The sequence below is a fragment of the Ylistrum balloti genome, unplaced genomic scaffold (assembly GCF_031769215.1).
Source record: "Ylistrum balloti isolate Yb309-2 unplaced genomic scaffold, AGI_CSIRO_Ybal_v1 Utg369602, whole genome shotgun sequence".
Lineage (NCBI taxonomy): Eukaryota > Metazoa > Mollusca > Bivalvia > Pectinida > Pectinidae > Ylistrum > Ylistrum balloti.
The window spans coordinates 32614-104702 of record NW_026781882.1 but is presented as its reverse complement, the minus strand read 5'-3'; the positions used below and the strand labels follow the sequence as shown (position 1 = coordinate 104702).

Genomic DNA, 72089 nt, shown 5'->3' with positions numbered 1-72089 from the left:
GTAAACACCTATTTTTCTCTTCTGATATGGAATATAACTTCTGAATTATATTTATAAATATATTAGAACACAGACATGCATACAAAGCTTGAAGTAATAGAAACGAGGGCCAGAATATAAATATAAGGAATACCTGAATATTAAACCAAGGAATAAAGTAGAAAACTAAAATAAAAAAAATAAAGACAACCTAGGAAGAAATGGAGTTTAAAAAGCTTTTTGTAATGGCAGTTTTTTTGTTTTTCGTTATCTGTCCAGAAAAAAAAAACATGATTTAAAATTCATGGTTTTATATTGTTTAACGTCCTACATATTGCTATGCTTATCTAAAACACAGCTTCATTATGTAAGTGAGCCAATTGCAAGTGGTTGGAGGCTTAATTGTGTAAGCTTCCGTGTGATAGCACTGAACTGAAACTGATCATACAGTGCTACCACACTACCGACGGCCGTGACAACTATTTACATGCATAGGATGCGTTATTCTGTTATTTGTTTATTGACTTCTCCAATTTCTGCCGTTCGTTCATCAATTATTCGTAAGCGTCTCCTTTTTACTACAAGTTTGGACTTGAAAATAAACAAGCATGGGACACCTATATTAATGAATTTATATTTACGAATCGTGTAAGCTGAGCACAGACATTGTTTTATATGCATAATAACCTTATTGGAATGCTAGGCCGCAATAGCGGGATAAAAATCCTGTGCGCTTTTATCAATATGACTTGTACTGAACCTGGCTGTAGACGCGTGACGCGATATATCCCCAATAGCTGCACATGATACGTGTACGTTGGTAATGTACAGTCAACCTTACCACAGAGAAAATTATGGAAGGCAAAGGCGGTGAGTTTTTTAAACGCTACATCTGCTTATGTAACTCATATAAATTATCAAATATCGTTTTATTCATGGTTTAATATGCAAATGATTATATCTGTAAATGTATTTATCACCATTCGCTGAGGAGAGTAATTTACATCCCCTGTTAAAGTGTTGCCAGTTTGTTTTATGAATATCAAGCATTATACTGTTCCGCACAAAGAAACTTGAGCCCAAAAATAAGAGGAATATAATGAAATTAGTAAACAAGCTGTACATTGGATGAATAAGTAAGATTTTGTTCTCAACACGATTTTAGTGACATGTGTTTCAAACCACGGAAAAATAAGATTGTTGTTTTTTTTTCTATCGAAATCCCACAGGTAAATACTTGTTTCAGGCGTTGACGTTTCTTAAATGACCATGCTATATTTGTTTTATGAACATAACTTTACAAGTAGCCTGCTCTAAAGGTAATTCCATCGTAATCCTTATACATCGGTTTGATCGTTATAAATACCAGTGTTTTATTATAACAGATTAGGACTAGAACGGACATTGTTAACACCCAACATCATTGTTAAAAGGCCTGGATGTTTATACAAGATACTCTGTGAGAAAGCGTCTGTCACTGTTTTTAGAGTGTTATCTGTATACCATTGAAAGGAATATTTTAACTTAGAAATTTTGCTAGTAATAGGAATTCGGATTTATTTAATTCTCATCTGGTTGATAACCCTTCCCAACTCCCTTTCTGAACTAAGTGGTTTTATGTCAATAATTTACCTAAATATTTATTAATGATTCACACGCACGTAATGTGAATTCAACAGGTTTGCTCTCAGTCTGATTCAGAGAGACATCACTGATACTGGTCGCCGTTCTAATTTTATCTTACTATAAACCTTTTGCCTGGTTTGGATCCACTTTTCATCCTTGTTTATCAGGCACAGAATTGTGTATGTATGGACAGTAAGTGTCTATCTTCATCCTTAAATACAGATGGACCAAACCTAGGGACAGCTGCATTATTGTCATTATCACCTTTCTAATATGTAATATGCTAACTGATGACAGTGTTACCTTTCTAATATGTAATATGCTAACTGATGAGAGTGTTACCTTTTCCTCTTTACACGTTATTGAAATAGTTAACATGTGCTTGATGATTCCTGTGAATTCCATACCTTTCATCTTATACCTGTGTCAGTATACTTGTTTATATCTTTATGTAGAGGGCTTTTATAGGTTTTGCCTGTTGCCCAATTCCATTTTTCTATCATGAACTTAGGACAATAAAATATTCTGAAAAGGAAATGAAAGGAATAGTTTAAACCAAGCGTACATATATATGCATGGTGATTTACTTATATCAGGAACTCGCTGATAACCAAGTATACATGTTTACACTAATTAGACTGTGTTTTTATGACTGTCTTCCATCGATTGTTTAAAGATAACAACGTGGTTTTTCCATGTTTAAGAGATCCAATAAATTAGCGTAAATACGCCAATCAGCGCGAGCGTCGCCGTGATATTTTATCATTACAAAAAATTATTTAAGTTTACTCTTAGCTAAGATTTTGCTTATCTTCGTTTCATGTTTCACTGAAGATTGAGGTCTTAGCTAAGTTGCAACTTCAAACTTCAGTCCAATTTTAGTCTTTTAGTCTGTTTCATGATCCAGGGGCCAGGTATATAATCTTCCTCTGTATAATGCTTGATATTATAGATAAGCCGAGTATGTTCTTGATAATGTCCTGGTTAGTATCTTGTCAGATCCAAGTTTATTATTTTGTCTAAAACTTATTTGAATTCATCGGCTACTTAACCAGACTTTATAAGCAATATTTTAGAGAAATTGGCTGCAAATTCTGAATAAAATATTCCGATTCACATGTACTTGGTTTAGGTATACAAGTGATGTTGTGAGGTTGGGCAATTGATAACTACCCATTCACAAAGTAATAATTTATAGACCGTACAGTAATTTTCTTACTTGTTTTCAAAAACTTTTAAAAAATCTTAAGCACTTCTATCCGAACCAGGTGTCTAATAATTTTTTACGATTTTAAGTGTTTAAGCTGCATCTCGTAGAGTTATCATACCTTTCAAACGAACTATCTCTTCTTTGTTTAATTTTTGGACGTCATATTCTTGTAGAAATTCATCTAAGTAAATTCACTGATATCACTATTAGCTCCATATAATTGTTCATAAAAGATTTAATCTCGTGTGAAATATCTCACATTTTTGTTTTTACCTCACCATTGTCCATGTGTCATGGTTAAATTGCTCTAGCCATGAAGATCCTTTTTTCCTAAACTAGAAATAATTTGCTGTGTCAATCCATAAATAACTCAAATGTTCTCAAAAATACTCCCCTTAATTCTCTTAACCTGATATCTTTTAACTCTCTTTTCCATGAGTTAATTGCCTCTAATCGCCCAGTTGATCCTTATGCCCCTGCAAACGCTTACTCACAGAGGACCAGGGTATGTCATTGTTAGTTCAACTATGTCACGTTCATAGACATCTAGCTCTTTTCTGCGATTAGGGTAGTTTTCACAAATGATATTTCTATATATTAAGATTACCTTGACAAACTCTCCGCGTGTGAGTGTATTACACGGACGTGTGTCCGTTTGGAGCTGAACCATACGTCCCTCAACCTCCACGAAATGATTATTACGAGTGCAAGCATACCCATAAGGTTGAATTAACAGTAAGGCTAAGTTGACATCCTTACCTCCTTCGGTAATCTATTGGTGTATGGCTGGTGGCACCACCTCTATCTCAGGGAGTGACATTAATGATATTCCTGTTCGTTGTATAAGGCATGCTGAAGTATAGGATCGTTTTGTAAACGACCGGCTACAGCTGTAGATGCCTGGACCTGTGAGGGCACTGTCAAGCCATGGCCAGACATGACCGGTGCCTGTCCCACTGCTGCAGTGTTTTGACGCAGTATCAATTGCTCCAGCCGGAAGACATGGTCATGTAGTGCTTGTAGTGTATTACTGTCTAGCGGAGACATTGCATTTGGGTCATGGGTTTGTGTGCAGATATCTTTGTTATTCTCTTTGTACAACTGGACTAACAGTGCCTTAGTAAAGCTTCCTGGTGATTTTATATTCTGCTTAAATGATTCTTAATTTCCCTTATAGTTCAGTTCTCAGGTTTACCAGAGTATTGACACTGCGACTAGGTACACTGCATAAAGAAGTGGGAATGTCCCTGTCACTGTTATCTTCTGGAACTCTACGTTTGCGCCCTGGGGGTGGACTACTTCCAGACATAATTGCGGAAGAAGTAATCTTGACAGCCTGACGTTATCTTGCTTACGAGGTTTCGGTTTACTGTAGTGATGTATGTAAGTGTGTAAATTGTTTTGAAGTCTCTAATGAGAGGCCATCAAATTGCGAAATTTTAAGAATATGACTTTATGATTAGGCACTCGGGACCCTAGTGACATTTGGCTAGAACATCTGAGGAGAAATGCCATTGGTCATTTGACCAAGCTAAGACTATATATTGGATACTTAACTCCCATGCATTGTGAATAAGGCTTATCCCTTGAATTAGATATGTAAATTAGGTGAAAGGAGGAGAGGGGCTCAGTTCATGAAATAGCTGTCTAGACAGGGAGATCATGGCTTAGTGCCGGACTGGTCAAGTTTAGAGATATGGATAATTAAATTTCGCTCATGACAATGGATTGTCTGGAGATCTTATCTGTGTCCCATTACATGCAGACTTGATAAATCCAGAGAAAGGGTTTGTTCAGCTCTTTGGTGGCCTTGTTTACGTGTTAGCATTTGGGGAGAGGTGTCTCATAAACCACAGAGGTTCTTTGAGAGTAGATTTGCACTTGTGTGCAATTGACAAGCTGATGTGCGGTGCCCTGTGATAATGTTAGTTAAGCCTTGGTGCTTTATTCAAATTGTAAATTTCGTTAACCCATGGTCCTACCCTTTCCTCTGAGGTGCTGGTAAAGTAAACTATATATAAAGCTGCTTGAGTGTTATCGTAGTCCTACTTTGTTCAACCGTAATCAACGTCAGGAATCTGATATTGTTAACCCTTTTTATACACTTCGTGTGAGTAGAGCTTAGGATAACTCAATATATCATCCATGGTTCCTTGAATTTCGAGATAACGAGTTCCGACTGTATATTTGGAAATCATATATCTAAGTGTGAATTATTAAGTTTCAATTGGAAATATTTCAAGCTTAGAATAATAAGGCTGAGATGATTGTTTTGAGAACATGTACATATGGATCCTAGCTGATACAAAGGGGCTGACGGATGGGACTAAAACATGTCAATCTGATAAAAAATGTTATCATTTCCATTACCAGGTACTAGTGCATTGATTTTGTAGTGCAAGCCTTACTTTGTGAACAAGATGATTTTTATGACATGTTATAACAACAAAAACATCAGTTTTTATCAACTTTAACATTTTAAGGCTATGTGGGCTCATGAGGAATACATGTTTATAATGTTGTGTTTGTGATACCATTTAGACAGACTCGTTGTCTTCATCAACCGATGGTGAAATGTAACAAGGAAACAGTATAGGCCAGTATGGTAAATGTATGATGAGTACACGTATGCAGGCCAGTATGGTAAATGTATGATGAGTACACGTATGCAGGCCAGTATGGTAAATGTATGATGAGTACACGTATGCAGGCCAGTATGGTAAATGTATGATGAGTACACGTATGTAGGCCAGTATGGTAAATGTATGATGAGTACATGTATGTAGGGCGGTATGGTAAATATATGATGAGTACACGTATGTAGGGCGGTATGGTAAATGTATGATGAGAACACGTATGTAGGCCAGTATGGTAAATGTATGATGAGTACACGTATGTAGGGCGGTATGGTAAATGTATGATGAGTACACGTATGTAGGCCAGTATGGTAAATGTATGATGAGTACACGTATGTAGGCCAGTATGGTAAATGTATGATGAGTACACGTATGTAGGGTGGTATGGTAAAGGTATGATGAGTACACGTATGTAGGCCAGTATGGTAAAGGTATGATGAGTACACGTATGTAGGCCAGTATGGTAAATGTATGATGAGTACACGTATGTAGGGTGGTATGGTAAATGTATGATGAGTACACGTATGTAGGGTGGTATGGTAAATGTATGATGAGTACACGTATGTAGGGCGGTATGGTAAATGTATGATGAGTACATGTATGTAGGGTGGTATGGTAAATGTATGATGAGTACACGTATGTAGGGTATGGTATGGTAAATGTATGATTGTATGTAGGGTGGTAGGTAAATGTATGATGAGTACACGTATGTAGGGTGGTATGGTAAATGTATGATGAGTACATGTATGTAGGGTGGTAGGGTGGTATGGTAAATGTATGATGAGTACACGTATGTAGGGTGGTATGGTAAATGTATGATGAGTACACGTATGTAGGCCAGTATGGTAAATGTATGATGAGTACACGTATGTAGGGTGGTATGGTAAATGTATGATGAGTACACGTATGTAGGCCAGTATGGTAAATGTATGAGTACACGTATGTAGGGCCATGGTAAATGTATGATGAGTACACGTAGGGTGGTATGGTAAATGTAGGGTGGTATGGTAAATGTATGATGAGTACACGTATGTAGGGTGGTATGGTAAATGTATGATGAGTACACGTATGTAGGGCGGTATGGTAAATGTATGATGAGTACACGTATGTAGGGCGGTATGGTAAATGTATGATGAGTACACGTATGTAAGGCGGTAAGGTAAATGTATGATGAGTACACGTATGTAGGGCGGTATGGTAAATGTATGATGAGTACACGTATGTAGGGCGGTATGGTAAATGTATGATGAGTACACGTATGTAGGGCGGTATGGTAAATGTATGATGAGTACACGTATGTAGGGTGGTATGGTAAATGTATGAGTACACGTATGTAGGGCGGTATGGTAAATGTATGATGAGTACACGTATGTAGGGTGGTATGGTAAATGTATGATGAGTACACGTATGTAGGGCGGTATGGTAAATGTATGATGAGTACACGTATGTAGGGCGGTATGGTAAATGTATGATGAGTACACGTAAATGTAGGGCGGTATGGTAAATGTATGATGAGTACACGTATGTAGGGCGGTATGGTAAATGTATGATGAGTACACGTATGTAGGGCGGTATGGTAAATGTATGATGAGTACACGTTTGTAGGGCGGTATGGTAAATGTATGATGAGTACACGTATGTAGGCCAGTATGGTAAATGTATGATGAGTACACGTATGTAGGGCACGGTATGGTATGGTACACGTATGTAGGGCGGTATGGTAAATGTATGATGAGTACACGTATGTAGGGCGGTATGGTAAATGTATGATGAGTACACGTATGTAGGGCGGTATGGTAAATGTATGATGAGTACACGTATGTAGGGCGGTATGGTAAATGTATGATGAGTACACGTATGTAGGGCGGTATGGTAAATGTATGATGAGTACACGTATGTAGGGCGGTATGGTAAATGTATGATGAGTACACGTATGTAGGGCGGTAGTGTAAATGTATGATGAGTACACGTATGTAGGGCGGTATGGTAAATGTATACACGTATGTAGGGCGGTACACGTATGTAGGGCGGTATGGTAAATGTATGATGAGTACACGTTTGTAGGGCGGTATGGTAAATGTATGATGAGTACACGTATGTAGGGCGGTATGGTAAATGTATGATGAGTACACGTATGTAGGGCGGTATGGTAAATGTATGATGAGTACACGTATGTAGGGCGGTATGGTAAATGTATGATGAGTACACGTATGTAGGGCGGTATGGTAAATGTATGATGAGTACACGTATGTAGGGCGGTATGGTAAATGTATGATGAGTACACGTATGTAGGGCGGTATGGTAAATGTATGATGAGTACACGTATGTAGGGCGGTATGGTAAATGTATGATGAGTACACGTATGTAGGGCGGTATGGTAAATGTATGATGAGTACACGTATGTAGGGCGGTATGGTAAATGTATGATGAGTACACGTATGTAGGGCGGTATGGTAAATGTATGATGAGTACACGTATGTAGGGTGGTATGGTAAATGTATGATGAGTACACGTATGTAGGGCGGTATGGTAAATGTATGATGAGTACACGTATGTAGGGCGGTATGGTAAAGGTATGATGAGTACACGTATGTAGGGTGGTATGGTAAATGTATGATGAGTACACGTATGTAGGGCGGTATGGTAAATGTATGATGAGTACGGTATGGTAAATGTATGATGAGTACACGTATGTAGGCCAGTATGGTAAATGTATGATGAGTACACGTATGTAGGGCGGTATGGTAAATGTATGATGAGTACACGTATGTAGGCCAGTATGGTAAATGTATGATGAGTACACGTATGTAGGGCGGTATGGTAAATGTATGATGAGTACACGTATGTAGGGCGGTATGGTAAAGGTATGATCAGTACACGTATGTAGGCTAGTATGGTAAATGTATGATGAGTACACGTATGTAGGGCGGTAAGGTAAATGTATGATGAGTACACGTATGTAGGGCGGTATGGTAAATGTATGATGAGTACACGTATGTAGACCAATATGGTTAATGTATGATGAGTACACGTATGTAGGGCGGTATGGTAAATGTATGATGAGTACACGTATGTAGGGCGGTATGGTAAATATATGATGAGTACACGTATGTAGGGCGGTATGGTAAAGGTATGATGAGTACACGTATGTAGGGCGGTATGGTAAATGTATGATGAGTACACGTTTGTAGGGCGGTATGGTAAAGGTATGTAGGGCGGTATGGTAAAGGTATGATGAGTACACGTATGTAGAATAAATTGAAAGTATCTTACTTTTTCGGGTTGCCGACTTCAGCAGCCTGTTTGTGATGTCTAACCCTACATCCATTTCTAAACTGTCTGTGGTATCAATATCTAAATTAGCTAATACAGTTTAGTATTATGAATTCAATATATACAATCCAACTATATGTCGAGGTATACACCAATGATGAGCAGAGGTAGCTATTCACAGCAGCTTTACAATACAGTGTATATGTCGAGGTATACATCCATAATGACCAGAGATAGCTATTCATAGCAGCTTTACTATACAACTGTATATGTCGAGGTATACACCAATAATGACCAGAGGTAGCTATACACAGCAGCTTTACAATACAAGTGTATATGTCGAGGTATACATCCATAATGACCAGAGGTAGCTATTCATAGCAGCTTTACTATACAACTGTATATGTCGAGGTATACATCCATAATGAGGAGAGGTAGCTATTCATAGCAGCTTTACTATACAACTGTATATGTCGAGGTATACATCCATAATGACCAGAGGTAGTTATTTATACAGCTTTACTATACAACTGTATATGTCGAGGTATACATCCATAATGAGCAGAGGTAGCTATTCATAGCAGCTTTACAATACAACTGTATATGTCGAGGTATACACCAATAATGAGCAGAGGTAGCTATTCATAGCAGCTTTACTATACAACTGTATATGTCGAGGTATACATCCATAATGACCAGAGGTAGCTATTCATAGCAGCTTTACTATACAACTGTATATGTCGAGGTATACACCAATAATGAGCAGAGGTAGCTATTCATAGCAGCTTTACTATACAACTGTATATGTCGAGGTATACATCCATAATGAGCAGAGGTAGCTATTCATAGCAGCTTTACTATACAACTGTATATGTCGAGGTATACATCCATAATGACCAAAGGTAGCTATTCATAGCAGCTTTACTATACAACTGTATATGTCGAGGTATACATCCATAATGACCAGAGGTAGCTATTCATAGCAGCTTTACTATACAACTGTATATGTCGAGGTATACACCAATAATGAGCAGAGGTAGCTATTCATAGCAGCTTTACTATACAACTGTATATGTCGAGGCATACATCCATAATGACCAGAGGTAGCTATTCACAGCATCTTTACTATACAACTGTATATGTCGAGGTATACATCCATAATGACCAGAGGTAGCTATTCATAGCAGCTTTACTATACAACTGTATATGTCGAGGTATACATCCATAATGACCAGAGGTAGCTATTCATAGCAGCTTTACTATACAACTGTATATGTCGAGGTATACACCAATAATGAGCAGAGGTAGCTATTCATAGCAGCTTTACTATACAACTGTATATGTCGAGGCATACATCCATAATGACCAGAGGTAGCTATTCACAGCAGCTTTACTATACAACTGTATATGTCGAGGCATACATCCATAATGACCAGAGGTAGCTATTCATAGCAGCTTTACTATACAACTGTATATGTCGAGGTATACATCCATAATGACCAGAGGTAGCTATTCATAGCAGCTTTACTATACAACTGTATATGTCGAGGCATACATCCATAATGACCAGAGGTAGCTATTTATAGCAGCTTTACTATACAACTGTATATGTCGAGGTATACATCCATAATGACCAGAGGTAGCTATTCATAGCAGCTTTACTATACAACTGTATATGTCGAGGTATACATCCATAATGACCAGAGGTAGCTATTTATACAGCTTCAACTGATTTAAATTTGTAACAAGATGTTTATATTTGATGACTAAGTTTAAATGTCTTCTTTTCCTATTTATTTTTATCTTTTTTTATTGCACTTTCTTTCAAATTCAAGGCCATGGACACTATTCCAAAATGAATGAAAAAACATGTTTTATACTGTGAAAATATCTATATATTACTGTTCTCTTAAATTGTTAATACATTGTTATAATTGTACTTTAATACTTGATACTTTGTGATGCTTTATATCTTGACAGGACATATACTCAGTAAATGAAATTAACAACTGAAAGGAAGATTTGATTTTTTAACATACATCTCTTTGGTTCTTGATGAATTACATTGTATATTGTATCGCTTAAAATTAGAATTATTGTAATTGTAAATCAATTACTTACCAATTTTAAGTCAAACTTCATGTGTATAACTACAACATAGTTCACTTAGTATTGGACAATCAAGCATGCTGTTTTGACTATCAAACGTGCTGTTTTGACTATCAAACGTGCTGCTTTGACTATCAAACGTGCTGCTTTGACTATCAAACATGCTGCTTTGACTATCAAACATGCTGTTTTGACTATCAAAAATGCTGTCCTGCATGATTGCCTTCAAACTAGAGAACACTCAGAGGATGACTTTACCTACAATATAGCTATCACAATCAATTCCGAAGCCTTAATACAAAAATAAATATCTACAGAAAGTAACTGATTATTACTCAAATAAAACACGTATGAGTTCATTCTCTGATATTTTAAGGCCACCCTCATCAAATGTTGGGGTATTCAAATTGCCTTTAGTCTGTGGCCCGTGGCCCTTGGCCCGTTGCCCGTGGTCCGTGGTCCCGTGACCCGTGACCCGTGGCCCGTGACCCGTGACCCGTGGTCCGTGGTTCCGTGACCCGTGGCCCGTGGTCCGTGGTCCGTGGTCCCGTGACCCGTGGCCCGTGGCCCGTGGTCCGTGGTCCCGTGGCCCGTGGCCCGTGGTCCTTGGTCCGTGGTCCTACCGTTAACATATTTTGTTATCACAATTTCTTGAGAAATAGATCTCACTCATATATCATATGTAGGTTTACATTGGTCCTTAACTGTGCCTGTTTGATATTGGAATTGATACAAACATACGATGATCGGTTATAAACAAATAGCTGATGACTTTAAGTTGGTGCCAATCGGTGTTAATTAGAAAACACAAATACGTTGCTTTGTTCAAATGTGTTTGTGAACACTTAAGCTGTGAACACTGTAACTAACGTTGATTGGTTTATAACTGATCCAGTATGCGACAGTATTTACAATTTATACGGTAAAAATATTCGATAATTAATAAAATACGTTTGATCGTTTGCATTTGTATCTCAGTTGTCCTGGGAAATCAAAACATTCGATAGAAAGTGCTGTTGCTGCGTATGCGTTATCATCTTTTCTCGTAGGGTATCGAAATAGGTCAACTACCTAATTTGATACCGGCAGTGACAACATTACATATTCACAGTTCTGTTCATAAACACTCGCGCTCTATTAAACACGAGGAAATGACGTTCTTGATCCCTCGGTGTTAAAAAAGGAATCGCTAAGCGGCAAACAAAATATTAAGGTGAAGCATTACAAGTTGTTATCAATTTTGTGTGGCGTAACTTTCCAGCACGCAGCGTTAGTAAGTCCTTCTCAGTTATGTACGAACTATTTCATTTTATGAAATACTATACAATATTTTTTCGAAGTGTTTCTTTTTATGAAATACTACACAATATTTTTTCAGAGTGTTTCTATTTGTGAAATACTTCACAATATTTTTTCGAAGTGTTTCTATTTGTGAAAACTTCTCAATATTTTTGAACGAAGTTTTTTATATTTGTGATATCACCCCAATATCTCCTACTGGTTGTGCTAGAAGATGAAGGTGATCGTGTAGTCATATAAACGTCACACTCTTAACCTTCTACTGGTTGTGTTATAAGATGAAGGTGACTGTGCAGTCATCGAAACGTCACACTCTAATCTTCTACTGGTTGTGTAATAAGATGAAGGTGACTGTGCAGTCATCGAAACGTCATACTCTCAACCTTCTACTGGTTGTGTAATAGGATGAAGGTGACCGTGAAGTCATCGATACGTCATACTCTAATATTCTACTGGTTGTGTTATAAGATGAAGGTGACCGTGTAGTCATTGTCACACTCTAACCTTTTACTGGTTGTGTTATAAGATGAAGGTGACCGTGTAGTCATCGATACGTCATACTATAATCTTCTACTGGTTGTGCTAGAAGCACTACTTTTCTATTGACATCACCAACCTAAAGAAAGTGTTCAGAGACATTCGTCATTATTTTTCTAGTGTTTGTCACAATTGCATTAATTGCTTAGCTTTCCAAGTTATGTACAAGGCATAAAACGCCTTATGTTGTTCTTAAAGACCAAATTCTACTGTGCTTGGAAATAGGAGAATAATGTTCCTGCTGTGTTGCACTAAATGTTGGAGAGGCCTGATGGACGGACGTTTGAGAAGCTGAAACTGATCACTTGATCCTATTTAAATACCACGGAACTATTCTTTAATTTCCTTTTGTCTATATTTGATGTTTGAGGGCGTTATGTAACGAAAGAAATAATTTCATTTCTGTTGAATGAATATGATTTAAACATATTGGTCGGCAAACTGAGTCTTTACCAGCCTTATCTCTGAAAATGCTTACATCATAAAAAAACTGGTTACAAATGTTTTTGATATTACTTAGCTATAGAAAACTCTATAATAGTTTTTCCTAATTCTGTATTTTCTATCTATTTTCAGTCGCCATGAAGATCCAGAGTATGCACTTAATTGCGATAATCATATTTGGTTGGCTGGTTGGTATTTCTCTATTCTTCAATCAATGGCAGATCTGGAATTACGCGAAATATAGTGTCGCCAAGATCGCAACAAAAATGACAGCATACGACATTCCAAGTGAGATTCAAAGAGGACTGCCAAGAGCAGTTATCGTAAATGAGCCGAATGCACCTCTGGTCACCGATAACAAAACGATCTTTTTCTTTAATCCAGTCCACTGGGTAAATGATTGGATCGGTTCACACAGGTGGGGAACATCTCAAGTATTCAAAAACTGTCCCGTTTCTAATTGTGTTTTGTCTAAAAACAAGACACATATGAATAAATCTGACGCAGTAATATTTAGAGCAGCAGATGCGACTGTGTGTCGGAAAAAAGTAAAACATAGACAAATTTGGATTATTATGGAACACGAAACTCCGTTTTCATACGGTAGATTTAAAACTTGCCATCGTAATATGTTCAATTGGACTATGACGTACCGACGTGATTCCGACTTCACCTTAGTTCACGGCCAGTTTACAAAGTCGTCAGGATACGACGAACACGCCCTCGATACTCTTATCAAATCGAAGAAAAATGCGGTGGTTGGGTTTATTAGCCATTGTAAAACTCTAGCGAAAAGAAGTGAGTATATCGAAAAACTAAGGTCATACGGTATAGCCATTGACGTGTATGGCAGGTGTGGAAAGCATACCTGCCATTCCGGAGGGGACAGATGGAAGGCAGTATGGAACTCCACATCAACCGTTAAAGACAAGAACAATTGCTTTAATGTGCTTGACAGTCAGTATAAATTCTATCTGTCTTTTGAGAATAGTCTGTGTACTGATTACGTCACAGAAAAATCGTTTCATCTTATATTACGTCATAATATTGTGCCAATTATTCGGGATGGTTCAAATCACTCTTTATATCATCCTCCAAAATCGTATATACATACTGGAGATTTTGAAAACGTAGCATCCTTGGCCAAACGTTTAAAACAGCTTTTTGTGAATGTTGATGAATATAAAAGTTATTATAACTGGAGGAAACATTACTCTTCTGAAACAATATCTGGAGTATTACAAACCGAGTTTTGCAACATATGTCAACGCCTACAAGATCCACTGAAATATCAGCGTTCATATAATGACATAGACAGGTTTCTGAGATCAAGAGACGACAAATCTCCTATATGCCATGAAGTAAGAGATGTGTAATTTTTGCTTGGACGAAGGAAGTTTTTTATCAAAATAATTCGAAAGAATAAAGACCCTATTTACTTATAATATCAACTATTACGTAAGTCACCAACATCAAACAGATAAACCGATTAGGTAATGACTTCGTATGATTATTGATGCTGCACACAAATACATTGTTCATTGTGAAAAAGATTTTCTATCATTATACCATTTCTTGATTGTAGCATTTGGCAAGTTTACCTTTATTTTTTTATAGAGCAAGATTGTTCTTACCTGAATTGCGTTTGAGAATGATTAAATATGACATTTGTAATATCAGATATCTTCTTTGTGTGTAATGTTTATATGGTTTATGAGATATAAAATGCCAATATAAATTTTTTTTTGAATACAAGATATCATATGAAAAATATAGGATGTCTTAATCCTTTTTATACGCCGCCGGAGGCGGTTGTATAATGGCGTCATCTTCTCCGTCTGTCTGTCCGTATGTCGGTCCGTACGTCCAATTCTTGCGAACGCAACTCCTCCTAAACTAATCATCAGATTTTCACGAAACTTGCTCAATGTCACTGCTACAATGGCTAGATGTGCATGAAGGAGCGATTTTTCGGTTCGTTGATTTTTGTAAGATTTATGCCATTTTCAGCTTCGTATCTGTAGCTTGCTCATAGTGGAGCCTTGTGAACGCAACTCCTCCAAAGATTATCATCAAATTTTCACGAAACTTGCTCAATGTCACTAATACAATGGTTCGATGTGAATGAAGGAGCGATTTTTCGGTTCGTTGATTTTTGTAAGATTTATGCCATTTACGCCACCAGCTTATAACCAACAAATTAAGATATCTATTATTTGGGATTGTTATCTACTTTATATAAAGCTTCCGCCAGTTTATGGCAGCAAATACATTTTTCGTAGATCGTGTCCAGATAAGTATTTCTGATACATCAATAGCTGTTGTCCTAGATGGGAATACCGGGGGTGTTATTTGACAATTTGTTTCATTTTCTAAGTTATATATGACAGTACAAGAGTTATATCTTCCATATCTGGCCAACTGTAGATACAGTTACAGAGGGTAGATACCAAGAGAATACCATATTGACGGTGTGACTAGGACTGTTGTACTACTTGCAGTCAACTGAACACATGTATGTCCATATTCAGGAAATTAAAGTAGTTTTTTGTTATTGCACGTTTTCCATGATATGCATGAAATAAACAGTTCTTTGATGAACATAACACACTAACTTGTAGGGCTTTGTATGACTTTCTGGCTGCTGAATGGGATATATCAATGATAACGGTTCTAAATGATGATGTATATCCCATTACCAATTTTATATTCCTTCAGTATTTACTTATACTCTATCAAATATGATTTGAAATGTTAATTTGATATTATCTATATATTATCTATTATATATTATATATACCTATAAGTTTGAAATGTAAAAAAAATACGAAATACACCTTTCAGAAAGAAATAAGTTACTGATAAGGTTATGCCGAACAGCTGTTCCATAATTGCGAGTTCTCGTCATTTTGAGCTTTAGATTGCATATCAATGATAAAGATACGAACCTCCCCCGTTTATGTTTTATTCTTAAACCTCATCATAATCCATATCAACAATGCTTTATTGCTTGCCCAAGACAACTAGTCTCCAATCAATGTCATATCTGGGTTGCAGAATTATCGTGACACTGTTTATTAAAGAAGTAAAAGTTTGTGGATTTTAAAGAATTCCAAACAATTTTGGACAGTCTGCAACACCCTCTTCTAAAATATTTCTCCTATAAGAACATTTGATCATCTCCTCCTTATTTTTCAAGCTTTGTCGGGCTTCAGTATCATTGTTATAAGAGAATATTTTTTCTGCATATGTTTCATAGGCTAAGAGAACAAACTCTGTAGTGCTTCTTTGAGCGAGTTTTCATGTACCCTTCATTTCCTCTTGACTCTTGACGCAATAAACGTACACGAAACCATTTGCAAATTTGAAGCGTTGTGTTGTATATTATTTTGTATAATATGACAAGGACAGAAGTAGCTTCACTGTTGACACAAAATAAAATCAGCAAAGGATGAAATGTAAGTAAATATGCTTTAAAACAATTTTTGAAATTCCGTCAACGCTAATTCCAGTTAAAAACATCACATTTTATTCAATTTGCATGCACCCGAACAAGAAAAACTGAATTAGTAAAAAATATAAGATATTTGCGAGTGTTCGAATAGTAACTGATACTTTACAACACTTCTCAAAATGTAGCACTAGCATAATGTAAGGATGTGGTAAAATTACAACACATTTCAAACACAACCAGAAGGTTGTCCACAGGACAAGGATTTTCATTTTCCCCTCACGTCATTCACACTGTCACAAGATGGCCTTCCTTCTCAACTCATATCATTCGAACTGTCACAGGGTCGCTCTAATTCTCCACTTATAAGGGGGCTCGTTCTCCACTAATATTATTCACATCGTCACAAGAGGAATCATTCCCCCTTACATCATTCATTCACACTGTCACAAGAGGGCTCTCATTCTCCACATTTATCATTCAAACTGTCATCAGAAGGCTCATATTCTCACGACACACCATTCACACTGTCCAGGAGGGCTCTCACACTCCAAATACATTATTTACACTTATGTAACCCTGGTAAAATACTAGCCGCAATATACCACGCGGCTAGAGAGAACTTCTCTTTAGCTCGATTGGTTGAGCGTCAGACTAGTAAGCCAGGGGTCCCGGGGACCTCTGTTACACTATTACAGGAGGGCACTCATTCTCCACACACATCATACATACTGTCACAAGAGGGCTCATATTCTCACAACACATCAATCACACTATCACAGGAGGGTTCTAATTCTCCACACACATCATACATACTGTCACAAAAGGACACTCATTCTTCACTCACATCATTTGTAACAGTATTGGTATAGACGATCAGAGTTGTCGCCCTTATAAGAACTCCCTGTATATCATTATGTAATCCCTGATTATGTGTGCCCGGAGGTAAAAAAAAATAAATAAATGGCTGAAGTTGGAGCACGCTGTCTCTCGTCGTTCCTCCCGAGGGTCTGGCAGCCCTCTATTATAAGGTGCTACCATTTCATCATTCAAACTGTCACAGGAGGACTCTCCTCTCCACACACATCATTCACACTGTCACAGGAGGGCTCTCATTCTCACAACACATCATTCACACTAACACAGGAGGGTTTTCGTTCTCAAAAACACATTATTCACAATGTCACGAGAGGGTTCTCATTCTCCACAAACATCATACATACTGTCAAAAGAGGAGTCTCATTCTGCACTCGCATCATTCACACTGTCACAGGAGAGCTTTCATTCTCTACTCACAACATTCATACTGTCACAAGATCGTTAACATTCTCCACTTATATCCTACACACTGTCACAGGAGGACTCTCATTCTCAATACACATTATCACGTACATCTGTGTGTTACCTGGGTATTGTGGTGCTGTGTGGGTCACGCGAGTTGGCGTGTGAGCTGTAAGCGTAAACAGCAAGTTTCTCCTGTCCAGGTAGCGGGCAGTACGGCCTTGGTGTTATGTCACCTGTTTGCCTATTTCATGGAAAATTGGCGTCATTTTTGGCATGAAAAGGAGCCCAGATATCTGATTAGGGTAAGTATTCTTTCTGTCTTTAGTAATATGCGGTTTTCTGTGGTTATTTATGGCCATATTTTCCATGTCCCTATCATAGGTCAAGCCATCTATTATAGGTGCGTGTCGTAACTAATCAGGATTGTAAAATGCAGGCTTAATTTCTGGATATAACGCTTAATTTGCTCCTTTTGTAATTGACGTTCTTATTGTACATATATATTTGCTATTTTGTTAATAATTTAGTTGTTGTATAACTGCTAACTACCCATAGAACTGCTGTTAAGTTCGAGTGAAATATCTATGGAAGGCCGGCATCGCCTTATTTGTTTCGTGTAGCGATATTGTACTTTTTGTTGAAATTTGATATAGAATCTCATCACGCACCGTAGAATTCATTGTCATACATATATTTCATAGAATGTTAGTAGCGAATGATGGATTATCTCTTAATTGTAATTTGTGGAAAAAACTAGGTTAGTTATGGTAACTATCACGAGAATGGATGTACGAGTGCTTAGTGTTCGTTTCGTTTATCTTTAAAGCTTCACATGGCGATTACAACACTGTAAAGGATACAGAAAGATACAGAAGGTCAGCATTATTGGAGCGCCAGGTCTTCCGCATGCAGTAACGTGACCGACTTAAGATCAGCTGCAGGAGGGATTGTCTCCAGAACAGGTAGGCGATGGGCTGGCGGTCGTCACAATGCACCACCCCCACAGCTTGACTTATTTGGTATGTCGTTATACCCATGTGCCGAACATTTCATAAAAATGATATTAACACCAAAACAACTCATTCTCACTGACCCTACTGAGAGTATTTTTGCATTTGGTCAGATGCCGACCGGACGCCAAAAATTGGGGGTAGGGGAAACGTCTGGGCCTCTATCTCAGAGACCATAGACCCCACGGCTACAAACTACCCCTCATTCGTTTGCTCTGGGTGTCAGCTTTATAATGATATATAATAGAATTTCATCTAATCAGATTACAGGGATGTATAGGTCAGAAGGTAACCAAAAGTTGATTAGTTCTGCACTATAAGAGAACGTTTTCTGTTTTGCCGCTTGACCTTCACCTTCTGGCGCCTTAACATGAGACATGTTTAGATATCAAAATAAATGCATAGCAAAATGATAAAGCTCTTGATTTCCTTTAATTTGACACCAAGATAATTCATTTCCAGTGTAAAACAGTGAAGTTTATGCTTTACGATCATTTGTTAGGATGAAATTGAGAATTTTGGTATCGGCCGATCTCGGAGCTCAAAGCACTTATGAATTTAGAAGGAAAGGGGTTAAGCTATAGAGACCTTCCTTTCCCAGAAACATCTGAGGGATGTAATAAACATAATGGTGACAACAGACTTTGACAGGATGGGCCGAAATCCAGCAGATTTGATAAGAAGTGAATCAAACCCTAAATTTTGGGCAAGGCCTACTTTTGGTTACCTTCTGACCTATACATCCCTGTAATCTGATTAGATGAAATTCTATTATATATCATTATAAAGCTGACACCCAGAGCAAAAGAATGAGGGTAGCTTGTAGCCGTGGGGTCTATAGTCTCTGAGATAGAGGCCCAGACGTTTCCCCTACCCCCAATTTTTGGCGTCCGGTCGGCATCTGACCAAATGCAAAAATGCTCTCAGTAGGGTCAGTGAGAATGAGTTGTTTTGGTGTTAACATCATTTTTATGAAATGTTAGGCACAGGGGTATAACGACATACCAAAGAAGTCAAGCTGTGGGGGTGGTGCATTGTGACGACCGCCAGCCCATCGCCTAAGGCTGGCATGTAGCTCCTCGGGAGACTGCCTTTTAGTGTTGATATCCCAGCCACCAGCTCCACAGAGGGGAGAGATGCGCGATACGTGTGCATCACTAGCAAGCCGTCAGTGAGCTAGGAACTGAGAGTTATGTCACTTACTTCTTAGGAACTGAGAGTCGTTCCGCTATGGTCGGACTAAGGAGTCGGTTTGTTTGAGTTACTTGCATCCGCAAATTTTACACACGGTGGCTGTGTATTTGTGAGACATTCCTGTCAGTGTCTATCTTTACATGTTGCTAAGGTGTATGAATGGAGTATGACTGTGAGTGCGAGTATGTTGATAGTTTTCTGTGTGTTTTCTATGTAAATAAACTGTATTACATGTTCATTGTGTTATATCTCTGTGTTGATTTCCGGATATGCTGGGCCGAGGCACGTCCCATGTTACACACATCATTCACACTGTCAAAGAAGGGCTCTCATTCTCCACACTCATCATTTACACTGTCACAAGAGCGCCCTCATTCTCCACACACATCATTCACTCTATCACAGGAGGGCTCTCATTCTCCACACTCATCATTCACACTGTCACACGAGGTTTTTCATTCTCCACTCATACCATACATACTGTCACGAGAGGGCTCTCATTCTCCACACACATCATTCACACTGTCACAGGAGGGCTTTCATTCTCCACACACATCATTCACTCTATCACAGGAGGGCTTTCATTCTCCACACACATCATTCACACTGTCACAGGAGGGCTTTCATTCTCCATTCTCCACACTCTCATTCTCCACACTCATCATTTACACTGTCACAAGAGCGCCTTCATTCTCCACACTCATCATTTACACTGTCACAAGAGCGCCCTCATTCTCCACACACATCATTCACTCTATCACAGGAGGGCTCTCATTCTCCACACTCATCATTCACACTGTCACACGAGGTTTTTCATTCTCCACACAGTCCTTAATTCGTGTGACGTTAGGCTCTCATTCTCCACACACATCATTCACACTGTCACAGGAGGGCTCTCATTCTCCACACACATCATTCACACTGTCACAGGAGGGCTCTCATTCTCCACACTCATCATTTAAACTGTCACATGAGCGCCTTCATTCTCCACACACATCATTTACACTGTCACAAGAGCGCCCTCATTCTCCACACACATCATTCACTCTATCACAGGAGGGCTCTCATTCTCCACACTCATCATTCACACTGTTCTCCACACTCATCATTCACACTGTCACACGAGGTTTTTCATTCTCCACTCATAACATACATACTGTCACTTGAGGGCTCTCATTCTCCACACACATCATTCACACTGTCACAGGAGGGCTCATTCACACACATCATTCACACTGTCACACACACACACATCATTCATACTGTCACAGGAGGGCTCTCATTCTCCACACTCATCATTTACACTGTCACAAGAGCGCCCTCATTCTCCACACACATCATTCACACTGTCACAGGAGGGCTCTCATTCTCCACACACATCATTCACACTGTCATACGAGGTTTTTCATTCTCCACTCATACCATACATACTGTCACGAGAAGGCTCTCATTCTCCACACACATCATTCACATTGTCACAGGAGGGCTCTCATTCTCCACACTCATCATTTACACTGTCACAAGAGGGCTCTCATTCTCCACACTCATCATTTAAACTGTCACATGAGCGCCTTCATTCTCCACACACATCATTTACACTGTCACAAGAGCGCCCTCATTCTCCACACACATCATTCACTCTATCACAGGAGGGCTCTCATTCTCCACACTCATCATTCACACTGTCACACGAGGTTTTTCATTCTCCACTCATACCATACATACTGTCACGAGAGGGCTCTCATTCTCCACACACATCATTCACACTGTCACAAGAGCGCCCTCATTCTCCACACACATCATTCACTCTATCACAGGAGGGCTTTCATTCTCCACACACATCATTCACACTGTCACAGGAGGGCTTTCATTCTCCACACACATCATTCATACTGTCACAGGAGGGCTCTCATTCTCCACACTCATCATTTACACTGTCACAAGAGCGCCCTCATTCTCCACACACATCATTCACACTGTCACAGGAGGGCTCTCATTCTCCACACTCATCATTCACACTGTCACACGAGGTTTTTCATTCTCCACTCATACCATATATACTGTCACGAGAGGGCTCTCATTCTCCACACACATCATTCACTCTATCACAGGAGGGCTCTCATTCTCCACACTCATCATTCACACTGTCACACGAGGTTTTTCCTTCTCCACTCATATCATACATCTGTCACTCTCACTCCACACTCATCATTCACACTGTCACAGGAGGGCTTCTCACTCATCATTCACACACTGTCACAGGAGGGCTCTCATTCTCCACACTCATCATTCACTCTGTCACAGGAGGGCTTTCATTCTCCACAAACATCATTCACACTGTCACAGGAGGGCTCTCATTCTCCACACTCATCATTCACACTGTCACAGGAGGGCTCTCATTCTCCACACTCATCATTTACACTGTCACAGGAGGGCTCTCATTCTCCACACTCATCATTCACACTGTCACAGGAGGGCTCTCATTCTCACAGGAGGGCTCTCATTCTCCACACTCATCATTCACACACTCCACACACATCATTCACACTGTCACAGGAGCGCTCTCATTCTCCACACACATCATTCACTCTGTCACAGGAGGGCTCTCATTCTCCACACTCATCATTCACACTGTCACAGGAGGGCTCTCATTCTCCACACTCATCATTCACACTGTCACAGGAGGGCTCTCATCCAGACATACATCATTCACACTGTCACACGAGGGCTTTCTCATTCTCCACACATCATTCACACTGTCACAGGAGGGCTCTCATTCTCCACACACATCATTCACACTGTCACAGGAGGGCTCTCATTCTCCACACACATCATTCACACTGTCACAGGAGGGCTCTCATTCTCCACACTCATCATTCACACTGTCACAGGAGGGCTCTCATTCTCCACACACATCATTTACACTGTCACAGTAGTGCTCTCATTGTACACACACATAATTCACACTGTCACTGGAGGGCTTTCTTTCTACACACACATCATTCACACTGTCACAGGAGGTTTTTCATTCTCCACTCATACCATACATACTGTCACGAGACGGCTCTCATACTCCAAACACATCATTCACACTGTCACGGGAGGGCTCTCATTCTACACACACATCATTCACACTGTCACAGGAGGGCTCTCATTCTCCACACACATCATTCACACTCTCACAGGAGGGCTCTCATTCTCCACACACATCATTTACACTGTCACAAGAGCGCCCTCATTCTCCACACACATCATTCACACTATCACAGGAGGGCTCTCATTCTCCACACTCATCATTCACACTGTCACACGAGGTTTTTCATTCTCCACTCATACCATACATACTGTCACGAGAGGGCTCTCATTCTCCACACACATCATTCACACTGTCACAGGAGGGCTCTCATTCTCCACACACATCATTCACTCTATCACAGGAGGGCTCTCATTCTCCACACTCATCATTCTCCACACTCATCATTCATACTGTCACAGGAGGGCTCTCATTCTCCACACTCATCATTTACACTGTCACAAGAGCGCCCTCATTCTCCACACACATCATTCACACTGTCACAGGAGGGCTCTCATTCTCCACACTCATCATTCACACTGTCACAGGAGTCACAGGAGGGCTCTCATTCTCCACACTCATCATTCACACTGTCACACGAGGTTTTTCATTCTCACACACTTCTCCACACACATACCATACATACTGTCACAGAGAGGGCTCTCATTCTCCACACACATCATTCACACTGTCACAGGAGGGCTCTCATTCATTCACACTGTCACACAGGTTTTTCATTCTCCACACATATCATACATACTGTCACAGAGAGGGCTCTCATTCTCCACACATATCATTCACACTGTCACAGGAGGGCTCTCATTCTCCACACATCATTCAAACTGTCACAGGATGGTTCTCATTCTCCACACACATCATTCACACTCTCACAGGATGGTTCTCATTCTCCACACACATCATTCACACTGTAACAGGAGAGCTCTCATTCTCCACACTCATCATTCAAACTGTCACAGGAGGGCTCTCATTCTCCACTCATATCATACATACTGTCATGAGAGCGCCCTCATTCTCCACACACATCATTCACTCTATCACAGGAGGGCTCTCATTCTCCACACTCATCATTCACACTGTCACACGAGGTTTTTCATTCTCCACTCATACCATACATACTGTCACGAGAGGGCTCTCATTCTCCACACACATCATTCACTCTATCACACACATCATTCACTCTATCACAGGAGGGCTTTCATTCTCCACACACATCATTCACACTGTCACAGGAGGGCTTTCATTCTCCACACACATCATTCATACTGTCACAGGAGGGCTCTCATTCTCCACACTCATCATTTACACTGTCACAAGAGCGCCCTCATTCTCCACACACATCATTCACACTGTCACAGGAGGGCTCTCATTCTCCACACTCATCATTCACACTGTCACACGAGGTTTTTCATTCTCCACTCATACCATATATACTGTCACGAGAGGGCTCTCATTCTCCACACACATCATTCACTCTATCACAGGAGGGCTCTCATTCTCCACACTCATCATTCACACTGTCACACGAGGTTTTTCCTTCTCCACTCATACCATACATACTGTCACGAGAGGCTCTCATTCTCCACACACATCATTCACACTGTCACAGGAGGGCTCTCATTCTCCACACTCGTCATTTACACTGTCACACGAGGTTTTTCATTCTCCACTCATATCATACATACTGTCATGAGAGGGCTCTCATTCTCCACACTCATCATTCACACTGTCACAGGAGGGCTCTCATTCTCCACACTCATCATTTACACTGTCACAGGAGGGCTCTCATTCTCCACACTCATCATTCAAACTGTCACAGGAGGGCTCTCATTCTCCACTCATATCATACATACTGTCATGAGAGGGCTCTCATTCTCCACAAACATCATTCACACTGTCACAGGAGGGCTCTCATTCTCCACACTCATCATTTACACTGTCACAGGAGGGCTCTCATTCTCCACACTCATCATTCAAACTGTCACAGGAGGGCTCTCATTCTCCACACTCATCATTCACACTGTCACAGGAGGGCTCTCATTCTCCACACTCATCATTCACACTGTCACAGGAGGGCTCTCATTCTCCACACACATCATTCACACTGTCACAGGAGGGCTCTCATTCTCCACACACATCATTCACACTGTCATACGAGGTTTTTCATTCTCCACTCATACCATACATACTGTCACGAGAGGGCTCTCATTCTCCACACACATCATTCACATTGTCACAGGAGGGCTCTCATTCTCCACACTCATCATTTACACTGTCACAGGAGGGCTCTCATTCTCCACACTCATCATTTAAACTGTCATTCTCCACACACATCATTTACACTGTCACAAGAGCGCCCTCATTCTCCACACACATCATTCACTCTATCACAGGAGGGCTCTCATTCTCCACACTCATCATTCACACTGTCACACGAGGTTTTTCATTCTCCACACATCATACCATACATACTGTCACGAGAGGGCTCTCATTCTCCACACACATCATTCACACTGTCACAGGAGGGCTCTCATTCTCCACACACATCATTCACACTGTCACAGGAGGGCTCTCATTCTCCACACACATCATTCACACTGTCACAGGAGGGCTCTCATTCTCCACACACATCATTCATACTGTCACAGGAGGGCTCTCATTCTCCACACTCATCATTTACACTGTCACAAGAGCGCCCTCATTCTCCACACACATCATTCACACTGTCACAGGAGGGCTCTCATTCTCCACACTCATCATTCACACTGTCACACGAGGTTTTTCATTCTCCACTCATACCATACATACTGTCATGAGAGGGCTCTCATTCTCCACACTCATCATTCACACTGTCACACGAGGTTTTTCCTTCTCCACACACATCTCATACACATACATACTGTCACAGAGGCTCTCATCCTCCACACACATCATTCACATTGTCACAGGAGGGCTTTCATTCTCCACACACATCATTCACATTGTCACAGGAGGGCTCTCATTCTCCACACACATCATTCACACTGTCACAGGAGGGCTCTCATTCTCCACACACATCATTCACACTGTCACAGGAGGGCTCTCATTCTCCACACTCATCATTTACACTGTCACAGGAGGGCTCTCATTCTCCAGGGCTCTCATTCTCCACACAAACATCATTCACACTGTCACAGGAGGGCTCTCATTCTCCACACTCATCATTTACACTGTCACAGGAGGGCTCTCATTCTCCACACTCATCATTCACACTGTCACAGGAGGGCTCTCATTCTCCACACACATCATTCATACTGTCACAGGAGGGCTCTCATTCTCCACACACATCATTTACACTGTCACAGGAGGGCACTCATCATTTCACACTGTCACAGGAGGGCTCTCATTCTCCACACTCATCATTCACACTGTCACACGAGGTTTTTCATTCTCCACTCATATCATACATACTGTCATGAGAGGGCTCTCATTCTCCACAAACATCATTCACACTGTCACAGGAGGGCTCTCATTCTCCACACTCATCATTCACACTGTCACAGGAGGGCTCTCATTCTCCACACTCATCATTCACACTGTCACAGGAGGGCTCTCATTCTCCACACTCATCATTCACACTGTCACAAGAGGGCTCTCATTCTCCACACTCATCATTCACACTGTCACAAGAGGGCACTCATTCTCCACACTCATTATTCACACTGTCACAGGAGGGCTCTCATTCTCCACACACATCATTCACTCCATCACAGGAGGGGTCTCATTCTCCACACACATCATTTACACTGTCACAGGAGGGCCCTCATTCTCCACACACATCATTCATTCTATCACAGGAGGACTCTCATTCTCCACACTCATTATTCACACTATCACAGGAGGGCTCTCATTCTCCAAACTCATCATTCATACTGTGACTGTGTCATTAAGTGGTTTTATATTCCGTTTGTCTATCTTATAACAGGCAGGAATTGATAAAGAATCACACACACACACGTAAATGAAACAAGCATACTGCACTGTAAATATGATAGTGTTTCTAGAACGTGAATTGTTTACATGTATCTTTCGTTATCAAATCAATAGACACTCTTTCAGCTATTGAATTCATATATAAAACAATGAGGATTTTTTTAAAGATGTAATTACATAAAGAACCACAACTCGTGTCAGTGTGAGGTCCCGTCCTACGATATGATTGTATTGTCCTGTCCATTATCTTCCTTGTTTCACTGTGCAAACAAAATCGTATATTTAACTCTGTATCAAGATATATAAGGATAAGCTCTGTTTATATCATGGTTAAAATACCAGAAAACCAAGCACAAGATTAATTAAGGATTGAATCTTGCTTATGTCGATTTCATGGGATGGTGAATTGAGTTGGTCTTAAGACAATTTTAACTGCGAAGCAGTTCATGTTGAAATTGTCTTAAGACCAACTCAATTCACCATCCCATGAAATCGACATAAGCAAGATTCAATCCTTATATTTCAGTTCACTCTTCTTTTTTTCTATAGCATGGGAACTGACGCAATTTATCTTCTTTCATTTTCGTTTCTTGTCATCATATCGTTTGACGACATACAAGCAAATAGTCCGTCATTTGAAGACAGATTATTGTGACAGGTTGAAATATATTTCAGCGTGGAAACTTAAATAAGAACAAATTTTAATATATTTTTCGACAACTTTAATGAAATTTAAATATAACTGTGCGACGAAGAAAGTATGCAATTTCCCCACGGAGGAATAACGTCTAGACGTGGTGCGACGGTTCGCAAACGAAGCGGTGTCAGCCATTTTTTAACAGGCACCGAAGCGGAAAACAAGGAATGCAAGTCAAGTCGCCACCAAGTCAAGTCGCCCCCAATCCTAAATAAGACAAGTCGCCCCTAGTAAGACATGTCGCCCCCATATATCAAGACAACTCGCCACCCAAAAATATAATGAGGTGTTATGCGTCACAGATGTATTAAATATTTTGTTGTAATAAATAATATATTTAAGACATCAAATAGCTCTACTTGAGAAAACATTTCCTGACCTAGGCGACGACTCTGTTCTTCTTATAACAACACCTTCTCTCGCCTTCTTGTAACAACACTGATATACTGAAGCCATGTAAGAAAGATCAGGCTTCAATCGCTTCACATCTTTTGAAACGTTAAGTTACAGTAATTAAATGTTGAATACACAATTCTCTTTGCAATTTTGTTATTAGTTTTCAATAGTTTTAAATTTTTATTTTGATGTTTTTAAATATCATGCTTTGGGTATATTGCCAGTCTAGTAGAAGTTGGGGAGTTTTCTCCCCTTACCTAATATTTGTATTCATACGCACTGGCAATGTTCATCTGGTCAAATTCATCGGTAAATGAAACATATCACATTTAGTAGTTTCATTGAGTCTGATTTAGATAGAAATTGAAATATAAGTAAAACAACGCCATTTATTTAAGATATGAATGACGACATAAATCATCAACATTTATCGTACATACTTTTAGATCTGTTACATAAGATGTCACAAAATAGTTAAAACCCATCTGTACAAAAATGGGGGTCAGATTGCTCCCTCTGAGATTATAATTCAATGGCATAGATACTGTCGGTAAATGTACGAATACGTCATCTTTTAAGAGGGGGAGAGAAGTGGCTTTTAATGTTTTAAATGTAAAATTATACAGAGGTCAATTGAGCTTCTTTCGATTTTATTTCTATAACTGGCTGTGCATGCCTGTGTAATTTTGGTGTACGTCAATAAGAATTACCTCCCTTGCACTAATATCAACGTTGCCTGGCTTTCATCTCGTAATTACTACATGGTAAAATTACGACTTGATTTTCTCGTAATTTTGACTTAACTTGTCGTAATTACCATTAGTTATCTCGTAATTACGACTTAAACATATTAGCGCGAGATATAGGCTGCCCTGATTTTTTCGGAACGGTTTTGTTTAGATGATCGGGTGTGTTGAAGCCGTCATAACTTTCATATATTAAGGTAAGTAAATGCACTTCACGACACATTTATCGATGCGAAAGCCTGTTATTACGGAAGTGTATAGGGGACATAAGTTCCTAACATAAAATGCACTATAGATATTTGTAATATCCTCATTTATGGAGATAATTGTTTTCATCTTGGGATAGATAATTTAACATACCACAGTTTATCTTCATACCTGACATTCAAATAAAACGACTTGGGCACATAAATCTGCTTACCTTAAGAAAATGTCGGAAATGCAAAATGCTATTATTCCATTTTCCGACATAATGGATTATGTATTATTGTAAGTCGTATTTACAGTTTAATCTTCATAACTTAAGACTTCGAGATAGTAACACTTTAACTAAATATACAACAAGTCAGTTTAATAAAGATGTATGTTGAAATACAAGATATAAGTTGATATATTGATATTTGCTCTCTTAAAGTATGTAATAACAGTTACTTTATCGATAAAAACTATTTCGACTTGTCGACTTGTCGACTTATGACATTAATGTCGATTTTCTTGATTTAACACAACTTGGGCGGATTACTGGAAGTATGTTACATATCTCAGTGAATGCTTTATCAAATAAGACATCAAGACTATGTATATTCATGTTACAAATCTTATAAAGTTTTCGTTTATTATAAGTAAAACAAAACTCAGTTAATGTTGACACCAGTTGATTAAATGTATGATATGGCAAATTAAACGTAATGTAACATTACCCTCTGTTTTATAATCTATAAAATGATATTACTTCAAAGTATTCCAAGACTGAAGTGTCTTCATTTGCTCAACCGTGAAGGGAAATGTTACAATTGATTTTTTTCTATAATACACGGGTAGTATACTAAAGTTAATCGCCATCATTTGTCTAACAGGTTGTTCAGATATAGGATATTGGAAAGGAGGATATCACAACTACTGACAATATATACACGATACGGGAAGAATATCACAACTACTATCACTTCACACAAGGTATTATGTATCTAACTCTTGTTGTGGCTATAGTGTATCTAATTCCTGTTTCGGCTGTAGTGTATCTAATTCCTGTTTTGACTGTAATGTATCTAATTCCTATTGTGGCGATAGTGTATCTAATTCCTGTTGTGGTTGTAGTGTTTCTAATTCCTGTTGTGACTGTAGTGTTTCTAATTCCTGTTGTGGCGATATTGTATCTTATTCCTATTGTGGCGATAGTGTATCTAATTCCTGTTGTGGTTGTAGTGTTTCTAATTCCTGTTGTGACTGTAGTGTTTCTAATTCCTGTTGTGGCGATAGTGTATCTTATTCCTATTGTGGCGATAGTTTATCTAATTCCTGTTGTGGCTCTAGTGTTTATAATTCCTGTTGTGGCTGTAATGTATCTAATTCCTATTGTGGCGATAGTGTATCTAATTCCTATTATGGCGATAGTGTATCTAATTCCTATTTTGGCAATAGTGTATCTAATTCCTGTTTTGGCTGTAGTGTATCTTATTCCTATTGTGGCGATAGTGTATCTAATTCCTGTTGTGGCTGTAGTGTTTATAATTCCTGTTGTGGCTGTAATGTATCTAATTCCTATTGTGGCGATAGTGTATCTAATTCCTATTGTGGCGATAGTGTATCTAATTCCTATTTTGGCAATAGTGTATCTAATTCCTGTTTTGGCTGTAGTGTATCTAATTCCTGTTTTGACTGTAGTGTATCTAATTCCTGTTTTGGCTATAGTGTATCTAATTCCTGTTTTGACTGTAGTGTATCTAATTCCTGTTTTGGCTATAGTGTATCTAATTCCTGTTTTGGCTATAGTGTATCTAATTCTTGTTTTGACTGTAATGTATCTAATTCCTATTTTGGTTATAGTGTATCTAATTTCTATTGTGGCGATAGTGTATCTAATTCCTGTTTTGGCTGCTGTGTATCTAATTCCTGTTTTGGCGATAGTGTATCTAATTCCTATTGTGGTATAGTATATCTAATTCCTATTTTGGCTATAGTGTATCTAATTCCTGTTTTGGCTGTAGTGTATCTAGTTCCTGTTTTGACTGTAATGTATCTAACTCCTGTTTTAGCTAGAGTGTATCTAATTCCTGTTTTGGCTGTAGTGTATCTAATTCCTGTTATGGCTGTAGTGTATCTTATTCCTGTTTTGACTGTAATGTATCTTATTCCTGTTTTGGCTATAGTGTATCTAATTCCTGTTATGGCTATAGTGTATCTAATTCCTGTTATGGCTATAGTGTATCTAATTCCTGTTATGGCTGTAGTGTATCTTATTCCTGTTTTGACTGTAATGTATCTAATTCCTGTTTTGGCTAGAGTGTACCTAATTCCTATTGTGGCGATAGTGTATCTAATTCCTATTGTGGCGATAGTTTATCTAATTCCTGTTTTGGCTGTAGTGTATCTTATTCCTGTTTTGACTGCAATTTATCTAATTTCTGTTTTGACTGTAGTGTATCTAATTCCTGTTTTGGCGATAGTGTATCTAATTCCTGTTTTGGCTGTAGTGTATCTAATTCCTGTTTTGACTGTAGTGTATCTAATTCCTGTTTTGGCTATAGTGTATCTAATTCCTGTTTTGGCAATATTGTATCTAATTCCTGTTTTGGCTGTAGTGTATCTAATTCCTGTTTTGACTGTAGTGTATCTAATTCCCTGTTTTGGCAATAGTGTATCTAATTCCTGTTTTGACTGTAATGTATCTAATTCCTGTTTTGGCTATAGTGTATCTAATTTCTATTGTGGCGATAGTGTATCTAATTCCTGTTTTGGCTGCAGTGTATCTAATTCCTATTTTGGCGATAGTGTATCTAATTCCTGTTTTGGCTATAGTTTATCTAATTCCTGTTTTGACTGTAATGTATCTAATTCCTATTGTGGCGATAGTGTATCTAATTCCTATTGTGGTATAGTATATCTAATTCCTGTTTTGGCAATAGTGTATCTAATTCCTGTTTTGGCTGTAGTGTATCTAATTCCTGTTTTGACTGTAGTGTATCTAATTCCTGTTTTGGCGATAGTGTATCTAATTCCTATTGTGGTATAGTATATCTAATTCCTGTTTTGGCTGTAGTGTATCTAATTCCTGTTTTGACTGCAATGTATCTAATTCCTATTTTAGCTATAGTGTATCTAATTCCTGTTTTGGCTGTAGTGTATCTAATTCCTGTTTTGACTGCAATGTATCTAATTCCTGTTTTGGCTATAGTGTATCTAATTCCTGTTTTGGCTGTAGTGTATCTAATTCCTATTGTGGCGATAGTGTATCTAATTCCTGTTGTGGTTGTAGTGTTTCTAATTCCTGTTGTGACTGTAGTGTTTCTAATTCCTGTTGTGGCGATATTGTATCTTATTCCTATTGTGGCGATAGTGTATCTAATTCCTGTTGTGGCTGTAGTGTTTCTAATTCCTGTTGTGACTGTAGTGTTTCTAATTCCTGTTGTGGCGATAGTGTATCTAATTCCTGTTTTGGCGATAGTGTATCTAATTCCTATTGTGGTATAGTATATCTAATTCCTGTTTTGGCTGTAGTGTATCTAATTCCTGTTTTGGCTGCAGTGTATCTAATTCCTGTTTTGGCGATAGTGTATCTAATTCCTATTGTGGTATAGTATATCTAATTCCTATTTTGGCTATAGTGTATCTAATTCCTGTTTTGGCTGTAGTGTATCTAGTTCCTGTTTTGACTGTAATGTATCTAACTCCTGTTTTAGCTAGAGTGTATCTAATTCCTGTTTTGGCTGTAGTGTATCTAATTCCTGTTATGGCTGTAGTGTATCTTATTCCTGTTTTGACTGTAATGTATCTTATTCCTGTTTTGGCTATAGTGTATCTAATTCCTGTTATGGCTATAGTGTATCTAATTCCTGTTATGGCTATAGTGTATCTAATTCCTGTATAGTGTATCTAATTCCTGTTATGGCTGTAGTGTATCTTATTCCTGTTTTGACTGTAATGTATCTAATTCCTGTTTTGGCTAGAGTGTACCTAATTCCTATTGTGGCGATAGTGTATCTAATTCCTATTGTGGCGATAGTTTATCTAATTCCTGTTTTGGCTGTAGTGTATCTTATTCCTGTTTTGACTGCAATTTATCTAATTTCTGTTTTGACTGTAGTGTATCTAATTCCTGTTTTGGCGATAGTGTATCTAATTCCTGTTTTGGCTGTAGTGTATCTAATTCCTGTTTTGACTGTAGTGTATCTAATTCCGGTCTGTTGGCTATAGTGTATCTAATTCCTGTTTTGGCAATATTGTATCTAATTCCTGTTTTGGCTGTAGTGTTTCTAATTCCTGTTTTGACTGTAGTGTATCTAATTCCTGTTTTGGCAATAGTGTATCTAATTCCTGTTTTGACTGTAATGTATCTAATTCCTGTTTTGGCTATAGTGTATCTAATTTCTATTGTGGCGATAGTGTATCTAATTCCTGTTTTGGCTGCAGTGTATCTAATTCCTATTTTGGCGATAGTGTATCTAATTCCTGTTTTGGCTATAGTTTATCTAATTCCTGTTTTGACTGTAATGTATCTAATTCCTATTGTGGCGATAGTGTATCTAATTCCTATTGTGGTATAGTATATCTAATTCCTGTTTTGGCAATAGTGTATCTAATTCCTGTTTTGGCTGTAGTGTATCTAATTCCTGTTTTGACTGTAGTGTATCTAATTCCTGTTTTGGCGATAGTGTATCTAATTCCTATTGTGGTATAGTATATCTAATTCCTGTTTTGGCTGTAGTGTATCTAATTCCTGTTTTGACTGCAATGTATCTAATTCCTATTTTAGCTATAGTGTATCTAATTCCTGTTTTGGCTGTAGTGTATCTAATTCCTGTTTTGACTGCAATGTATCTAATTCCTGTTTTGGCTATAGTGTATCTAATTCCTGTTTTGGCTGTAGTGTATCTAATTCCTATTGTGGCGATAGTGTATCTAATTCCTGTTGTGGTTGTAGTGTTTCTAATTCCTGTTGTGACTGTAGTGTTTCTAATTCCTGTTGTGGCGATATTGTATCTTATTCCTATTGTGGCGATAGTGTATCTAATTCCTGTTGTGGCTGTAGTGTTTCTAATTCCTGTTGTGACTGTAGTGTTTCTAATTCCTGTTGTGGCGATAGTGTATCTAATTCCTGTTTTGGCGATAGTGTATCTAATTCCTATTGTGGTATAGTATATCTAATTCCTGTTTTGGCTGTAGTGTATCTAATTCCTGTTTTGACTGCAATGTATCTAATTCCTATTTTAGCTATAGTGTATCTAATTCCTGTTTTGGCTGTAGTGTATCTAATTCCTGTTTTGACTGCAATGTATCTAATTCCTGTTTTGGCTATAGTGTATCTAATTCCTGTTTTGGCTGTAGTGTATCTAATTTCTGTTTTGACTGTAGTGTATCTAATTCCTGTTTTGGCAATATCGATCTAATTCCTGTTTTGGCTGTAGTGTATCTAATTCCTGTTTTGACTGTAGTGTATCTAATTCCTGTTTTGGCTATAGTGTATCTAATTCCTGTTTTGGCAATATTGTATCTAATTCCTGTTTTGGCTGTAGTGTATCTAATTCCTGTTTTGACTGTAGTGTATCTAATTCCTGTTTTGGCAATAGTGTATCTAATTCCTGTTTTGACTGTAATGTATCTAATTCCTGTTTTGGCTATAGTGTATCTAATTTCTATTGTGGCGATAGTGTATCTAATTCCTGTTTGGCTGCAGTGTATCTAATTCCTATTTTGGCGATAGTGTATCTTATTCCTGTTTTGGCTATAGTTTATCTAATTCCTGTTTTGACTGTAATGTATCTAATTCCTATTGTGGCGATAGTGTATCTAATTCCTATTGTGGTATAGTATATCTAATTCCTGTTTTGGCTGTAGTGTATCTAATTCCTGTTTTGACTGTAATGTATATAATTCCTGTTTTAGCTAGAGTGTATCTAATTCCTGTTTTGGCTGTAGTGTATCTAATTCCTGTTTTGGCAATAGTGTATCTAATTCCTGTTTTGGCTGTAGTGTATCTAATTCCTGTTTTGACTGTAGTGTATCTAATTCCTATTTTGGCGATAGTGTATCTAATTCCTGTTTTGGCTATAGTTTATCTAATTCCTGTTTTGACTGTAATGTATCTAATTCCTATTGTGGCGATAGTGTATCTAATTCCTATTGTGGTATAGTATATCTAATTCCTGTTTTGGCTGTAGTGTATCTAATTCCTATTTTGGCTATAGTGTATCTAATTCCTGTTTGGGCTGTAGTGTATCTAGTTCCTGTTTTGACTGTAATGTATCTAATTCCTGTTTTAGCTAGAGTGTATCTAATTCCTGTTTTGGCTGTAGTGTATCTAATTCCTGTTTTGGCAATAGTGTATCTAATTCCTGTTTTGGCTGTATTGTATCTAGTTCCTGTTTTAGCTAGAGTGTATCTAATTCCTGTTTTGGCTGTAGTGTATCTAATTCCTGTTGTGGCTGTAGTGTATCTTATTCCTGTTTTGACTGTAATGTATCTAATTCCTGTTTTGGCTAGAGTGTATCTAATTCCTGTTATGGCTGTAGTGTATCTTATTCCTGTTTTGACTGTAATGTATCTAATTCCTGTTTTGGCTAGAGTGTATCTAATTCCTGTTTTTGGCTGTAGAGTATCTAATTCTTGTTTTCACTATAGTGTATCTAATTCCTGTTTTGACTGTAATGTATCTAATTCCTGTTTGGACTTTAGTGTATCTAATTCCTGTTTTTGGCTGTAGAGTATCTAATTCTTGTTTTAACTAATTCGCACCTGTGGTTTTTCAGATGTGAATGTAAAACTTCTACACCTTAAATAAATCTATCACCAGAGTTGATATCTGCGTTTGACTGAAACCAAACACTGTTTAACTAATATAGCAAGATGTACAGTACATGACATAAATAAATACGTCTTATATGTCTCCCTATAGTTATATACAGTAAATACTCATTTTCATAATCATAATCAGTCAGACTGTTTTTCTACTACAAACAGTAAAGGTGTAACATGTTATAGCAGACTATTGATGTCTGCATCACTGGTACTCAAAATACATAGGCGTAAACGAGTTAATGGTGTTTTTTTTTATTCAAGATATTCCATATAAACATTTGAATCCCAGTTACTAAGTATACTAAACACTTAATTAATATTATATCAACACAAAGAATTGAAGTACCTCTACCTCTATAATACACTTGTTAACGAAGATACATGGTAGATAGAATTTTGCTCCGTTAGCCTCAGAACATTGTCAAACATGAGAAGGGAAACAAAAATAATATAAATTGCTTATTGCTTGTTTGTCTTTTTTTTTTTTTTTTTTTTTCCTTTCTGTTTTGGTGGGGGGGGGTAATTTTCTTTTGATAATAACGACATTTCTTTCATTTTAAGAAAACAGATGACATATTTGGTTTTATATTTCTACTGCAGATGACATAATGCATTGGGCCAATCTAATATCCACTAGGTGAATAAAACAAGCAAGCATTCCCCTTAATAAGTTTTATCACACATACGAAATATCGGAATCATGTTACACTAGGACAGGACATTTCAAATTGGTTGTTGCTCTTATTTTAATACAATTTTTATTTATTTATCAATATTCATATCTATATCATCTTATTACAGTTATGGGTTTATCACAAACTTTTTGGGATCCATTGTTCCAGTTTGTCACGTTTTCGTACTCCTTACTCGATCCTTGCCGAAAGCACCACTTCGAACTGATTTGTTTCTAACCAACACGTTTCATTTGATTCGAAAAAACGGCACATGTTCCTAGATAGTGGAAGAAGGCATGTAAATTCAATGTATTATCAATAACTTGAAACTCGTTTTGATAAGAAGCGATGAATTTTGTAGGGAAACTCGATTTTGTTACACACAATACATGGTGCTTTGAAGATGTAAAATTACAACAAGTGGTTCTGTGATGCCACTAATCATAGGAACAGGTGGTTGCAGTATCTGTCGATATTTCGCAGATTTTGTGTAACATATGTATATGCCAATAATTCGTTTACCTTTCATGGACTAAATATAGTTCTTGTCGAATTTTAGCGTTCTCAGATTGCTCATATTTGGGAAAAAATTTTGAAAAATTATAAAAATGTCATGATGTTGGCTCATAATAACTGTTCGCCACCCTTTTTGATAAAAAAAGACGAAAATATCAACACGTCAACATAATCATAATCCGAAATCAAATTCAATAAAATTTGGGCAAAAACATTGCTATCTAGGTAATCTAGGTAAGAATGACTAGACTTGTCATCATATTTTCTAAAATGACTACGGATGACAGCCATTTGTATGGCGATCGCGTATTCATATCCAACCTCTTAATTATTTATTTTCATGTCCAAATATAATTGTAATCTGTTGGAATGATGGTCGAGACCACTGTGTTGTTTAAGTTATTCATTAAAGATCAGGAGCAGATATAAGCAGTTTTATTTTAATATCGAATAATCATGTCACAAGTCAGATGGTTGATGACAAATCGGGGAGTTGTCTCCACGTGACAATAGAAAGCCCACTATGTCTCTGTAGACCCTCTGATATTTGTGTTGGTTATGTAGACGTTCACATATCTGACATAAGTTTGATTGTAACGCTGCACTAACTGTTTCAACAGTGTAATATTTCTTCCAGTGAAAATATTTTTTGTACTCTCGGAAATTGCGACTCAACTTTTTAATGTGATTTGCTAGTGATTCGACATTTTTAAAGTCTTTTGTATCCAGATAAGATTTCGGAGGATGAAATAAGCTATGATTGGACGCATCTCTGATGATAGGAACAATGTTATGACGTAACACAAGATGAAGTGACTTTTCAGTGACATAGTCATCACATAAACCATTTTCAAACGATAAATAGAATTTGTATCGACTATCCAACACATCGAAACAGTCCCTTTCCATTTTTAAGTTTGACGTAACATTCCAAATTGCCTTGAACTCGTCTTTGCGATTGAATCCGGATCGACATTGCAGGGTTCCACACTTTCCGTATATGTCGATGTCGATCCCGAGTTGCTGGAGCTTGTGAATATAATGTAACCTGTGCGAATGAGTAGGACAATGACTGATGAAGGCTACGGCAGTTTTTGTCTTGGCTCTAAGTACTGAATTTGTTACACTTTCGTGGTAGTGGAGAGGTACTTTTGAAAATTGTCCGTGCAAAAATGTGAAATCTGAGTCTCGTCTATATGTCATTGTCCAATTGAACAAATGATGATGACAATATCTACCTACATTAATATGTTTTTGAAACTCTGGCGGTGCCTCGTGTTCAAACATTATCCATATCTGGCCAGGTGTTTCCTTCCTCTGACAGACTTTTAAGTCCCTGGCTCTGAATAAAACAACATCCGCTTTATCCCTATGTATTCGGTGTTTAGTTAGGATACAGTTCGAAACTGAACACTGATTGAACACGTGTGATGTGTTCCATTTCTTTCCGACCCAGTCGTCGAACCAGTGTTGTGGTGACCAAAAAAGCAACATTTTATGATGTGTTTTCCATTCCACACTTTTCTCTCTTTGATACAAGGACACATTCCTGAAATCTAACAGGTTTTTGTTTCTATGTGTTGTTAGATTTTGATAAATCGGATATATGTTTACGACAGATTTATGGTAGACCTTCACGTTGAGTTTAAATATCTTGTGTATGATATATGTAAATACCATCAAGTTTAATATCAGTAATAATAACTTCCATCTGCTGAGGGTGGTCATGATATCTGAAATAATATGAAATTGCGTATTTAAGACTGAGGAATAGAGTGACATTCAGGAAAAATAAATGTAGATGTTGGTATATATATATTTTTTTTAAACTACAAGAAGATACCAACATTTTAACATAATCATAAATCATGCTCCACTGATTTCTAAAGTTGTGTCATTGAGGCCTAATACCCCGTGGTATAATGAAGAACTCCGTGGTGATAAACAGAAACGGCGCACAGCTGAGAGGTTATGGAGGAGAACACGACTTGCAATCCACAATCAGTTATACAAAGACCAGTGTCGAAAAGTGAGCAAACTTCTTATTCAAACCAAACGTGAATATTACTCCAGTAAAATTGAACATTGTCGCAATAATCATAAACAACTGCACAAACTTGCCAAAGGCTTAATGGTTTAGAAACATGATACTGTTCTTCCAAGTTGCGGGTCTCAAGAAGACTTATCAGAACAGTTTAGTTCATTCTTCATAAACAAAATTGTCACATTAAGAAATGAACTGGCTTTGATGAATGCTTCGGTGGATGTTAATACTGTTTCTATGTCATCAGACAGTGAATTTCAAGGTGAACATTTGACAAAGTTTGACCCGGTATCTATTGACGATCTTTATTATCAGTGCGCCTTCCAAATCCTGTGAACTTGACCCTATTCCTACATACCTTTTGAAACAGTGTGTGGAACACCTGCTCCCGCTGATTTCTGCTATCATTAACAAGTCTCTGGTTGAGCAAAAGGTATCGATTTGTTTTAAAACAGCCATCATTCGGCCATTGCTTAAAAAAACATGGTTTGGACAAGGAGGTGATGAAAAACTACCGGCCGGTATCAAACCTGCCATTCCTGTCTAAAATTCTGGAGAAGGTAGTGGCAAAGCGTCTAGAAGCACATCTCGATGTAAACCATCTTAACGCCAGCCATCAGTCAGCTTACCGTCCATTCAATTCAACAGAGACTGCTCTTTTGAGGGTACACCATCACATAGCAAATGCGTTGGACTGCAATTGTTCAGCTGTTCTTGTACTGTTGGACCTATCCTCCGCGTTTGATGTTATTGATCACGGTATACTGTTTAAGCGGTTGGAACATACATACGGTGTGTCCAATGATGCACTCTCCTGGATACAGTCTTACTTAACTGACAGGAGGCAAAGTGTGGCTATAGGCAGTACTACTTCCTAGGATAGAACACTGTCTTTTGGTGTACCCCAAGGATCAGTACTTGGGCCAAGAAAGTACTGTCTTTACTCCAAACCGATCGGAGATATTTGTCGCCGTCACAACCTGTCCTATCATTGCTATGCGGACGATACCCAATTGTATATGGTTATAAGACCAACTGACAATTTGGTTGACCTATCTGCACGGATGGAAGCATGTCTATCAGACATTAGTTCATGGACAGTTACGAATATGTTAAAACTGAATCAAGACAAAACGGAGGTCATTGTGTTCACTCCAAAACACAAAATAAAAAAACATTCCAGCATTCCAGGTTCAAGTTGGCAACAACTCTATCAGGGCTGTCCCATTTGTAAAGAACCTTGGAGTTTTCATGGATAGCTCTCTGAGTATGGAAAAACAAGTGACTTCTGTAACAAAGTCATGCCACTTTCAGATAAGCTGCTCATGACTGTGTTTAAGGCTCTCCGTGGGAACTCACAGAGTATCTCAAGGAACTTGTACGTCCCTATGAACCAACTCGGACACTGAGGTCACAGTCTGGTGCATTGCTTATTTCCCCCAAAGCAAGGGCTGCCACATATGCTTTGATACAGCAGCAGCACACTTGTGGAATAATCTTCCATTTTCCATGAGGAACATAGAATCTCTGTCTGCTTTTAAATCCGCACTGAAAACACATCTTTTTCAAACAACCTTTAAATTGTGATAGGATTTCTATTGATAGACAGTGTATGACATAGTTTTAATGTTTTAGGTTTTATTGATGGACATTTTACATTGATGGATAATGAACGATATACTTTTATGCTTAATTTTTTATGTTATTTTATATAAAACGCTTTAGTGTAATCCTAACGAATTAGATATGGCGCTATATCAATTAAGTATATTATTATTATTATTATAATGATTCAATAAAAGTAGAGCAAAACGTAAACCTTGGTCAATCCAAGTAAGTAAGATCACGTTCTCTAATGATGACAAAGTATACATCAACGGAACCAACAGGTAAAATAACCAGCATCAAACACGCCCAGCTTCATATCGCACAAAGCAATAGAATATCTCTCAATAAGATCACTCTGATGACTATAAAATTTCCCCATAATTTTCATCAGCTTGCATCTCTTGAAACCCTTTGTTATGAGTTTTTCCGTCTATTGACGTCTTCTTGCATGAACATCGAGTTAATGGGATCAGGCTATTGAATATAGAATGATCTGTGACATACAGAAAATCCACAATAGGAAAATTAAAATCATTAGGTTTATCATACAGCTTGGTGCAAAGCTGTCCATTTTGGTCTCGTGGTAGGAAAAAAATCGAGATAAGCAGCTGATGTAAAATAATCTGCCATGTCTTTTCCAATACTTGTGGGTATATACGATGGACGTGGTCAATAAATATTTTGTTATTTAGAGACAAGACGTCATCAATATATCTGAAAGCGAAAATAAACGACTTGGCAAGATCTTTGTGACCTGAGAACGTGAGTCCGACTTTCCTCTAGTCCAAACACAAGCCGTTGGGAGCAAACTAAACTTTGCATACAGTGCACATTGTAGTGACAATCTTTCTCTACACTTCATAAATACACGTGAATGGAGTACGTGTTTCACAATGGCTCTCTGGTCACAATGAATAAACCTTACAATTGAAGAGGAAATTAAACATACTTACGTGATTGATTAATAGTTTCCTGTCCTTCGCCTTATAATATACAAAACCAGATAGATCACTTCACGAATACGTCTCTTTATAACTGTCATACCATTGACTACGTGGCGAGTTAAAATCCATGTACTCATTACACGAGACTTCTGACAATAAGGGACTGCTGTAAAGGACAAAAGTAAGGCTTGTCAGCAAAACAATTTAAGGTGGATATGTTGGTATTGAAATGTGGAAATTGAACGTGTGACATTGAAAATTAGATAAGAATGGGAGTATAAGGCCTTAGATTGTATAATAGATCGACAGGTAAATAACGAAAAACAAATTTAGAGTTAGATATTAACCAGGATATAATTAACAAAACCTTAATTATATGAAGGGTGTAACAAAGAAGTACACTCGATCTGTAGATAAAGCCGTGGTTGTAAACAAATCTATGTCCCTTATTATCTTATCAAGTATTTCACAAACGTTTTCTAATTCTCATCAATAAATATTACTGTAAAGCGTGTTTGACAATCGTTCTTAACTTTTCATAAATATATGTAACTATAAAACGTGTTTGACAATCGTTCTACCTATTTTGGCTTTAGTGTATATAATTCCTATTGTGATGATAGTGTATCTTATTTCTGTTGTGACTGTAGTGTATCTAATTGTTGTCTTGGCTTTAGTGTATCTAATTCCTGTATTGGCTGTGGTATATCTAATTCCTGTATTGGCTGTAGTGTATCTAATTCCTGTTTTGACTGTAGTGTATCTAGTTCCTGTTTTGGCTATAGTGTATCTAATTCCTGTATTGGCTGTGGTATATCTAATTCCTGTATTGGCTGTAGTGTATCTAATTCCTGTTGTGGCTATAATATATCTAATTCCTGTTGTGGCTATAGTGTATTTAATTCCTGTTATGGCTATAGTGTATCTAGTTCCTGTTGTGGCTATAGTGTATCTAATTCCTGTTGTGGCTATAATGTATCTAATTCGTGTTGTGGCTATAGTGTATCTTATTCCTGTTGTGGCTGTAATGTATTTGATTCCCATTGTAGCTATAGTGTATCTAATTCCCATTGTAGCTATAGTGTATCTAATTCCTGTTTTAGCTATAGTGTATCTAATTCCTGTTTTAGCTATAGTGTATTTTATTCCTGTTTTTCGCTGTAGTGTTTCTAATTCCTGTTTTTGCTATAGTGTATCTTATTCCTGTTGTGGTTGTAGTGTATCTAATTCCTGTTTGTCTGTAGTGTATTTAATTCCTGTTTTGGCTGTAGAGTATCTAATTCTTGTTTTCACTATAGAGTATCTAATTTCTGTTTTCACTATAGTGTATCTAATTCCTGTTTTGACTGTAATGTATCTAATTCCTGTTTGGACTTTAGTGTATCTAATTCCTGTTTTTGGCTGTAGAGTATCTAATTCTTGTTTTAACTAATTCGCACCTGTGGTTTTTCAGATGTGAATGTAAAACTTCTACACCCCTAAATAAATCTATCACCAGAGTTGATATCTGCGTTTGACTGAAACCAAACACTGTTTAACTAATATAGCAAGATGTACAGTACATGACATAAATAAATACGTCTTATATGTCTCCCTATAGTTATATACAGTAAATACTCATTTTCATAATCATAATCAGTCAAGACTGTTTTTCTACTACAAACAGTAAAGGTGTAACATGTTCTAGCAGACTATTGATGTCTGCATCACTGGTACTCAAAATACATAGGCGTAAACGAGTTAATGGTGTTTTTTTTTTTCATTCAAGATATTCCATATAAACATTTAAATCCCTGTTTCGAAGTATACTAAACACTTGAGTAATAGTACATAAACACAAAGAATTGAAGTACCTCTACCTCTACAATACACTTGTTAACGAAGATACATGGTAGATAGAATTTTGCTCCGTTAGCCTCAGAACATTAGCTAATATAAGCTATCATTTTGACAAACATAAGAAGGGAAACAAAAACAATATAAATTGCTGATTGTTTGTTTCTGTCTTTGGTTTTTTTTTTTTTTTTTTTTTTTTTTTTTTAGGTGGGGGGTTGGGGGGTGGCGGGGGTTATTTTTTCTTTTGATAATAACGGCATTTCTTTCACTTTAAGAAAACAGATGACATATTTGGTTTTATATTTCTACTGCAGATGACATAATGCATTGGGCCAATCTAATATCCACTAGGTGAATAAAACAAGCAAGCATTCCCCTTAATAAGTGTCACCACACATACGAAATATCGGAATCATGTTACACTAAAACAGGACATTTCAAATTCTATTATTAGATAGATCTGATTTGAAAGGACTGCGTAGCCGGCTAGGCCGATTCCAGTTTTCTTAGCAACTCAAACCAAAACCCAATCCACCTAAAGTACGGCGATATAAACCACAGAAAAGTGATTGATGTGAATGCTGGATATACTGTACACATGTTATATGAAATAAAGAGTTTAAACATCAATTAAACAGAATAAAATGTAGAGTTATCTGGAGCACAATAGGGAAATTAAAATCTTTAGGTTTATCATACAGCTTGGTGCAAAGCTGTCCATTTTGGTCTCGTGGTAGGAAAAAAATCGAGATAAGCAGCTGATGTAAAATAATCTGCCATGTCTTTTCCAATACTTGTGGGTATATACGATGGACGTGGTCAATAAATATTTTGTTATTTAGAGACAAGACGTCATCAATATATCTGAAAGCGAAAATAAACGACTTGGCAAGATCTTTGTGACCTGAGAACGTGAGTCCGACTTTCCTCTAGTCCAAACACAAGCCGTTGGGAGCAAACTAAACTTTGCATACAGTGCTCATTGTAGTGACAATCTTTCTCTACACTTCATAAATACAAGTGAATGGAGTACGTGTGTCACAATGGCTCTCTGGTCACAATGAATAAACCTTACAATTGCGTACTGTTGTGGAAATTAACTAAATTTTGGTACATAATCTAATAAAACCTTCAATATTTTAATCCACCAGAAAGAAGAGGAAAATAAACATACTTACGTGATTGATTAATAGTTTCCTGTCCTTCGCCTTATAATATACAAAACCAGATAGATCACTTCACGAATACGTCTACCTTATAACTGACATACCAATGACTACGTGGCGGGTCAGAACCAATCTATTCATTACACGAGACTTCTGACAATAAGGGACTGCTGTAAAGGACAAAAGTATGGCTTGTCAGCAAAACAATTTAAGGTGGATATGTTGGTATTGAAATGTGGAAATTGAACGTGTGACATTGAAAATTAGATAAGAATGGAAGTATAAGGCCTTAGATTGTATAAAAGATCGACAGGTAAATAACGAAAAAACAAATTTAGAGTTAGATATTAACTAGGATATAATTAACAAAACCTTAATTATATGAAGGGTGTAACAAAGAAGTACACTCGATCTGTAGATAAAGCCGTGGTTGTAAACAAATCTATGTCCCTTATTATCTTATCAAGTATTTCACAAACGTTTTCTAATTCTCATCAATAAATATTACTGTAAAGCGTGTTTGACAATCGTTCTTAACTTTTCATAAATATATGTAACTATAAAACGTGTTTGACAATCGTTCTACCTATTTTGGCTTTAGTGTATATAATTCCTATTGTGATGATAGTGTATCTTATTTCTGTTGTGACTGTAGTGTATCTAATTGTTGTCTTGGCTTTAGTGTATCTAATTCTTGTCTTGACTGTGGTATATCTAATTCCTGTATTGGCTGTGGTATATCTAATTCCTGAGTGTATCTAATTCCTGTTTTGACTGTAGTGTATCTAGTTCCTGTTTCGGCTGTAGTGTATCTAATTCTTGTTGTGTCAATAGTATATCTAATTCCTGTTTTGGCTGTAGCGTATCTAATTCCTGTTGTGGCTGTACTGTATCTAATTCCTGTTTGTCTGTAGTGTTTCTAATTCCTGTTTTGACTGTAATGTATCTAATTCCTGTTGTGGCTATAGTGTATCTAATTCCTGTTGTGGCTATAGTGTATTTAATTCCTCTTGTGGCTAAAGTATATCTAATTCCTCTTGTAGCTGTAATGTATCTAATTCCTGTTGTGGCTATAATGTATCTAATTCCTGTTGTTGCTATAGTGTTTTTAATTCCTGTTGTGGCTATAGTGTATCTAATTCCACTTGTGGCTAAAGTATATCTAATTCCTCTTGTAGCTGTAAGGTATCTAATTCCTAATGTGGCTATAGTGTTTCTAATTCTTGTTTTGACTGTAATGTATCGAATTTCTATTGTGGCTGTAGTGTATCTAATTCCTGTTTGTCTGTAGTGTTTCTAATTCCTGTTTTGACTGTAATGTATCTAATTCCTGTTGTGGCTATAGTGTATCTAATTCCTGTTGTGGCTATAATATATCTAATTCCTGTTGTGGCTATAGTGTATCTAATTCCTCTTGTGGCTAAAGTATATCTAATTCCTCTTGTAGCTGTAAGGTATCTAATTCCTGTTGTGGCTATAATGTATCTAATTCCTGTTGTGGCAATAGTGTATCTAATTCCTCTTGTAGCTGTAAGGTATCTAATTCCTGTTGTGGCTATAATGTATCTAATTCCTGTTGTGGCAATAGTGTATCTAATTCCTCTTGTAGCTGTAAGGTATGTAATTCCTGTTGTGGCTGTAATGTATCTAATTCCTGTTTTAGCTATAGTGTATTTTATTCCTGTTTTTCGCTGTAGTGTTTCTAATTCCCGTTTTGGCTGTAGTGTATCTAATTCCTGTTTTGACTGTAATATATCTAATTCCTATTGTGGCTATAGTGTGTCTAATTCTTGTTTTTGCTATAGTGTATCTTATTCCTGTTGTGGCTGTAGTGTTTCTAATTCCTGTTTTGACTGCAATGTATCTAATTCCTGTTGTGGCTATAGTGTATTTAATTCCTGTTTTGACTGTAATGTATCTAATTCCTATTGTGGCTATAGTGTGTCTAATTCTTGTTTTCACTATAGAGTATCTAATTTCTGTTTTCACTATAGTGTATCTAATTCCTGTTTTGACTGTAATGTATCTAATTCCTGTTTGGACTTTAGTGTATCTAATTCCTGTTTTTGGCTGTAGAGTATCTAATTCTTGTTTTAACTAATTCGCACCTGTGGTTTTTCAGATGTGAATGTAAAACTTCTACACCCCTAAATAAATCTATCACCAGAGTTGATATCTGCGTTTGACTGAAACCAAACACTGTTTAACTAATATAGCAAGATGTACAGTACATGACATAAATAAATACGTCTTATTTGTCTCCCTATAGTTATATACAGTAAATACTCATTTTCATAATCATAATCAGACTGTTTTTCTACTACAAACAGTAAAGGTGTAACATGTTATAGCAGACTATTGATGTCTGCATCACTGGTACTCAAAATGCATAGGCGTAAACGAGTTAATGGTGTTTTTTTTTTTTCATTCAAGATATTCCATATAAACATTTAAATCCTTGTTTCGAAGTATACTAAACACTTGAATAATAGTACATAAACACAAAGAATTGAAGTACCTCTACCTCTACAATACACTTGTTAACGAAGATACATGGTAGATAGTATTTTGCACCGTTAGCCTCAGAACATTAGCTAATATAAGCTATCATTTTGACAAACATAAGAAGGGAAACAAAAACAATATAAATTGCTGATTGTTTCTGTCTTTGGTTTTTTGTTTTTTTGTTTTTTTTTTAATTTTTTTTTTAGGTGGGGGGTTGGGGAGTTGCGGGGGTTACTTTTTCTTTTGATAATAACGACATTTCTTTCACTTTAAGAAAACAGATGACATATTTGGTTTTATATTTCTACTGCAGATGACATAATGCATTGGGCCAATCTAATATCCACTAGGTGAATAAAACAAGCAAGCATTCCCCTTAATAAGTGTCACCACACATACGAAATATCGGAATCATGTTACACTAAAACAGGACATTTCAAATTCTATTATTAGATAGATCTGATTTGAAAGGACTGCGTAGCCGGCTAGGCCGATTCCAGTTTTCTAAGCAACTCAAACCAAAACCCAATCCACCTAAAGTACTGCGATATAAACCACAGAAAAGTGATTGATGTGAATGCTAGATATACTGTAAACATGATATTCAAAATAAAGAGTTTAAACATCAATTAAACAGAATAAAATGTAGGGATAAAATATATTACTTTAAATTATATACCTGAATATTTGGAATAGCCATTAAATATTCATGATATTACAAAGATTAAATTCTATTGATCCATTGAAACTTGTTTAGACTATTGTAATGTCGTAATTTTGGCGATATAAGTATGAACCATTTGTTTTGATCCCAATTAATTGAGTGGGACTTTTGTCACATGTGTTGTCCACAATCTATGAATGACAATTTGGAGAACGTGTTCATGACGTTTTCTTGCAGATAATGCAGTCTATTTCCCAAATCAAGTCATTAGTGATAATGTTATATTCAATTGACTGTTTCTTTTAATATTTGACTGTACAGGAATACCTGTTAAAACACACCAATTATTTTAATTAGCTACCAGCTGAATTATGTGTTTACGAAATGGATAATATGATATGTCCAGTAGATTTTACTTACATGGAATGTAAATGAATGATGTTGGTATACTGGTATATGGACACAAACCTCCAATATTAAAGATCGTATGTATTTGTTGTTGCTCTTTTATTTCAATTCAATTTTTATTTATTTATCAATATTCATATCTATATCACTTCAATACATTTATGGGTTTACCACAAACTTTTTGGGATCCATTTTGTCACGTTTTCGAACTCCCTACTCGATCCTCGCCGAAAGCACCACTTCGAACTAATGTGTTTCTAACCAACACGTTTCATTTGATTCGAAAAAAACGGCACATGTTCCTAGATAGTAGAAGAAGGTATGTAAATTCAATGTATTATCAATAACTTGAAACTCGTTTTGATAAGAAGCGATGAATTTTGTAGGGAAATTCGATTTTGTTACACACAATACATGGTGCTTTGAAGATGTAAAATTACAACAAGTGGTTCTTTGATGCCAATAATCATAGGGACAGGTGGTGGCAAATTTCTGTTGATATTTCGCAGATTTGTGTAACATATGTATATGCAAATAATTCGTTTACCTTTCATGGACTAAACATAGTTCTTGTCGAATTTTAGCGTTCTCAGATTGCTCATATTTGGGAAAAAATTTCCTGATGTTGGCTCATAATAACTGTTCGCCACCCTTTTTGATAAAAAGGAGACGAAAATATCAACATAATCATAATCCGAAATCAAATTCAATAAAACTAGGGCAAAAGTATTGCTATCTATGTAATCTAGGTAAGAATGACTAGACTTGTCATCATATTTTCTAGAATGACTACGGATGACAGCCATTTGTATGGCGATCGCGTATTCATATCCAACCTCTTAATTAGGGCTTTTCACCATTTGGTGAAAAGACCTATTGTTTTTGTTATGTTTCTTATTATTATTAGGGCTTTTCACTAACTGGTGAAAAGACCTATTGTTTTTGTTCGGTTTCTTCTTCTTCTTCTTCTTCTTCTTCTTCTTCTTCTTCTTCTTCTTCTTCTTCTTCTTCTTCTTCTTCTTCTTATTATTATTCCAATATTGTGGGTTCGTAATCTTTTAAATTGAAATATATAGATATACAGTCTATTCACCTATATGTAGATACGTATATGAACTTGTCGATGCCGTTTTTTTAAGTAGGTCAAAAATCCAATATGGCCGCCATGACGTCATAAGTTAAAAACTTAAAAACGACAATATCTCGAAAACCGTTGATAATACAGAGTTTATGCAGTTATATTATTTGTAGAGGATTTCCTTATCCAAATTTTTGTCATGATATGTTATCAGAGAATATGTCGAACAAAAAAGCTCGCTGTTGGGTAAAGTTTTCAAAATTTAACAAATTTTTTAATTTTTTTTCAATTTTGAATTTTCTTGAAATTTTCTTCTTCAGATCGATGTAGAACATCCTTCCGATGAATTTAATGTTTTGTTTTTCGGTAGATTGTCGCCAAAGAAGTGAAAAGCCCGCAAAATTGTTAGCAACAATTTCTAGTTATTATTATTATTATTATTTTTCTTCCGAAATTTGTGGGTTCGTAATTTTTTAAACGGTAAAGACCACACCTAATATGTATTGACTATGTTATAGGTACATACTGGAAGGTGACGATGCAGATTTTTTAAGTAGGTCAAAAATCCAATATGGCCGCTATGACGTCATAAGTAAAAAAATTAAAACGGCCGTAACTCGAAAACCGTTGAGTGTACAGAGTTTGTCTTGTTATGTCATTTGTAGACAATTTCTTTATCTAACTTTTCCCCATGCCATTATAATACAAAATATGTCTAATAAAAAAGCTCGCTGTGGGGTAAATATTTGAAAATTTGAAAACAAAATGTTTTTTTTTAATTTTGATTTTTCTTGAAAATTTCTTTAACACATCGATGCAGAATGTCCTTCCGATGAATTTAGTGATTTTAGTTTTTCTGTAACGTTTACCACTTCCGTTGTATGCAATTTTGAAAATTTCCTTTGATCTTTTAAAAATGCCGACAATTTGGAAAAACTCGATCTAGATCTTTACCAACGGGCTTTTTTTGGAATAATTTATATCAGAAAGGTTTCCCCAGATGTCCTCTACCATCTAGTGTCATTTACAAAATCATCAAAAAGACAAAATGGCCGCCATGACGTCATATCCGATTTTACCTAAATGGCTGTAACTCAATAACGGCTCAAGCTATTGACTTAAGCTTAAAGCAGTTTATAAACATAACCCTGCAAACATATTTCGTCAGAAAAAAATGTAGATAAATGGTGAACTTCCGGTTTCTGTTAGGGGTCAAAGTTGAAAACTGCAATTTCGGGTTACTAACTTTGACGAACTTCTCCTCAAATTCTGCAAAGCCTTGAGTCTTGATATTTCATGTGTAAGATGTCTGATCAATTATCTATCAAGTTTGTTAATATAAATGACCTTGACCCACTTTCAAGGTCACAGGAGTCAATTATGTAAAAATCGTTAAATGGTAATTTCTTCTTTGTTAAGCTGCCCAAAGTCTTCAACTTTGGACATATATATTCTGTGGACATTTCCTGTCGACTGATGTAAGAGAAACGTACCTCAAATTCAACTTCCGGTTTGCGGTAGGAGGTCAAATTTGAAAAGTGCTATTAAGGGTACCAATCTTTGAAAAACTTCTTATCTAGTTCTGAAAGGACTAGAGGCTTTATATTTCACGTATATGAAGCATATGTAACTGGCAACAAAGTTTGATAATATAAATGACCTTGACCCACTTTCAAGGTCACAGATGTCAATTAACTAAAAATCGTTAAATGAAAGTTTCTCAATTTCTAGAAGGCATACAATGATGAAAATTAATTATAAACCTTCTGTGGAGACTTCCTAGTGATTGTCATAAGGAAAACTTCCCTTAAAATGTCAACTTCCGGTTTCTGAAATGGGTCAAAGTTCAAATATACAAAATAGGGTACCAGTGTTCAACAATCTCCTTGTCAAGTTTCACAAGGGCTAGATAACTAATATTGAGGATATATTGATCATCAGATGTTACATAATAAGGCTTGCAAATATGAATAACCTTGACCGACATTCAAGGTCACAGGGGTCAAATATGTTTGAACCTTTAAAAAGTGTATTTCTTCGTTATTATGTAGTTATATCTCCTTAACGTTTCAAGATTCAAAGTTCATCTTTGGATATGTTGTAGAGACTAACAAACAAGGAATCTTTCTCATATATCGTTATCAGGATAAATGTCATCTTCCGGTCAACTTGTCGCCAAAGAAGTGAAAAGCCCGCCAAATTGTTAACAACAATTTCTAGTTATTTATTTTCATGTCCAAATATAATTGTAATCTGTTGGAATGATGGTCGAGACCACTGTGTTGTTTAAGTTATTCATTAAAGATCAGGAGCAGATATAAGCAGTTTTATTTTAATATCGAATAATCATGTCACAAGTCAGAGGGTTGATGACAAATCGGGGAGTTGTCTCCACGTGACAATAGAAAGCCCACTATGTCTCTGTAGACCCTCTGATATTTGTGTTGGTTATGTAGACGTTCACATATCTGACATAAGTTTGATTGTAACACTGCACTAACTGTTTCAACAGTGTAATATTTCTTCCAGTGAAAATATTTTTTGTACTCTCGGAAATTGCGACTCAACTTTTTAATGTGATTTGCTAGTGATTCGACATTTTTAAAGTCTTTTGTATCCAGATAAGATTTCGGAGGATGAAATAAGCTATGATTGGACGCATCTCTGATGATAGGAACAATGTTATGACGTAACACAAGATGAAGTGACTTTTCAGAGACATAGTCATCACATAAACTATTCTCAAAAGATAAATAGAATTTGTATCGACTATCCAACACATTGAAGCAGTCCTTTGTCATTTTTAAGTTTGGTGAGACGTTCCATGCTGCCTTTAGTTCTTCTGAGCGGTTTAATCCTGAGTTACATTTAAGTGTTCCACATTTTCCGTATATGTCTACATCGACACCGTATTTGCGGAGTTTTCGTATGTATTCCAACCTACGGGACTGGATGGTACAATGGCTGATGAACGCTACGGCAGTTTTCGTCTTGGCCATAAGCATCCTATCCAATTCTCTCTCCTTATAGGGCGATGAGACTTTTGAGAACTGTCCGTGCACAAAATGGAAATCAGAGTCTCGGCGATACGTCATTGTCCAGTTAAACATATTTTGATGAAAGTATTTAATCTTCTTCAATCTAGTAGGAGGCTCGTGTTCGAATATTATCCATATCTGCCCTTGTTTTCTCTTTTTGTGACCATCTTGTAAAGCCCAAGATCTAAACAAGACAGTATCTGCCGTATTCATATATTCTTTTTCCTTTGTTATTACACAATTCGACACATGACATTTACTAAAGACGTGCGAAGTGTCCCATCTGTTCCCGACCCAATCTACAAACCAGTGTTGTGGCGTCCAAAACAGCATTATCTTAGTGTCATTTCTCCGTTTCTCACTTCTTTTGCCCGTAAATGAACCATTACCTTTCGGACCGTACTTGTAGCTCGCTGTTTGCTGGACGTGACTCGGGTATATACTCCATCTAATGAATAACTGTTTGTGGAAATGAACCTCTGTTACGTAGAAAATTAGCGTGAGGCCGCCAACCAACAGCAAAAACTTGTTTATGGTTATGATGCTCATATCTCCTGAAACAATATAAAAGTATATGTGTTATGGTTAGCTCATCATGGACGAAATATGAAAAAGATTTCAAATAACAGGTGTGGTTTTGTAGTGAAGTTTTTTGTACCGAGAGCTCATTTCTCCGTCGTCTATTGAAGCTTTCTCAAAGCATTAAATTGCAGTATTCAGAGGGATGTACTGAAGACTACATATTTTTTAAATTATACATCACCATATAAGTTTTAAAACACATCAAATATTTCGAATTCGGTTTCGATCATTACCTTTAACTATCAATTCAGTTATGTGGTTAAACTGTTGACAGACAGACAAAAATTTGCAGCAATATATTGCGATCATGTACATGTATTTCCTATTAACGTTGTTGAATTTGTAGCAATATTGAACAATTCATCAACTTTAACATTATATTTTTTTTCTTTTTTATTGTAGATGTGACATTTTTTAAGTTCCCAAACGACATGAAAGGATCATTTTGTGGAGTGAAAATATAAGGGTCATATAATGGAACAGTTATCGACCTATCTTAAGGTGAATACGATGATTTATCAACCCTCGAAAGGGATATTTTCTGATGCCGAAGACACAATTCAAAGCATTTCATTCCATAACAAAATATCCACAGGTTAATATGGCAATATCTATGTTATAATTTGTCCTCTCACATAAGGCTCCTGGTCTGACAAACGAATGTATGTGTGATTTACACGTGTTTCTAGTTTTTTGGGTTTTTTTTTTCAAACGGGTCAAATCGATACGATATCGATACTTGAATTTTGAAAACTACAGTGGTTCCCTGCTCAAATCGTATGTTCAACACGGTTTTATTAAATTATGCCTTAAATTTCCCAAGTTTAATATATCAAAGTGCTTAACTCCTTTTCAAACAAAACGTTTCTGAGACCAACGTTATGGTGAGCATTCTTAAAACATGTTTCTGCCTATCAATTAAGTAAACCCTTCTTTGACTGTCCATATAACTTCAGTCGCGATTGTTTGGTCTCATCGCCATAACTATTAATATCAAATTACGACAATTTTACTTAACTTTAGGTTCACAATTATACCGAAAGTCTTTCCAAATTATCAAACAACAATTTATACTAAAATATCAATTACACACACACAGACAACTATAGTTCATGTTACATAAATCAATTACACAGACAACTACAGTAAACTTCGAATAAGTCAAAGTCGATGGGACCAAGTAAAATATTCGACTTATCCGATGGTTCGACTCAACCGTGTTTTTGTCTATCGCCTGTAATCGAGACATCGTATATTTAAACTGACTCTACTTTCGCCAATCGTGTTTGATAGCAAGGTATTTATGAAAAGAACAAGACATCTCTTTTTTTATAATAACAATCATTTTTTTTATCAAAATACAAATAAATCGTAGGTTAGTGACAGTTACTGTAATCATCATTGTCACAAACACGTGGATAATGCATACAAGATTGAACAAAAGACGCACGTTACACTGGGTACTTCGTGAAAACAATACTTAAAAATACACATTTACACATATTGTACTCACATTTATAGTATTTGGAAATAAAACAACTCACGGGCAAAAAATAAACGTGAGATGTTTTATTTCAATGGCTGTTTGATCGCATAGTTCTTGGTTAAATGAGATAATTACCTGTGCACCTGTATAAACAAAAGGATTAGGTGGATTGATACCCTGAAATTACATTGTGCATGTAGACCTGTCGACACCGTTACGGCTGACCGATCACACTCGTTACCGACCAGGAAAATTTACCCGAGACAACGTGGCATCTGAATGTTCGACACAAACATGGAATTTTTTGTACGATTTAAAAGGGACTGACCACAAAATATATTCGACACAACCACAGTATTCGATACAACAGTGTTCGATTCATCCGTGTTTAATTTACTAAGATGAAGAGGAGAACAAATCGGGACCGAACGAAACGTTCGACTCATCCGATGTATTTGACTCATGCTTGTTCGACACAAGTGAGTTTTACTGTGTTACATAAATCAATTACACACAGACATCTATAGTTAATGTTACATAAATCAATTACGCACAGACAACTATTGCTAATGTAACATAAATAAATTACACACACAGACAACTATAGTTAATGTTACATAAATCAATTACACACAGACAACTATTGCTAATGTTACATAAATCACTTACACAGACAACTATTGCTAATGTAACATAAATAAATTACACACACAGACAACTATAGTTAATGTTACATAAATCAATTACAAACGCACAGACAACTATTGCTAATGTAACATAAATAAATTACACACACAGACAACTATTGCTAATGTTACATAAATCACTTACACAGACAACTATTGCTAACGTTACATAAATAAATTACACACACAGACAACTATTGTTAATGTTACATAAATCAATTACACACGCACAGACAACTATATCAATTACACACAGACAACTATATCAATTACACACAGACAACTATAGTTCATGTTATATAAATAAATTACACACACAGACAACTATATCAATTACACACACAGACAACTATAGTTAATGTTACATTAATAAATTACACACACTACATAACATAGCAAACATAAAACAAGTAGAATGTTTCAAAACAGCAGGTTTATCATTGATAAATATAAAAAGTAATTTGGGCCCTAAAATAGAACCTTGGGGAAACCGGGAAAATGCATTACACCACCCCGATGTCGCTCCATTTACTGTTACTCTCTGCCGTCTGTCGTTAAGAAAACTGATGAACCAGTTAAGAATGCTACTTCTAACACCGTTAGCGTGTAGTTTGTACAATAACAATGCCTGACTGACTTTGTCGAAAGCTTTAGATAAATCAGTATACACAGCATGAACATCCATCTTTTTGTCAAGTGCATCAGACACAAAATCAGAAAAACATGTAATATTTGTAACTGTGGATCTATTAGGCATTAAATCATGTTGTTCATTGCAAATCAGAGGATTAATGAAGGATGAAAAATGATCATTAACAACTTTATCAAAAAGTTTGAACAATAATGGCAATAATGACACTGGTTAATAGTTTTCATCGCATTTTTAAGAGTAGAATTAAGTTTAACGACATGTCTAAATCAGTGACGTCACGGTTGTCATGGTTGCATGAACATCTTTTTTTTTCAAGTTTTTATTCTGAGTTGTGAACACCTTTCCCTAATATGTAATTTTACAGACATATTGAATTTAAAAATCTGACAAATATTTGGTTTTGAGTAATATCTGAGATCGATGAGTTCATCCAAAGGAGTAGCCCATCTTTATACTTACATGAACCGTATTTGACCACAGACAATTTGTCAAATTTCACTCAGAATATATATATATATATACCGAATTATGATGTTGATGGTATGGTCTATTTTTGTGAGACACGTAGTAACCCAAGTTCGTTATCACTTTGTCTGCGTCTGAATATTACCTAGTATCACCAAAACCCCCTTTCTCGTGAATTCAATGGCAACTACTTTCGAGACCTGTTGAGTATCATATGAAATCATTGTGTGCATAGACAGTACAGTGCAGTATAAACAATACTTTATTTATTATAAACACCATCAAATTATTGTATGTGATCAACAGATACAATGTTTATATGTAAAACTAACTTTAATGGTCAGTATACGTTTTCTTTTAAAACCCTATTGAGGGTATTACTTCAATATCACTCAATCATACTTTGCATTTTTTGCATAATGTCATAAACTGACGCTCACGAACATGGTATGAATTTCTTTGAAACTGACCCTCAAGGACATGGTATTATTACGATCTTTGTATTGGTGATAAAATAAAGTTAAATAAATCTAACTTTAGATTTGGTTAAAACTATCACCTATATTAGTTACATTTAATACAAGAATATGTTATAATTTGAACTCATTATATAAAAAAGGTATTTACGTATTGTATAACTTAAAAATGTAAAAATATAGTATTCATTGCAAGCCAAGTTTTTCTTAATTGGACTATAGCTTTCCTATATAGTTACGACCTATTATTTAACTCCAACACAAAGTCTAACCAAGCATGAACAGTAAAACCTAGTTTTTCGTAGGCAAGTACCAAATATCATTGCTATTATTTGTCCATACAGGTTGAGGCTTCCTTCAGCCATTTACATTCTATTAATCAGTATATTTATTTCAATTGGGTATTTTTCACTCAGAAAAGAGATGGGGATAGACTTTTTAATGTGAATACTGAAACCGCTTAATTTCTACCTCTTTTCGCATTTAATATACTTTACATCGTTTCGTTGTTATCTATCACTATTTAAACATAAACTCGAAAAGTGTCGGAAATTACTTTGAATTTCAGAGACCAGTGAAAATGCCTGATACACGAAAGTAGTATGATAATCTTATTACTTACAAACGACGGATGAACTACCAGAATACCGCCCAAGTTGGATAGGGATCTTACCAGATTATTTCATTTTTCCTATCCTGATCACGTATAATTATATAGGCGCCATAATTACCTGTCTCCTGCCTGACTATCAACCAATTGATGTATTTTACATCAGCCAATGTTGTATTATTACATTTGTAATGTGTATCAACAAAATAGTGTAAAATTATGTATATCATAAAATGTAATATTATTGGATGCATTTCATATAAAACAATTTGACTCTGTATTGTGTTATTTTATTTACTTTTATGAAATAGTAATAAAACTTCATCTGTTGTATCTAGCATAATATCCCTTAACAGTTAACAGAAAGTAAAGCACGGGTAAATTAACTCAGATGAAATATATGGCTCTTATGGAAATTATTATATTTGGTTTGTTATTGCCTTCGTAAAACATCTCTTTTTGTTTTATAAAATGTGGGCGAATCAGGAAACTTCCATCATTTCGTGGTTCTCTGTCCTTTCCTTGTGACTGAATGCTTCATTTGACAGATTCAGTGTGTAAGAGTCTACAAAGTTCACATCTTCACGGTCCAAGCCGGGATGGAGGCACTCATCTGCTTTGTTTTACCTGTCCGTTCCTACATCATACTGTTGTGACGTGTTCCCTATCGTTCGAACCAGTCGTCACTGCAGCTTCCATATCGTTATACCCACCACAAACGGGATGTTACAATATTCTAGTAGACTGTCAACATATACACACTTGTGCTTCTAGCTCAGGGACATTTCCTATGTTTGCGCAATTACCTGTAATTAACGAACTACCGTAACAACTAATACCTAGCACCGCTGACTGCTCAGTAATACAGCTACGGGCGAGCGCTAACTCTCTATCTAAGTGTTGGCGCTCGAGCCCTCAATTCCGAACTCACGGATCACTGCATTAGCAACAATACACATGAACCGTTCATAGCCTGATAATGGTGGTTTATCAACTATGTGACGCCGGGCATTGTCCAATCAACGTGAGTCGATTCTCCTTTACATATATACACGCTATTACATATTTAGATTTTCGTCTAGTTTACAATATGGCCCCGTTAAAGACTCACACAAGTAAATACAAGGTACAACAACACATTTTAAGAATTTACATGACAACACATACATAGAAATAGGATAGATAAATAACCTATATATATATAAGTAAGATAATCAGTAAATTGTAATATACCTTCATATAAGAAATTAAGAGGGAAAATTTCAATTACAGTTATACAATATAAAAAAGTAATATCACAGTTAGAATGCAGACAAGAAAACAGGTAATTGGGTAGCCCTTACATCACGAACTTTCTACTTGCGATTTATAAATAAATTTATGTTTTTAAAATATAATGATAATGATTTATAATAATAATCAAAAACGATAATGTGCATAACATAAATATAATTCAATGAAAGCAATATCACAGGACACAGACCAGAGAGCAGGTGCTTGGGAAGACCTACCTAACAAGCTCCTGGCTGTAGTAAATGATTTAGGCAAAAAGTTCATTGTAGTAATTAAGGCAAAAAAGTACAAGTATGAAATATACATTTTAATGATTTTGGTCAATATATAATTGTTGCTTAGATACAGCTTTTTAAAAGAATAAAAGCTAGTATCATTTCGTGTCTCATCAGCCAGATTGTTTCATAATGCAGTACAAGTATATCTAAACGAACGTTTATAAAAAGCTGTTCTACATTGACACCAATGCTTATATTTTGGAAGGCTGATAGTAAACTAGTTACACATGCGGTGTACATGATTAGTAGCTCGTGACTGTACAAGTTACACTTACGGAACGACTGGTTCGTCCTAGTATTGTTGTAACCTTCAAATTTCTTCTGATAAACATGTTGAAAACTTACCAAAGGGATTGAAATTAACACATTTAAACATTTGTGTTGTTTTCAATAAACTTGACCACATCAAGATTCTTTTAAAGTAAGGTACATCTGATGTTCTAGCATTAACTGAGAGAAAGCTCGACGACTCTATAGACCCGCATGAAGTTTCCATTCACAGATACACGGCAAACCGCCGGGACAGGAACCAACATGGTGGAGGCGTCCTAGTCTGGGTCAATGACTCTCTAATAGTTGATGATGTGTCTTCATCAATTCCTGATGGAATAGAAGTACTCGCTTTGAAAATAAAGCAAACCAGCTCTTCGTTTATCCAGTGTATTTTAGTTTACCGACCTTTAAATGAGAAAGTTGCCTCGTTTCGAATGGATTATAGAGTCTATATCTACAGGCAACCGCCCATTAACTGCCATTGGTGACTTCAACATTGACGAACTGACAAACCATAAACTAAAAATCCAAATGTATATATATATGGCTTAAATCAAAATATTGTGATACCAAGAAACAAAAGATACAAAAACATTAATCGACCACGTTTACACATACGACTCCTTTTGTTTGTACAATTTAAGTCCTGATAAACATATGTGTTGTTAAATGTCCCTTTGTTACTCGCAAATACAGTTATACATACATCACTACTTTCATTCCTAATAATTCACGGCCTTCCGTATAGTCATCACTACCTCAGGGGCGTTAACATTATTTACGTTTGACAGGAATACTTTGTTTTATGTTGATTTGAAAGAAAACTCCTATTTGCAAACTGAATGAATACGCATAGTTCTCTAGTCCCAGTATATAAACGTTACTGTACAATATTTTTAACAATAGTTTTCTACTGAGCTTTGATATCGTAACTAGTTTGGATTCCACCAAAGAACAATTATGTAAAAATGTGGAAGTTACATAAAACGCAGTACATAATCTAATAAAAAGTTCAATATTTTTATCCACAATATGAAGAGGAAAAGAACATACCTACGTGATCGGTTGCAAGTTCCCCTATCCTTCACCTTATAATATACAAAACAGGATGGATCACTCCTCGAGCATGCCTGCCTAATAACTGGCACACCATTGTTTACGTGGCAAGTTTAAACCTATTTACTCATTACACGAGACTTCTGACAATAAGTATACCACTGCAGGTCGTATATAGAGAAAGTCCAGGTTTCACTTGATAAGCGGAGCACAGACAAAAACCTAGTTGGTGTTGAGTTAGCCTGTTCGTCTAATACTTCCCAACCTGGCTGATTGGCGATTCTTTGATACATTCAAGGAAAAAGATGACGTCTCACTTAAATTACGCAGTAAAATCATACCCCCATATACTTCGTGACTTTTGTCCGGCCATATCCTTTTCAGCCCAACTTTCGGGCATCCACTGACCATAAATTACCACAGGTAAGTGGATGCTCACAGAACTGATTGGGGAACTGGCATTGATTGAATAGCCTTGACCTTGTCAGAGTCAGTTTTAACTCTGTCCTTGTAAATAACAAATCCTACGTACTTGGTCTCTTTTTGCATGAAATAACACCTTTTAAGTTTTAATTTCAAATTGTGATTCTCAAACCTGTTGACCGTTTGTTGGAGTGTATTTTAGAGGTTCCGTTACAGTTGACCAAAATCTTCAAAGCATTCTGGTTCCCAGACCATTAGTTCTTGAAATAAATCTGGAGCGTTAGATAGACTAGATGGCATGATATTGAAGTCAAGTAATCCTTTATAACAGATTTGTCTTAACCGTCCCTGTCTATCTGCCAATAACTGAATTTTAATGTGGTGAAATAATTTGCTTCACCTTGAAACGCTAGAATATCAACAGTTAACGGTAACGGATAGGTGTTAACCTTCGTGATTTTTTAACTGTCATTTAGTCTACACAGATACGCTTAGAATCATCTTTCTTATCAACTATCATTACAGGGAAAGTCCTTGGGACATATCTTACCTATCCTTAACCATCCCAAGTAAAAAAAAAACGCTACCTAGTATAACATTCTTAAACGTGTCTTGCACTACATAAAACCTATGTGTCAGCGTTTCGTTCCCGTCTTAAAAGCAATTGTCGACAGACAATGCTCCCCAATTAACTGATTGCAAATGAACTTTTTTTATTTAGTCATCTGATACACTCTCTTATGTATTAATGAAACTTCAGCGCTTTAAACTACTAGTGTCCTAATTTGTTATTTTGATTAGTACCGAATTTGGATTAATAGCCAAACTAATTGTAAACATAACTTCTTTATATCTTCTACTCTTACTCCTGCTACTCCCGACACCGGCCTTGTTATGGCGGGAGTATTTTAGTGGGTTTTTTTTAATTCTTTTTCTCCAGCTGTAGACACCTATCCCTTATGTGTGGCCCCTTACAATGCCAACATTGCAGTGGTCCCCGTTGAATACCCCCTTTTTGATAGGCGTTCACCTGACCTCTAGCAGCTTTTCTCTGACAACTTCTACACTCTTTGGCCGTATGGCCTGCTTTGTTGCACTTAGAGTAACGCCTATTCCGGCAGTGATCAACTTTCATCGCTTGCACTTCCCGTGAATCATAGCCATGGTGGCTATATGACTGGAGGTTAAATCTCTTCCGTAGATTTTCCTCCCTCCTAACTATTGTTAGCGCCTTGTTCAAAGTGGCGGGATTTCACTTATCACTTTCATGCGTAGATAATTTTGATATAAACCTTTTGTGAAAAAACCTGTCAGTTGTCTATACCGCGTTGGTCACTATGACATGTCTTCCAAATGCGTCACGGGCGATTCCTAACAGTCTACGTCCTCGCCTTTCCCCTGCTTTATAGAGGTCAGTAGATCTAACGCATGCTGCATGTCCTCAGCAAACCTGATTTATAATTACCGTTTCACTTCCGACCAAGAGGTATAAGGAAATTCTATGAGATGTCTCCAGATGAAATCTCCCGCAGCACCCTTAGCCGTCTGAAACACTACATACTTTACCCTATCATTTGGTAGCTGTGATAAAACTGAGTAGCTTTAATCGATTCTTTTGGTCCCCTCGAAGGGAGTTACAATTTGAGCAACATTGTACTGTCAAAGCCGTGTTCATGCTACCCATTTGATCGCCCCATATCATCTTAGTCAGCCATTTTAAAGTTCTTAGTTACAATCTGTTACAAGCTACTACCCTAGAAATTGGATACACTCAGATTGCTGGGGGATTGGTCCACTAGGGTGCAGGTCACAACAAAGTACTTACAGAGTATTTTGGGAAAATTTGTATTTCTCATTATGTTAGGCCGAGTAGGAACCTTTGCGTCTTTGCTGTGGTGGCCCAGAAAATTTCCAAATGAGAGAACTGCAATGATTTCGGACTCCGTAAGGTTTGGCCTGAAATGTTAGGGAACCGGATGGTTGTATGACGATTGATGCTTGTTAAGTTGGGTATGGTGGTTGGTAGGTTGCTCAGGGGTGGAAAACAGGATTGCACACCTGTTCACCAGGTGGGAAACTGGGACAGCGGGTCGGGAAAAGTTTTATGATCTTACAAATGGGGTTACAACAGAGATATTTCCAGTTCTTGCACAATTGGTAGTGAGTTATTCTAAGTAAGTGGTGATTGATCGTTTGTTGCAGAGCCTGATCTGGCTAAACTGCCACTGTCAAAACCTCCACCTATAAGAATTTAAGAACTCGGTGGGAGGGGGGCTTATATCATGGTCTATAAATATTTTGACCGGGTTCCTGTGCCTGTATCGTTGCAGCAGTTGTGTTATATGCTTAGTTTCTAAGCCGTTCATTTCAGTCAAGTCCATAGCATCTTTTATGAATAACAGTAACGGCGTTAAAAAGTTATATTTATCATTGGAGGTCGAGTGCCCAGAGTTAGACTCTTGCTATCGGAAGTTGTTACTCAGGGGGGTATTTCGAGGCTTCATCGTACATCTTCCGAAAAGGGCCTTGTCTGTTTCCCCGGACGTGTTGCATAAAATGTATACAAACTTGATACTTAAAAGGGACTTGGAAGCCACTTTGTGGTGTTTTGTTCCTCACGGCTTTCTTTCTGATGGCCCGTAAATCAAACTTGGTAACAATAGTGATAGTTTTGATGGAAGTAAACAGCTTTCACGTGGGGACGTACAGGATTGTGGAACTTACCTATTTGTGGAGGTAAAACGGTTAAAATCTATTCAGTTTGGGGAAAGAATATTTTCATCCCGCTCGCAGCTACTTTAGACCACCCCTTGTGTCCAGTAGCTGCCTTCCGCAATATATGCAGGCGTTGCCCTGCTCCTCCTCATTTCCAGCCTTTCTAAAACGTTCCCCACATAGTTATCTCCCTTTGTCTTATAAGAATTTTCAGATAGCCATTAAGGTTTATGAAGAAAGGGTTGTTCCCAATGCCGAGTCCTATTCCTCCAATTCATTTTGTCGAGTTGGGGGTGGGTCTCTTTCTCTTTTCGAGCGAGTGTCTCTTGAAACTTGATACAGCTTCAAGGGAACTGGCAATCAAATGCATACAAGCAGTACCCGGGGTTCTACATGGGACACAAGCTCACGGTCACAGGTAGCATGGAGTAATCATTAAAAACATCTGTGGAATGTTGAAGAAAGTGTTAAGGAATGGTTACTAGGAGTTGTTGGTAGGGGTCCTGCAGATTGGCTGGGAGGTTTTTGTACAGTATATTTGTATAGATCAGCTGTATGTTTATATATAGATATGTTTATACAGATGAATTTCGCATTGGTTAGATTACATAGATATTATTATGTACCGTAAATATGTCAAAAATTTAAAAATATTTAATGGACGTTCAGATTAATCATTGTCAGAGAATTGTATATAATTATCAGCACTACATAATAATGGAGCTATTTATTAGAATGTCATATAAACATTAGTCAATTTTGATTAAACAATATTTCAATCAAAGTACTTTGTCCTTTTCAGTATCTTTTTCTTATTCGTAGATTTCTTTCAATTTTCCACTAATCTCTTCAAAACTTCTTTGATTTATAAATATTTAGAGCACTGTCGTACCTCTTGACATTTTGACTTGTCATTTCCATTTCCATATTCATATCATTTTCAATACAACAAAATCTAAGTATTTCTTTGGCATAGGACGGGCGTTTAATGTTCACCCCAGGGTACTCTTGTTTCTTTGAGAAATGGCATTGTTTTATTCTTTTGGTCACAAGTTTCTAAAGCTTCCATTCAAATGAAAGATTAAGTGTTGACATGTAACGCCACTGTTTATAATGAAATAGAAATAATGGCGAGAGTTCTTCTTTACAATAGGTTTTCATACACAAATAAAGCTTAGACAATCAGTCAGCAAACGTGCTACTAAAATTACTCGTTTTCGTCCTTCAAATACTGAATTTGGGGGATTTAAATGCACCTAAAACCAACCGATTATATTTCCTATTGTAGAAATTTGTGTTCTTTTTTTATCAAATCTTTAGATATTTCCAATAAGAGTTGAGTTTCGGATTGTGTTAGTCCGCCTTTTAAATGCCCTAGTTTGTAGAAACTTGATCAAGGGTCTTCAATATAGGTCGAGCCTATGTATCAGAAAGATTCTAAAGAAAAATCACAAGAAACGAATTAAACCGACAGAAGAATCGCATAGCGGAACATCAACGTGCTCATTATATATCATTGTCTCCAAGATAGTTTGATAATCTTAAATATTTCGTTGACTTTTCTGAATCGTTCGCACGCACAGAAAGACAGCAATGGTGTCATATCTCCTCCACAACTCGTTCATGTGGATAATCCAGCACCCATTGTCTCCTTAAAGGCGAATGAGTTACCATCGCGTCATCCGGCGCCTGAGGAATGTCACAGAGCAATTCGTGACATGATAGACGTACAATGTGTATGCTACACAGTACATCCGGCTTTTTATCAAAATTGAATTTACAAACCTGTGATTAGTGTTCTGGTCAGTCCATTTAAACAACTACACAGTACATCCCGCCTTTTATCAAAATTGAATTCACAAACCTGTGATTGTTAATGTCCTGGTCAGTCCATTTTCACAGCAGTAGTGAATATACAGGTGTTACACACGGACCAAGGTCACTATAAACGATTGCCACGTGACTATTTATCCCTCTAAACTATTTCTGAATGGACATCGTCCACCTATAAGTGACATGGTCAGTGTCCAGCACCTGTGAGTAAACATTGCAAGGCTATGTCTGGAACCATGCAACAACATCTCTAAACAACACATGCATATAAAACTCAACAAGCCACGAGGCATTTCTAAATTCTTTTATTCAGTTCACACAAATTTAGCACAGGAAACTGAATTAGAAACAAATTCATAATTGACAATATTGACAATTAGTGATCTCTGTATTGCCCAAAACTTTTCATGTATCTGTCATTTATTACATCTCTATAAACAAAGTCATGATAAACCATTGTTTACAAAGGGTGTATTAACTTGATTAAATCCTTTTGAATACAGGGTTTATTGCAACCTGTGCATCATTTGCAATGCAGGTAAGAAACTGAGAATGTTAATAAAACTGACGTTTCCTTCACTTCAAAGCAAAATAAAACAAAACTTATCACCAAAAACATTTTCTGAATCGCAAAATCTATTTGTTCAATAAATTACTGTATATATACATCATATCACCAAACCTTTCTTCATCTGTCCTTCAAAATAATTAAATGAAATCTGCAATTTTTTGGAGGTTTTTCCCTCCTCTTTTCCATAAACCATTCTTCAAATCACTCTTCCATCAGATGTCTTGTCACTCTAATTACCAAGAACATATCTGAGGATCTCCTTGTCTGTGATACTCTTGTGTCAATACAGTGGTTTACCTCTTCAAACATGTCCATTTTATATGATAAAGTTTTACTCTATGGTAAAATAATTATATTTTACACTCATATGACACACACATGATGTGCTGTGAATGAAAAGTGATTAAAATCTTTTCTTTTATGAATACAGAAATGTCAGTACCTAAAAATGAATTATGCACTATACACAAGTTATTTACAATTGTCTCTTGAAAACCTAATTAGACACAAGCACATGACCCAATATTATGTAGGAATGGCATTGTTACCAGAGAACATAAAGCGAAGTTATTTTTTTTCAATTTTAGATGCAGTTAACTTAAAAACTGAATTTGTCTCAGTTAAGAAAATGTTTCGCAATTAATAGATCAACATTGAAATTGTAAAAAATGTTGTCTTTCTCAATTTGCTGTGCTGAGCAAATTTTGGGTATTGATGTCACTGAATTTTAAGTCTGCAGAGGACATCAATGTTTGTACATCAACCAGACCAGACACAATCATACACATATACACTTATCCTGATTTTACTTCCACTACTCACATACAGCCTGAGGACTCGCACTATTTACATAACACTTACAATGATAACACATACAGTGATCTTCCTGATACAATCCACCAATTGCACTTTGTATTCAAATCAACCTTTTGCTCTCCAAGCAAAAAAAATTAAAACGCTATCTCACCAAGGATGTTTAAAACATCTCTTTTTATGAACAACTTGAACAGTATTTACAATCACAAGAGAATAATTTTTTCTTGTTTCTGATTTTTAAACACCTCAATATACCTTTGTATATCAATTATTATCTCTTGTTTAATGGCAACTGTGTTGTTCTCAAGTAAAAAAAAAAATATGAAAATTTGAAAAATAAAAATATAAAATATGATAACATTCTTTTCAAAGATACAGAAAAACAATTATCATTTTACAACAATGAAGTGGTTTATTACAAAAATGAATCATGCCAGTACCCTAAAATGGTAAGTTTTTAAACTTTTTTACATGATAAATTGCACCAACCTTATCATACCTGTATGCTACATGATCTATATGTATTTCAATCTTACAGTTGTACTCTCTCCAATTTAGTGAATTTTTTTTAAAAAACTCACTCCATTAGACCATAATCACTTCAAAAGAAATGTTAACATAATTCTGTACACTTAGTTTTAAATTCTTGTTAATATAACATTCCAGATATCCCGATCCTTCAGTTTGTTTTTCTTCTTTTGCATGTATTTACAAGTTTTCACACAAGTTTTCGAGTTTTTTGCAAAGTGAGATATGAATCCACACTTCACAAATCCATTATGCACAGCCAGATACAAGTCTACACTTCACAAGTCTCTGACACAGAACCAGATATGAATCTTTACTTCTTCAGTCTCTGATGCAGATATATGATACAGGTCTACATTTTTCAAGTCTCTGACACAGAATGAGATACATGTCCATGCTTCACAAGTCTCTGACATGTGATCTAGTCCTCATCACTGTCATCAGCCGCTGAATATGCTGGACTAGTTGGTGAATACTTTGGTGTCGTTGACGTAGCTGTTCCTGGTGTGTATGTGGGGCTAGTGGGTGTGTATTTTGGGCTGCTTGGGGAGTATGTAGGACTTGCTGGAGAATACTTGGGGCTTGTTGGGGAATATGAGGGACTAGCTGGGGAGTAGCCAGGGCTAGTAGGAGATAAGGAGGAATACCCGGGGCTGTAGTTGGGCGAACTTGGGCTGTACTCTGGTGATGTGGGTGTGTATTTGGGGGAAGTTGGGGAGTATGTGGGCGACGTAGGACTGTATTTAGGGCTACTAGGTGAATAAGAAGGACTTGTTGGAGAATAGTTTGGCGAAGATGGCGAGTACTGTGGGGAGCTTGGCGAGTACTGAGGAGAGCTTGGTGAATAGGAAGGACTGGTTGGAGAGTAAGAAGGACTTGTTGGGCTGTATTTTGGACTGCTAGGAGAATAACTTGGACTACTGGGGCTGTAGCTAGGGCTGGAAGGAGAGTAACTAGGAGAACTTGGACTGTAGGAGGGGCTGGTCGGGGAGTAAGAGGGGCTGGTAGGGGAGTAGGAAGGAGAGGTTGGAGAGTAACTTGGTGAGGTCGGGGAATAACTTGGCGAGGTCGGAGAATAACTGGGGGATGTAGGGCTGTAGCTAGGGCTAGTTGGGGAATAGGAAGGACTTGTCGGAGAATAGGAGGGCGATGTAGGGGAATAGGACGGGCTTGTTGGCGAGTAAGATGGGCTGGTAGGACTGTAGGATGGGGAGGTTGGACTGTAAGAAGGGCTGGTTGGTGAATAGGATGGGGATGTGGGTGAATAAGAAGGACTGGTAGGGCTGTACGAAGGACTTGTTGGAGAGTAGGAAGGACTGGTTGGTGAATAAGATGGGGAGGTGGGGCTGTATGATGGGGAGGTTGGGGAGTAGGAGGGACTTGTAGGGCTGTAGTTGGGAGAGGTCGGAGAATAACCTGGACTTGTAGGCGAGTATGAAGGACTCGTTGGCGAGTACCCAGGACTCTGAGGAGTGACAGCTGGAGAAGATGGCACATACGCTGGTGATGCAGGTGAGTAGCTAGGTGACAAGGCCCCAGCCGGACTTGGTATGTATGGACTGGCTGGTGATCCAGGTGATCCTGGCTGAGGAGACCATGCAGGACTGTACCCTGGACTGTAACCACTCTCACTAGCACCCGAGGGAGAAAAGCCAGCTGCACCAGGAGTCATACCACTACCAAATCCAGGGGACCAAGCAGTTCCATATGCTGGGGTGGCACCTTGTTGCCATGGCGTCATTTGTGGAGACATGCCTGCTGCAGGACTGCTTCCCCCACCAAAGAAGAATCCGGTACCAGCTGAAATTAAAATCAATCAGGCATTTACTAATTCATGCATCAATTATCTTTAAAAAAATAAAGCATCAAGCTTTCTTAATTTCATTGAAATCAAAATGTCACTGCTACTGTAGATTGAACTACAGCAATGACAAATAATTGATCTGAAATCAACAACAACTGATCATGGCATATATAACTTACCACCTCCTCCTAAGCCTGGTCCCATGTTCTGAGGTATCTCCATTCCATATTTACACTTTTCGGCATCGAGAAGAAGATCAAAACTTCCAGTCCCGATCTTGGCCAACTGTCCCAACATGATACACTCAGATACACCTTTCATGGGATCAAATTCTCCATGAGCTGCAGCCTCCATCAGAATGTCCACCTACATGGATAAATTATAAACTCAAACAAGTGTCTAAAGGATTTAATGGTAACCTATGTAAATAAACATACACAAAGATCTCTTATACAAGTATCACAGATATTGTGTTATTTAGATGCATAGTCTGAACTTCAATTAGGACTATAAATAGCTCATATGTGAAAATCTAAAAACCCTACTGAGTAGTTTTTAAAGCTATTAGCCACAGCATCCATCTATGTTTCAAGTCTAAATTTCAGGAACAAGCACATATCATAACAAGAGATCCCAGAGGAATCTTGGCGCCCACCATTTGAGGATCTGTTTTCAGTTCTTGAAGATTTGTTCATTTTTTTTTGTTTGTTACAGGTGTTGTAAATGTTCATGAACTGGTCTTCATTGAATATACTCAATGATGGCACAAGATATTTTTATTAAGCACCTATTAGCAAATATCATTTGAAAAAGATCCCAAAGTATTATTAGATAGCAGTCAGTTACAGGTGGATAATGGACAATATGCTTGTGCTGTATTACTGTCGACATCCAAGATGGCTGCCTGTGGGCCATCTTGATTTCAATCAGTCCAAAAAAGGTACAATGCACAACTAGGGACCAAGGGAAACCAATATCTATGAAATATCAGAAGGATCCATCCAGTACTTCCACAGATATAGCAGTAACAAGATTTTACTCTCAAAATCCAAGATGGCTGCCTGTCTGCCATCTTGATTTCGGATCAGTCCAAAAAGGTATAATGCACAACTTGGAACCAAAGGGAACCTGCATATGAAATTTGAGAAAGATCCATCCAGTAATTTCCAAGAAATAGCGGTAACAAACTTTTACATTCAAAATCCAAGATGGCCACCTGTCTGCCATCTTGAATTCGAATCAGTCCAAAAAAGGTACAATGCACAACTAGGGACCAAGGGGAAACTGTGTATGAAATTTGAGAAAGATCCATCCAGTACTTTCCAAGAAATAGCGGTAACAAACTTTTACATCCAAAATCCAAGATGGCCACCTGTCGGCCATCTTGAATGCGAATCAGTCAAAAAAAGGTACAATGCACAACTAGGGACCAAGGGGAACCTGAATATGAAATTTGAGAAAGATCCATCCAGTACTTTTCAAGAAATAGCAGTAACAAACTTTTACATCCAAAATCCAAGATGGCCACCTGTCGGCCATCTTGAATTCGAATCAGTCCAAAAAAGGTACAATGCACAACTAGGGACCAAGGGGAAACTGCATATGAAATTTGAGGAAGATCCATCCAGTACTTTCTCAGAAATAGCGGTAACAATCTTTTACTTCCAAAATCCAAGATGGCCACCTGTCGGCCATCTTGAATTCGAATCAGTCCAAAAAGGTACAATGCACAACTAGGGACCAAGGGGAAACTGCATATGAAATTTGAGAAAGATCCATCCAGTACTTTTCCAGAAATAGCGGTAACAAACTTTTACTTCCAAAATCCAAGATGGCCACCTGTCGGCCATCTTGAATGCGAATCAGTTCAAAAAAGGTACAATGCACAACTAGGGACCAAGGGGAACCTGTGTATGAAATTTGAGAAAGATCCATCCAGTACTTTTCCAGAAATAGCGGTAACAAGAATTGTTTACGGACGGACAGAGTCTCATTGTAGCTGTTACGGACCATATGTGTACCTTACATAAGCTATCAGTTGAGAGACTACTACAGCATGATTTATGGCTTCAGAAAACTTGTCTTGCAAATTGAATGCAGCTACAGCAACCAATAATTTTTTTTTGTGAATGTTCCATTGTTCTCAATTATCATTTTACAGGAAGTGACCTTAATCTTTGACCTGTAGACTTCAAAAGCAAATGAAATACTTTTAATGTACAAATCTATTGAAACTTGAGCTACTGACCAAATCTTGTGTGATGACTTCAACTTGGCAAGCACTTGAGCATATTCAGCAGCACTAATTTTTGTTATATATATTATATGATCCAATTTTTTAGGTATGACACTAAACACCCTGACCTTCAACTCTGAATGTTCAGTATAAATCCTACCAACCAAATTCCTATTAAGGAAGGGCATTTAATCATAGTGACCTTGATATTCAACTCTACATAGGGTTTTGTGAGCAAGCAACACTTTCTGTTTGAGAAAGTAGTGTATAAAGTTAGTGCTACTGGCCTACAGGTTCTGTACCTGTTGAGTAGGGCAAATGATTCTTTGCTATTTTTATCAGTGACCTTAATGGCATTGAGATTCAGAAATGAAAAGCGATCACTTTTGGAAGCAAAGATGTGCAATTTTTAATGTTTTGTTTGAAACCAATTTCCAATTAATAGCAAGGGTTAACTGGACTTTTGAACTTTTAACTTTAAAAGCCATCCTGGTAAATTGCAAGCAATCCCAAGGAGCCATTTTAAAAATGGAATTCTTTCAAAAGCAGAGCTATGCACAGTAAAAATGTTTTAATTTACTTACTGTTTCTTCAAAGGAGCATCTAGCCAGTGCGCCTGTCTCCTGTCTGTTGATTCCATGACGAGTGATAGCCATCAAGTGACCTTTGGCAGTCATCACGTCGCACAACAAAGCCAAGTGACGGTAGTTGACATACGAACCATCAAAGGAAATGACATGGTTCATCTCTTTCTCGATAGACTTTCTCACAGCCTCGATGCCAAGCGTCTGAAAATCATTTTCACAATAGTTTACTATTACAGTTAAAATCATTTTAACAATCATGAATCTTAATTT

At 37.1% G+C, this 72089-nt stretch overlaps 3 protein-coding genes across 3 annotated transcripts in view; 1 reads left to right on the top strand and 2 right to left on the bottom strand.

Moving 5' to 3' along the window:
- Window positions 1-13757: 13757 nt before the first annotated feature.
- LOC132545906 (uncharacterized) lies at window positions 13758-40715 on the top strand. Its single transcript, XM_060209591.1, has 2 exons — window positions 13758-14070; window positions 40543-40715. Exons 1-2 carry the CDS (start codon window positions 13758-13760, stop codon window positions 40713-40715), a joined length of 486 nt encoding a protein of 161 aa, XP_060065574.1.
- Window positions 40716-51762: 11047 nt separating this feature from the next.
- LOC132545896 (alpha-(1,3)-fucosyltransferase C-like) lies at window positions 51763-52506 on the bottom strand. The gene has a single exon (XM_060209580.1). The coding sequence runs from the start codon at window positions 52504-52506 to the stop codon at window positions 51763-51765; it is 744 nt and encodes a 247-aa protein (XP_060065563.1).
- A 13060-nt stretch (window positions 52507-65566) lies between these two features.
- LOC132546095 (DNA-directed RNA polymerase II subunit RPB1-like) overlaps window positions 65567-72089 on the bottom strand; it is a 20147-nt gene continuing 13624 nt past the window's right edge. The window contains exons 23-25 of the mRNA XM_060209793.1: window positions 71817-72020; window positions 69176-69362; window positions 65567-68992 (exon numbers count right to left, since the gene is read on the bottom strand). Coding sequence (XP_060065776.1) covers window positions 67614-68992; window positions 69176-69362; window positions 71817-72020 — 1770 coding nt within the window. The 3' untranslated portion in view covers window positions 65567-67613. The remainder of the gene's footprint in view (window positions 68993-69175; window positions 69363-71816; window positions 72021-72089) is intronic.

Coding starts and splice junctions, on each gene's coding strand:
- LOC132545906 (XM_060209591.1), top strand. CDS start 13,758: ATGACGTACCGACGTGATTCCGACTTCACCTTAGTTCACGGCCAGTTT. Junction 14,071..40,542: donor TTGCTTTAATGTGCTTGACA/GTCAGTATAAAT, acceptor ACTGTGTTTAAG/GCTCTCCGTGGGAACTCACA.
- LOC132545896 (XM_060209580.1), bottom strand. CDS start 52,506: ATGACGTATCGCCGAGACTCTGATTTCCATTTTGTGCACGGACAGTTC.